We start from the raw sequence: 71,440 nt of genomic DNA, 5'->3' as shown, positions 1-71,440 counted from the left end.
TAATAAAGCCCAATAATGTCCAAAATAGTAGATAATATAGCATGGAGCAATCAAAAATTATTGATACGTTGGAGACGTATCAGTTTCCTACGATGAGACCTTCTCACCCGTAGCGATGCTTAAGTCCGTCTGAGTGATGTTAGCAATTGCCGCATTTTATGATTATGAAATTTGGCAAATGGATGTAAAGACTGCATTCCTGAATGGTTTTCTGGAAGAAGAGTTGTATATGATGCAACCTGAAGGTTTTATCGATCCAAATGGTACTAACAAAGTGTGCAAGCTCCAACGATCCATTTATGGACTGGTGCAAGCCTCTCGGAGTTGGAATAAACGTTTTGATAGTGTGATCAAAGAATATGATTTTATACAGACTTTTGGAGAAGCCTGTATTTACAAGAAAATGAGTGGGAGCTCTGTAGCATTTCTAATATTATATGTGGATGACATATTGTTGATTGGAAATGATATAGAATTTCTGGATAGCATAAAAGGATACTTGAATAAGAGTTTTTCAATGAAATATCTTGGTGAAGCTGCTTATATATTGGGCATCAAGATTTATAGAGATAGATCAAGACGCTTAATTGGACTTTCACAAAGCACATACCTTGATAAAGTTTTGAAGAAGTTCAAAATGGATCAAGCTAAGAAAGGGTTCTTGCCTGTGTTACAAGGTGTGAAGTTGAGTAAGACTCAATGCCCGACCACTGCAGAAGATAGAGAGAAAATGAAAAGTGTTCCATATGCTTCAGCCATAGGCTCTATCATGTATGCAATGCTGTGTACCAGACCTAATGTGTGCCTTGCTATTAGTTTAGCAGGGAGGTACCAAAGTAATCCAGGAGTGGATCACTGGACAGCGATCAAGAACATCCTGAAATACCTGAAAAGGACTAAGGATATGTTTCTCGTTTATGGAGGTGACAAAGAGCTCGTCGTAAATGGTTACGTCGATGCAAGCTTTGACAGTGATTCGGACGATTCTAAATCGTAAACCGGATACGTGTTTATATTGAATGGTGGAGCTATCAGTTGGGGTAGTTCTAAACAAAGCATCATGGCGGGATCTACGTGTGAAGAAGAGTACATAGCTTCTTCGGAAGCAGCAAATGAAGGAGTCTGGATGAAGGAGTTCATATCCGATCTAGGTGTCATACCTAGTGCATCGGGTCCAATGAAAATCTTTTGTGACAATACTGGTGCAATTGCCTTGGCAAAGGAATCCAGATTTCACAAGATAACCAAGCACATCAAGAGATGCTTCAATTCCATCCGGGATCAAGTCTAGGTGGGAGACATAGAGATATGCAAGATACATACGGATCTGAATGTTGCAGACCCGCTGGCTAAGCCTCTTCCACGAGCAAAACATGATCAGCACCAAGACTCCATGGGTGTCAGAATCATTACTGTGTAATCTAGATTATTGACTCTAGTGCAAGTGGGAGACTGAAAGAAATATGCCCTAGAGGCAATAATAAAGTTATTATTTATTTCCTTATTTCATGATAAATGTTTATTATTCATGCTAGAATTGTATTAACCGGACACATAATACATGTGTGAATACATAGACAAACATAGTGTCACTAGTATGCCTCTACTTGACTAGCTCATTGATCAAAGATGGTTATGTTTCCTAGCCATAGACATGAGTTGTTATTTGATCAACGGGATCACATCATTAGGAGAATGATGTGATTGACTTGACCCATTTCGTTAGCTTAGCACTTGATCGTTTAAGTTTACTGCTATTGCTTTCTTCATGACTTATACATGTTCCTATGACTATGAGATTATGCAACTCCCGAATACCGGAGGAACACTTTGTGTGCTACCAAATGTCGCAACGTAACTGGGTGATTATAAAGGTTCTCTATAGGTGTCTCCGAGGGTGTTCGTGGAGTTGGCATAGATCAAGAATAGGATTTGTCACTCCGATTGTCGGAGAGGTATCTCTGGGCCCTCTCGGTAATACACATCACTATAAGACTTACAAGCAATGTGACTAATGAGTTAGTTGCGGGATGTTGCATTATGAAATGAGTAAAGAGACTTGCCAGTAACGAGATTGAACTAGGTATTGAGATACCGACTATCGAATCTCGGGCAAGTAACATACCGATGACAAAGGGAACAACATATGTTGTTATGCAGTTCAACCAATAAAGATCTTCGTAGAATATGTAGGAACCAATCTGAGCATCCAGGTTCCGCTATAGGTTATTGACTGGAGACGTGTCTCGGTCATGTCTACATAGTTCTCGAACCCGTAGGGTCCGCATGCTTAAAGTTCTATGACGATCGGTATTATGAGTTTTTGTGTTTTGATGTACCGAAGGTAGTTCGAAGTCCTGGATATGATCACGGACACGACGAGGAGTCTCGAAATGGTCGAGACGTAAAGATCGATATATTGGAAGGTTATATTCGGACACCGGATGAGTTCCAGGGGTTATCGGATAAATACCGGAGAACCGGGAGGTTACTGGAACCTCCCAGGGGGTTATTGGGCCTTATGGGCCCAAGTGGAGGAAGACGAGAGGCGGCCAGCTAGGGGCGCGTGGCCCCCTAGCCCAAACCGAATTGGACTAGGGGCCAGCCCCCCCCCTTTCCTTCTTCTTCTCCTCCCCTTCCTTCCCCTCTCCTACTAGGACTAGGAAAGAGGGGGGAATCCTACTTGGAGTAGGATTGCCCCCCTTGGGCGCGCCTCCTCCTTGGCTGCCTCCTCCTCTCTTAGCCGTATGCGGTGCCCCCCTCCACCATAATACACCTCGGTTATATCATAGCGGTGCTTAGGTGAAGCCCTGCGTCGGTAGCTTCATCAACATCGTCACCACGCCGTCATGCTGACGAAACTCTTCCCCGAGTTCTACCGGATCGTGAGTTCGCGGGATGTCACCGAGCTGAATGTGTGCTGAACGCGGAGGTGTCGTACGTTCGGCGCCGAGGATCGGTCGATTGTGAAGACGTACGACTACATCAATCGTGTTTTTATAACGCTTCCGCTTAATAGTCTACAAGGGTACGTGGACGATACTCTCCCCTCTCGTTGCTATGCATCACCATTATCTTGCGTGTGCGTAGGAAATTTTTTGAAATTACTACTTTCCCCAACATGGATCAGCGTTATAAGACTCATGACATATGATTTTTTGGTATTTCATCATATATTGTGTCCTAGCAATTGATCCAGTGACTAACACATATAGCATAGAGATTTGGGTCCTTATCAGGATTTGGCTCATTAGAAATGCATTGATCATTATTTTGATATTTATATTACAAGGGATCGGGTTCTAGTTTCTCCACGGCCCCCAAAATCTCAGGACCAACCCTGAAAGAACTCTCCACTCTTGTTCCAGAGCCAGGTGATCGAGTTTGGCATTTTGGGGGTCTAGCGCCACCGAATTGATGATGGATGACAGTCGTGTTGGAAATATGCCCTAGAGGCAATAATAAATTGATTATTATTATATTTCCTTGTTCATGATAATCGTTTATTATCCATGCTAGAATTGTATTGATAGGAAACTCAGGTACATGTGTGGATACATAGACAACACCATGTCCCTAGTAAGCCTCTAGTTGACTAGCTCGTTGATCAATAGATGGTTACGGTTTCCTTACCATGGACATTCGATGTCATTGATAACGGGATCACATCATTAGGAGAATGATGTGATGGACAAGACCCAATCCTAAGCCTAGCACAAAGATCGTGTAGTTCGTATGCTAAAGCTTTTCTAATGTCAAGTATCATTTCCTTAGACCATGAGATTGTGCAACTCCCGGATACCGTAGGAATACTTTGGGTGTGCCAAACGTCACAACGTAACTGGGTGGCTATAAAGGTACACTACAGGTATCTCCGAAAGTGTCTGTTGGGTTGGCACGAATCGAGACTGGGATTTGTCACTCCGTGTGACGGAGAGGTATCTCTGGGCCCACTCGGTAGGACATCATCATAATGTGCACAATGTGATCAAGGAGTTGATCATGGGATGATGTGTTATGGAACAAGTAAAGAGACTTGCCGGTAACGAGATTGAACAAGGTATCGGGATACCGACGATCGAATCTCGGGCAAGTACAATACCACTAGACAAAGGGAATTGAATACGGGATTGATCGAATCCTCGACATCGTGGTTCATCCGATGAGATCATCGTGGAACATGTGGGAACCAACATGGGTATCCAGATCCTGCTGTTGGTTATTGACCGGAGAACGTCTCGGTCATGTCTGCATGATTCCCGAACCCGTAGGGTCTACACACTTAAGGTTCGATGACGCTAGGGTTATAAAGGAAGTTTGTATGTGGTTACCGAATGTTGTTCGGAGTCCCGGATGAGATCCCGACGTCACGAGGAGTTCCGAAATGGTCCGTAGGTAAAGATTTATATATGGGAAGTCCTGTTTTGGTCACCGGAAAAGTTTCGGGTTTTATCGGTAACGTACCGGGACCACCGGGAGGGTCCCGGGGGTCCACCAAGTGGGGCCACCAGCCCCGGAGGCTTGCATGGGCCAAGAGTGGTAAGGGACCAGCCCCTGAGTGGGCTGGTGCGCCTCCCACAAGGCCCAAAGGCGCAGCTTGGAGGAGAAGGGGAAACCCTAGGCTCAGATGGGCCTAAGGCCCACCCTAGGGGGCGCCCCCCTCTCCCCCTCTTGGCCGCCCTCCCTAGGGGTGGGAACCCTAGAGGGGGCGCACCCTCCTCCCCTCCTCCTATAAATAGTGGGGTTTTGGGCTGCCCAACACACGCGATTTGATCTCTCCCTGGTGCAGCCCTACCTCTCTCCTCCTCGTCTCTTGCGGTGCTTGGCGAAGCCCTGCTGGAGTACCACGCTCCTCCACCACCACCATGCCGTTGTGCTGCTGCTGGATGGAGTCTTCTTCAACCTCTCCCTCTCTCCTTGCTGGATCAAGGCATGGGAGACGTCACCGGGCTGTACGTGTGTTGAACGCGGAGGTGTCGTCCGTTCGGCACTAGGATCTCCGGTGATTTGGATCACGACGAGTACGACTCCTTCAACCCCGTTCTCTTGAACGCTTCCGCATAGCGATCTACAAGGGTATGTAGATGCACTCTCTTTCCCCTCGTTGCTGGTTTCTCCATAAGATAGATCTTGGTGATGTTGGGTTTCGTAGTAATTTCAAAAAATTTCCTACGCACACGCAAGATCATGTGATGCATAGCAACGCGAGGGGAGAGTGTTGTCTACGTACCCAACGCAGACCGACTGCGGAAGCGCTGACACGACGTAGAGGAAGTAGTCGTACGTCTTCACGATCCAACCGATCAAGCACCGAAACTACGGCACCTCCGAGTTCGAGCACACGTTCAGCTCGATGACGATCCCCAGACTCCGATCCAGCAAAGTGTCGGGGAAGAGTTTCGTCAGCACGACGGCGTGGTGACGATCTTGATGAACTACAGCAACAGGGCTTCGCCTAAACTCCACTACAGTATTATCGAGGAATATGGTGGCAGGGGGCACCGCACACGGCTAAGGAATAGATCATGTGGATCAACTTGTGTGTATAGAGGTGCCCCCTGCCTCCGTATATAAAGGAGTAGAGGGGGGAGGCTGGCCGGCCAAGCTTGGTGCGCCAGGAGAGTCCTAATCCCTCTGGGAGTAGGATTCCCCCCCCCCCCAATCCTAGTTGGAATAGGATTCGCGGAGGGGGAAAAGAGGAGGAGGGGGCCGGCCACCTCTCCTAGTCCTAATAGGACTAGGGGAAGGGGGGAGGCGCGCAGCCCATCTAGGGCAGCCCCTTCTCTTTTCCACTAAGGCCCACTATGGCCCATATAGCTCCCGGGGGGTTCCGGTAACCCTCCCGGTACTCCGGTAAAATCCCGATTTCACCCGGAACACTTCCGATATCCAAATATAGGCTTCCAATATATCAATCTTTATGTCTCGACCATTTCGAGACTCCTCGTCATGTCCGTGATCACATCCGGGACTCCGAACAACCTTCGGTACATCAAAATGCATAAACTCATAATGTAACTGTCATCGTAACCTTAAGCGTGCGGACCCTACGGGTTCGAGAACAATGTAGACATGACCGAGACACGTCTCCGGTCAATAACCAATAGCGGGACCTGGATGCCCATATTGGCTCCTACATATTCTACGAAGATTTTATCGGTCAGACCGCATAACAACATACTTTGTTCCCTTTGTCATCGGTATGTTACTTGCCCGAGATTCGATCATCGGTATCCAATACCTAGTTCAATCTCGTTACCGGCAAGTCTCTTTACTCGTTCCGTAATACATCATCTCACAACTAACATATTAGTTGTAATGCTTGCAAGGCTTTATGTGATGTGCATTACCGAGAGGGCCCAGAGATACCTCTCCGACAATCGGAGTGACAAATCCTAATCTCGAAATACGCCAACCCAACATCTACCTTTTGAGACACCTGTAATGCTCCTTTATAATCACCCAGTTACGTTGTGACGTTTGGTAGCACCCAAAGTGTTCCTCCGGTAAACGGGAGTTGCATAATCTCATAGTCATAGGAACATGTATAAGTCATGAAGAAAGCAATAGCAACATACTAAACGATCGGGTGCTAAGCTAATGGAATGGGTCATGTCAATCAGATCATTCAACTAATGATGTGACCTCGTTTAATCAAATAACAACTCATTGTTCATGGTCAGGAAACATAACCATCTTTGATTAATGAGCTAGTCAAGTAGAGGCATACTAGTGACACTTTGTTTGTCTATGTATTCACACATGTATTATGTTTCCGGTTAATACAATTCTAGCATGAATAATAAACATTTATCATGATTATAAGGAAATAAATAATAACTTCATTATTGCCTCTAGGGCATATTTCCTTCAGGTGACACGTAGGAAAATTTTGAATTTCTGCTACGTTCCCCAACAGTGGCATCATGAGCTAGGTCTATTGCGTAGATTCTATGCACGAGTAGAACACAAAGTAGTTGTGGGCGTAGATTTTGTTCAATATGCTTACCGTTACTAGTCCAATCTTGATTCGGCGACATTGTGGGATGAAGCGGCCCGAACCGACCTTACACGTACTCTTACGTGAGACTGGTTCCACCGACTGACATGCACTAGTTGCATAAGGTGGCTAGCGGGTGTCTGTCTCTCCCACTTTAGTCGGATCGGATTCGATGAAAAGGGTCCTTATGAAGGGTAAATAGCAATTGGCATATCACGTTGTGGTTTTTGCGTAGGTAAGAAACGTTCTTGCTAGAAACCCATAGCAGCCACGTAAAACATGCAAACAACAATTAGAGGACGTCTAACTTGTTTTTGCAGGGTATGCTATGTGATGTGATATGGCCAAGAAGAATGTGATGAATGATATGTGATGTATGAGATTGATCATGTTCTTGTAATAGGAATCACGACTTGCATGTCGATGAGTATGACAACCGGCAGGAGCCATAGGAGTTGTCTTAATTTATTTATGACCTGCGTGTCAACATAAACATCATGTAATTACTTTACTTTATTGCTAACCGTTAGCTGTAGTAGTAGAAGTAATAGTTGGCGAGACAACTTCATGAAGACACGATGATGGAGATCATGATGATGGAGACCATGGTGTCAGGCCGGTGACGATGATGATCATGGAGCCCCGAAGATGGAGATCAAAAGGAGCAAAGTGATGATGGCCATATCATGTCACTATTTGATTGCATGTGATGTTTATCATGTTTATACATCTTATTTGCTTAGAACGACGGTAGTAAATAAGATGATCCCTCATTAAAATTTCAAGAAAGTGTTCTCCCTAACTGTGCACCGTTGCGAAAGTTCGTCGTTTCGAAGCACCATGTGATGATCGGGTGTGATAGATTCTTACGTTCGAATACAACGGGTGTTGACGAGCCTGGCATGTACAGACATGGCCTTGGAACACATGCGAAACACTTAGGTTAACTTGACGAGCCTAGCATGTACAGACATGGCCTCGGAACACAAGAGACCGAAAGGTCGAGCATGAGTCGTATGGTAGATACGATCAACATGAAGATGTTCACCGATGTTGACTAGTCCGTCTCACGTGATGATCGGACACGGCCTAGTTGACTCAGATCATGTAATCACTTAGATGACTAGAGGGATGTCTAACTGAGTGGGAGTTCATAAGATGAACTTAATTATCCTGAACATAGTCAAAAGGTCTTCGCAAATTATGTCGTAGCTCGCGCTTCAGTTCTACTGTTTAGTTATGTTCCTAGAGAAAATTTAGTTGAAAGTTGATAGTAGCAATTATGCGGACTAGGTCCATAAACTGAGGATTGTCCTCATTGCTTCATAGAAGGCTTATGTCCTTAATGCACCACTCAGTGTGCTGAACCTCGAACGTTGTCTGTGGATGTTGCGAACATCTGACATACACATTTTGATAACTACGTGATAGTTCAGTTAAACGGTTTAGAGTTGAGGCACCGAAGACGTTTTAAAACGTCGCGAAACATATGAGATGTTTCGAGGGCTGAAATTGGGATTTCAGGCTCGTGCTCACGTCAAGAGGTATAAGACCTCCGACGATTTTCTTAGCCTGCAAAGTAAGGGAGAAAAGCTCAATTGTTGAGCTTGTGCTCAGATTGTCTGAGTACAACAATCATTTGAATCGAGTGGGAGTTGATCTTCCAGATGAGATAGTGATGTTTCCCCGAACTCATTACCACCAAGCTGCTAGAGCTTCGTGATGAACTATAATATATCGGGGACATATATGATGATCCTTGAGATATTCGCGATGTTTGACACCACAAAAGTAGAAATCAACAAGGAGCATCAATTGTTGATGGTTGGTGAAACCACTAGTTTCAAGAAGGGCAAGGGCAAGAAGGGATACTTCATGAAACGGCAATTTAGCTGCTGCTCTAGTGAAGAAACCCAAAGTTGAACCCAAACCCGAGACTAAGTGCTTCTGTAATAAGGGGAACAGCCACTGGGGCAGAATTACCCTAGATACTTGGTAGATGAGAAGGCTGGCAAGGTCGGTAGAAGTATATTATATATACATTGTGTTAACGTGTACTTTACTAGTACTCCTAGTGGCACCAGGGTATTAGATACCGGTTCGGTTACTAAGTGTTAGTAACTCGAAATAAAAGCTACAGAATAAACGGAGACTAGCTAAAAGGTGAGATGATGATATGTGTTGGAAGTATTTCCAAGGTTGATCAAATATCGTACGCTCCCTCTACCATCAAGATTGGTGTTTGCGTTGAGCATAGACATGATTGGATTATGTCTATCGCAATACGGTTATTCATTTAAGGAGAATAATGGTTACTCTGTTTATTTGAATAATACCTTCAATGGTCTTGCACCTAAAATGAATGGTTTATTGAATCTCGATCGTAGTGATACACATGTTCATGCAAAAAGATATAAGATAGTAATGATAGTACCACCTACTTGTGGCACTGCCACGTAAGTCATATCGGTATAAAACGCATGAAGAAGCTCCATGTTGATGGATCTTTGGGCTCACTCGTTTTGAAAAGTTTGAGACATGCAAACCATGTCTATTGGTGTATATGCATGAAGAAACTCCATGCAAATGGACCGTTTGGACTCACTTCATTTTGAATCACTTGAGACATGCAAATCATACCACATGGGCAAGATGACTGAAAGCCTCATTTTCAATAAAATGGAACTAGAAAGAAACTTGTTGGAAGTAATACATTTTGATGTGTGCAGTCCAATAAGTGTTGTGGCATGTAGTGGATATCGTTATGTTCTTACTTCACAGATGATTTGAGTAGATGTTGAGTATATTTACTTGATAAATCATGAGTCTGAATTATTGAAAGGTTCAAGTAATTTCAGAGTGAAGTTGAACATCATCGTGACAAGAGGATAAAATGTCTATGATATGATCGTAGAGATGAATATCTGAATTACGAGTTTGGCACAGAATTAAGACATTGTGGAAATTGTTTCACAACCAATACAGCCAGGAACACCATAGTGTGATGGTGTGTCCGAACATCATAACTGCACCCTATTGGATATGATGCATACCATGATGTCTCTTATCGAATTACCATGATAGTTTATGGGTTAGGCATTAGAGACAACCACATTCACTTTAAATAGGGCACCACGTAATTCCGATGAGATGACACCGTATGAACTATGGTTTAGAAAAACCTAAGTTGTCATTTCTTAAAAGTTTGGGGCTGCGACGCTTATGTGAAAAAGTTTCAGGCTGATAAGCTCAAACCCAAAGCGGATAAATGCATCTTCATAGGACACCCTAAACAGTTGGGTATACCTCCTGTCTCAGATCCGAAAGCAACAAGGGATTGTTTCTAGAATCGGGTCCTTTCTTGAGGAAACGTTTCTCTGGAAAGAATTGAGTGGGAGGATGGTGGAGACTTGATGAGGTTATTGAACCGTCACTTTAACTAGTGTATAGCAGGGCACAAAGAGTTGTTCCTGTGGCACCTACACCAATTGAAGTGGAAGCTTATGATATTGATCATGAAACTTCGGATCAAGTCACTCCCAAACCTCGTAGGATGACAAGGATGCGTACTACTTCAGAGTGGTACGTAATCCTGTCTTGGAAGTCATGTTGCTAGACAACAATGAACCTACGAGCTATGGAGAAGCGATGGTGGGCCCGGATTCCGATAAATGGCTCGAGGCCATAAAATCCGAGAGAGGATCCATGTATGAAAACAAAGTGTAGACTTTGGCAGAATGGCTCGATGGTCGTAAGGCTATTGAGTACAGATGGATTTTAAAAAGGAAGACGGACAATGATGGTAAGTATCACCATTAAGAAAGCTCGACTTGTCCTTAAGTTTTTTTCCGACAAGTTCAAGGAGTTGACTATGATGAGACTTTCTCACTCGTAGCGATGCTAAGAGTCTGTTGGAATTATATTAGCGATTACTGCACTATTTATGAAATCTTGCAGATAGGATGTCAAAAAACATTGTTTCCTCGACGTTTTTCTTGAGGAAAGGTTGTATGTGATACAACCGGAAAGTTTTGTCAATCCTGAAAGATGCTAATAAGTATGCAAAGCTTCAGCAATCCTTCTAAGGACTGGAGTAAGCATCTCGGAGTTGGAATGTATGCTTTGATGAGATGATCAAAGATTTTGGGTGTATACAAAGTTTATGAGAAACTGGTATTTCCAAAGAAGTGAGTGGGAGCACTATAGAATTTCCGATGAGTGTGTGTTGTTAACATGTTGTTGATCGGAAATGATGTAGAATTTCTAGAAAGCATGCAGAGTTATTTGAAAAGTGTTTTTCAATGGAAAGCCTGGATTAAGCTACTTGAACGTTGAGCATCAAGATCTATAAGGATAGATCAAAACGCTTAATGGTACTTTCAAATGAGCACATACCTTGACATGATCTTGAAGGTGTTCAAGATGGATCAGTCAAAGAAGGAGTTCTTGCCTGAGTTGTAAGGTATGAAGTTAAGACTTAAAGCTCGACCACGGCGGAAGAAAGAGAAAGGACGAATGTCGTCCCCTATGCTTTTGTCATAGGCTCTATACGGTATGCCATGCTGAGTACCGCACCTGATGTGTGCCTTGCCACATGTCTGGCAAGAGGGTACAAAGGTGATCCAGGAGTGGATCACTAGATAGCGGTCAAAAATTGTCCTTGGAGTAATAAGGACATGTTTCTCGATTATGGAGGTGATAAAGAGTTCGGCGTAAAGGGTTACATCGATGCAAGCTTTAACACCTATCCGAATGACTCTGAGTAGCAAACCGGATACGTATAGTGGAGCAACCATTTGGAATAGCTCCAAGTGGAGCGTGGAAGCAGCATTTATAATATGACCTAGAGATTTGCGAAGTACATATGGATCTGAATGTTACAGACCCGTTGACTAAAACCTCTCTCACAAGCAAAACATGATCAAACCCAGAACTCATTGAGTCTTAATCACATGATGATGTGAACTAGATTATTGACTCTAGTAAACTCTTTGGGTGTTAGTCACATCGGGATGTGACCTTGAGTGTTAATCACATATTGATGTGAACTGGATTATTGACTCTAGTGCAAGTGGGAGACTGTTGGAAATATGCCCTAGAGGCAATAATAAATTGATTATTATTATATTTCCTTGTTCATGATAATCGTTTATTATCCATTCTAGAATTGTATTGATAGGAAACTCAGATACATGTGTGGATACATAGACAACACCATGTCCCTAGTAAGCCTCTAGTTGACTAGCTCGTTGATCAATAGATGGTTACGGTTTCCTGACCATGGACATTGGATGTCGTTGATAACGGGATCACATCATTAGGAGAATGATGTGATGGACAAGACCCAATCCTAAGCCTAGCACAAAGATCGTGTAGTTCGTATGCTAAAGCTTTTCTAATGTCAAGTATCATTTCCTTAGACCATGAGATTGTGGAACTCCCGGATACCGTAGGAATACTTTGGGTGTGCCAAACGTCACAACGTAACTGGGTGGCTATAAAGGTACACTACAGGTATCTCCGAAAGTGTCTGTTGGGTTGGCACGAATCGAGACTGGGATTTGTCACTCTGTGTGACGGAGAGGTATCTCTGGGCCCACTCGGTAGGACATCATCATAATGTGCACAATGTGATCAAGGAGTTGATCACGGGATGATGTGTTACAGAACGAGTAAAGAGACTTGCCGGTAACGAGATTGAACAAGGTATCGGGATACCGACGATAGAATCTCGGGCAAGTACAATACCGCTAGACAAAGGGAATTGAATACGGGATTGATCGAATCCTCGACATCGTGGTTCATCCGATGAGATCATCGTGGAACATGTGGGAACCAACATGGGTATCCAGATCCCGCTGTTGGTTATTGACCGGAGAACGTCTCGGTCATGTCTGCATGATTCCCGAACCCGTAGGGTCTACACACTTAAGGTTCGATGACGCTAGGGTTATAAAGGAAGTTTGTATGTGGTTACCGAATGTTGTTCGGAGTCCCAGATGAGATCCCAGACGTCACGAGGAGTTCCGGAATGGTCCGGAGGTAAAGATTTATATATGGGAAGTCCTGTTTTGGTCACCGGAAAAGTTTTGGGTTTTATCGGTAACGTACCGGGACCACCGGGAGGGTCCCGGGGGTCCACCAAGTGGGGCCACCAGCCCCGGAGGCTTGCATGGGCCAAGAGTGGTAAGGGACCAGCCCCTGAGTGGGCTGGTGCACCTCCCACAAGGCCCAAAGGCACAGCTTGGAGGAGAAGGGGAAACCCTAGGCTCAGATGGGCCTAAGGCCCACCCTAGGGGGCGCCCCCCTCTCCCCCTCTTGGCCGCCCCCCCTTTTTCCCATCTAGGGCTGCCGCCCCCCTAGGGGTGGGAACCCTAGAGGGGGCGCACCCTCCTCCCCTCCTCCTATAAATAGTGGGGTTTTGGGCTGCCCAACACATGCGATTTGATCTCTCCCTGGTGCAGCCCTACCTCTCTCCTCCTCGTCTCTTGCGGTGCTTGGCGAAGCCCTGCTGGAGTACCACGCTCCTCCACCACCACCACGCCGTTGTGCTGCTGCTGGATGGAGTCTTCTTCAACCTCTCCCTCTCTCCTTGCTGGATCAAGGCATGGGAGACGTCACCGGGCTGTACGTGTGTTGAACGCGGAGGTGCCGTCCGTTCGGCACTAGGATCTCCGGTGATTTGGATCACGGCGAGTACGACTCCTTCAACCCCGTTCTCTTGAACGCTTCCGCATAGCGATCTACAAGGGTATGTAGATGCACTCTCTTTCCCCTCGTTGCTGGTTTCTCCATAAGATAGATCTTGGTGACACGTAGGAAAATTTTGAATTTCTGCTGCGTTCCCCAACAAGTCGATGAACTACCATATGTGTTTCGGCCTGTTAAAGTGTGCACCGAGCGAATCTAGTTTTGTAGTTTACTACAAACCGTCTTGTCCTTCTGAGAAGATGTGGACAACAGTTGTGAAGGCTTGTCATGGGTCAAGTTGTCATGCTAGAAAGAGGCATCTTTTTGATCGATGTTGGAGATGACTGTGGAAGCCTTAAATAGGGACACATTTGTCTCATCATAGGGAAGTTGCGATCCAACATGCATGTAGCCAAAGCCAACACAGTCTAAGATCCCGCCCAAATCTGCCAAGGTCCGCAATGCAAACCCCCCAAGAACCTTATTCTACCAAGACATCTGAGGCTTCAGCCCCAAGATGATCTTGCTATCGACCTCCTTGTAAACACAAAAACCTAGTTCCCATACGAGGCCAGACCAGCAATACAGCATCTGGATCCAGACCAGCAATCCGAGGGCTTAGACTTGCGTAATTGTTCTCCTGTGCACCATCTGGATCTCTTACATGTTCACTATCCTCAGATAGGTGTTGTTGGGAATTTACACCAGCCACCACATAATGCTTCAGGTTGTTCCCCATTCCGAGCTTTATACAAAAGGGAGCCAAACTTTGGAGGTATGCCAAACATCACCGTCGATGAACGATCTTTAGTACTTGAAAGATCAGCGGACTACCAGCCCCACATCGACTTGTTGAACACACAACTCTTCTGTTAGAAATATGCCCTAGAGACAATAATAAATTGATTATTATTATATTTCCTTGTTCATGATAATCGTTTATTATCCATGCTAGAATTGTATTGATAGGAAACTCAGATACATGTGTGGATACATAGACAACACCATGTCCCTAGTAAGCCTCTAGTTGACTAGCTCGTTGATCAATGGATGGTTACGGTTTCCTGACCATGGACATAGGATGTTGTTGATAACGGGATCACATCATTAGGAGAATGATGTGATGGACAAGACCCAATCCTAAGCATAGCACTAGATCGTGTAGTTCGTATGCTAAAGCTTTTCTAATGTCAAGTATCATTTCCTTAGACCATGAGATTGTGCAACTCCCGGATACCATAGGAATGCTTTGGGTGTGCCAAACGTCACAACGTAACTGGATGGCTATAAAGGTACACTACAGGTATCTCCGAAAGTGTCTGTTGGGTTGGCACGAATCGAGACTGGGATTTGTCACTCCGTGTGACGGAGAGGTATCTCTGGGCCCACTCGGTAGGACATCATCATAATGTGCACAATGTGATCAAGGAGTTGATCACGGGATGATGTGTTACGGAACGAGTAAAGAGACTTGCCGGTAACGAGATTGAACAAGGTATCGGGATACCAACGATCGAATCTCGGGCAAGTGTCGTACCGATAGACAAAGGGAATTGTATACGGGATTGATTAAGTCCTTGACATCGTGGTTCATCCGATGAGATCATCGTGGAACATGTGGGAGCCAACATGGGTATCCAGATCCAGCTGTTGGTTATTGACCGGAGAACGTCTCGGTCATGTCTGCATGTCTCCCGAACCCGTAGGGTCTACACACTTAAGGTTCGATGACGCTAGGGTTATAAAGGAAGCTTGTATATGGTTACCGAATGTTGTTCGGAGTCCCGGATGAGATCTCGGACGTCACGAGGAGTTCCGGAATGGTCCGGAGGTAAAGAATTATATATAGGAAGTGCTATTTCGGCCATCGGGACAAGTTTCGGGGTTATCGGTATTGTACCGGGACCACCGGAAGGGTCCCGGGGGCCCACCGTGTGGGGCCACCTGCCTCGGGGGGGCACATGGGCTATAGGGGGTGCGCCTTGGCCTACATGGGCCAAGGGCACCAGCCCCAAGGGGCCCATGCGCCTAGGGTTTCACAAAAGGGAAGAGTCCCAATAGTGGAAGGCACCTCCTAGGTGCCTTGGGGGGAAGGGAAACCTCCCTGGCCGCCGCCCCCCCTAGGAGATTGGATCTCCTAGGGCCGGCGCCCCACCCCCCTTGGCCCTCCTATATATAGTGGGGGATGGAGGGCTTTTCATCGATGCCTTTGGTTGCCTCCTTCTCCCTCTCCAACACCTCTTCCTCCTCTTCTGCGGTGCTTGGCTAAGCCCTGCAGGATTGCCACGCTCCTCCATCACCACCACGCCGTTGTGCTGCTGCTGGATGGAGTCCTCCTCAACCTCTCCCTCTCTCCTTTCTGGATCAAGGCATGGGAGACGTCGTCGGGCTGTACGTGTGTTGAAGGCGGAGGTGCCGTATGTTCGGCACTAGGTGTTGGAAATATGCCCTAGAGGCAATAATAAATTGGTTATTATTATATTTCCTTGTTCATGATAATCGTTTATTATCCATGCTATAATTGTATTGATAGGAAACTCAGATACATGTGTGGATACATAGACAACACCATGTCCCTAGTAAGCCTCTAGTTGACTAGCTCGTTGATCAATAGATGGTTACGGTTTCCTAACCATGGACATTGAATGTCGTTGATAACAGGATCACATCATTAGGAGAATGATGTGATGGACAAGACCCAATCCTAAGCCTAGCACAAAGATCGTACAGTTCGTATGCTAAAGCTTTTCTAATGTCAAGTATCATTTCCTTAGACCATGAGATTGTGCAACTCCCGGATACCGTAGGAGTGCTTTGGGTGTATCAAACGTCACGTAACTGGGTGGCTATAAAGGTGCATTACAGGTATCTCTGAAAGTGTCTGTTGGGTTGGCACGAATCGAGACTGGGATTTGTCACTCCGTGTAAACGGAGAGGTATCTCTGGGCCCACTCGGTAGGACATCATCATATGCGCAATGTGACCAAGGAGTTGATCACGGGATGATGTGTTACGGAACGAGTAAAGAGACTTGCCGGTAACGAGATTGAACAAGGTATAAGGATACCGACGATCGAATCTCGGGCAAGTAACATACCGATAGACAAAGGGAATTGAATACGGGATTGATTAAGTCCTTGACATCGTGGTTCATCTGATGAGATCATCGTGGAACATGTGGGAGCCATCATGGGTATCCAGATCCCGCTGTTGGTTATTGACCGGAGAGTCATCTCGGTCATGTCTGCATGTCTCCCGAACCCGTAGGGTCTACACACTTAAGGTTCGGTGACGCTAGGGTTGTAGAGATATTAGTATGCGGTAACCCGAATGTTGTTCGGAGTCCCGGATGAGATCCCGGACGTCACGAGGAGTTCCGGAATGGTCCGGAGGTAAAGAATTATATATAGGAAGTGCTATTTCGGCCATCGGGACAAGTTTCGGGGTCATCGGTATTGTACCGGGACCACCGGAAGGGTCCCAGGGGTCCACCGGGTGGGGCCACCTGCCCCGGGGGGCCACATGGGCTGTAGGGGGTGTGCCTTGGCCTATATGGGCCAAGGGCACCAGCCCCAAGAGGCCCATGCGCCAAGAGATGGGAAAAGAGGAGAGTCCTAAAAGGGGAAGGCACCTCCGAGGTGCCTTGGGGAGGATGGACTCCTCCCCACCCTTGGCCGCACCCTTCCTTGGAGGAAGGGGCAAGGGCTGCGCCTCCCCCTCTCCCTTGGCCCTATATATAGTGGGGGAAAAGGAGGAGCAAACCAATCTAAGGCCTGGCGCCTCCCTCTCCCTCCCGTGACACATCTACCTCCTCCCGCAGCGCTTAGCGAAGCCCTGTTGGAATCCCGCTACTTCCACCATGCCGTCGTGCTGCTGGATCTCCATCAACCTCTCCCTCCTCCTTGCTGGATCAAGGCATGGGAGACGTCTCCGTTCCGTACGTGTGTTGAACGCGGAGGTGCCGTCCGTTCGGCGCTAGGATCATCGGTGATTTGAATCACGACGAGTACGACTCCATCAACCCCGTTCACTTGAACGCTTCCGCTTAGCGATCTACAAGGGTATGTAGATGCACTCTCCTTCCCCTCGTTGCTGGTTTCTCCATAGATAGATCTTGGTGATATGTAGGAAAATTTTGAATTTATGCTACGTTCCCCAACAGTGGCATCATGAGCTAGGTCTATTGCGTAGATTCTATGCACGAGTAGAACACAAAGTAGTTGTGGGCGTTGATTTTGTTCAATATGCTTGCCGTTACTAGTCTTATCTTGATTCGGCGGTATCGTGGGATGAAGCAGCCCGGACCGACCTTACACGTACTCTTACGTGAGACAGGTTCCACCGACTGACATGCACTAGTTGCATAAGGTGGCTAGCGGGTGTCTGTCTCTCCTACTTTAGTCGGATCGGATTCGATGAAAAGGGTCCTTATGAAGGGTAAATAGCAATTGGCATATCACGTTGTGGTTTTGCGTAGGTAATAAACGTTCTTGCTAGAAACCCATAGCAGCCACGTAAAACATGCAAATAACAATTAGAGGACGTCTAACTTGTTTTTGCAGGGTATGCTATGTGATGTGATATGGCCAAAAGGATGTGATGAATGATATATGTGATGTATGAGATTGATCATGTTCTTGTCAAAGGAATCACAACTTACATGTCGATGAGTATGCCGGTGACAAGATGATCATGGAGCCCCAAGATGAAGATCAAAGGAGCTATATGATATTGGCCATATCATGTCACTATTTGATTGCATGTGATGTTTATCATGTTTATACATCTTATTTGCTTAGAACGACGGTAGTAAATAAGATGATCCCTCATTAAAATTTCAAGAAGTGTTCTCCCCTAACTGTGCACCGTTGCTACAGTTCGTCGTTTCGAAGCACCACGTGATGATCGGGTGTGATAGATCCTTACGTTCACATACAACGGGTGTAAGACAGTTTTACACATGCAAAAACACTTAGGGTTAACTTGACGAGCCTGGCATGTACAGACATGGCCTCGGAACACAGAGACCGAAAGGTCGAGCATGAGTCGTATGGTAGATACGATCAACATGAAGATGTTCACCGATGATGACTAGTCCGTCTCACGTGATGATCGGACACGGCCTAGTTGACTCGGATCATGTAATCACTTAGATGACTAGAGGGATGTCTATCGGAGTGGGAGTTCATAAGATGAACTTAATTATCCTGAACATAGTCAAAAGGATTTTGCAAATTATGTCATAGCTCATGCTATAGTTCTACTGTTTAGATATGTTCCTAGAGAAAAATTAGTTGAAAGTTGATAGTAGCAATTATGCGGACTAGGTCCGTAAACCGAGGATTGTCCTCATTGCTTCATAGAAGGCTTATGTCCTTAATGCACCGCTCAGTGTGCTGAACCTCGAACGTCGTCTGTGGATGTTGCGAACATCTGACATACATGTTTTGATGACTACATGATAGTTCAGTTAAATGGTTTAGAATTGAAGCACCGAAGACGTTTTGAAACATCGCGAAACATATGAGAGGTTTTGAGGGCTGAAATTGGGATTTCAGGCTCGTGCCCACGTCAAGAGGTATAAGACCTCCGACGATTTTCTTAGCCTGCAAACTAAGGGAGAAAAGCTCAATTGTTGAGCTTGTGCTCAGATTGTCTGAGTACAACAATCATTTGAATCAAGTGGGAGTTGATCTTCCAGATAAGATAGTGATGTTTCTCCGAAGTCATTACCACCAAGCTGCTAGAGCTTCGTGATGAACTATAATGTATCAGGGACATATATGATGATCCTTGAGATATTCGCGATGTTTGACACCGCGAAAGTAGAAATCAAGAAGGAGCATCAATTGTTGATGGTTAGTGAAACCACTAGTTTCAAGAAGGGCAAGGGCAAGAAGGGATACTTCATGACACGGCAATTCAGCTGCTGCTCTAGTGAAGAAACCCAAGGTTGAACCCAAACCCAAGACTAAGTGCTTCTGTAATAAGGGGAACAACCACTGGAGCAGAATTACCCTAGATACTTGGTAGATTAGAAGGCTGGCAAGGTCGATAGAAGTATATTGGATATACATTGTGTTGATGTGTACTTTACTAGTACTCCTAGTAGCACCAGGGTATTAGATACCGGTTCGGTTGCTAAGTGTTAGTTACTCGAAATAAAAGCTACGGAATAAACAGAGACTAGCTAAAGGTGAGCTGATGATATGTGTTGGAAGTGTTTCCAATGTTGATATAATCAAATATTGTACGCTCCTTCTACCATTGAGATTGGTGTTTGTGTTGAGCATAGACATGATTGGATTATGTCTATCGCAATACGGTTATTCATTTAAGGAGAATAATGGTTACTCTGTTTATTTGAATAATACCTTCAATGGTCTTACACCTAAAATGAATGGTTTATTGAATCTTGATCGTAGTGATACACATGTTCATGCCAAAAGATAGTAATGATAGTACCACCTACTTGTGACACAGCCACGTAAGTCATATCGGTATAAAACGCATGAAGAAGCTCCATGTTGATGGATCTTTGGACTCACTTATTTTTGAAAAGTTTGAGACATGCGAACCATGTCTATTGGTGTGTATGCATGAAGAAACTCCATGCAAATGGACCGTTTGGACTCACTTGATTTTGAATCACTTGAGGCATGCGAATCATACCACATGGGCAAGATGACTGAAAGCCTCGGTTTCAATAAAATGGAAATAGAAAGCAAATTGTTGGAAGTAATACATTTTGATGTATGCAGTCCAATGAGTGCTGAGGCGTGTAGTGGATATCGTTATGTTCTTACTTCACAGATGATTTGAGTAGATGTTGAGTATATTTACTTGATGAATCACGAGTCTGAATTATTGAAAGGTTCAAGTAATTTCAGGGTGAAGTTGAAAGATCGTCGTGACAAGAGGATAAAATATCTATGATATGATCATAGAGATGAATATCTGAATTACGAGTTTGGCACAAAATTAAGAAATTGTGGAAATTGTTTCACAACTAATACAGCATGGAACACCATAGTGTGATGGTGTGTCCGAACATCATAACTGCACCCTATTGGATATGATGCATACCATGATGTCTCTTATCAAATTACCACAATAGTTTATGGGTTAAGCATTAGAGACAACCACATTCACTTTAAATAGGGCACCACGTAATTCCGATGATATGACACCGTATGAACTATGGTTTAAAGAAACCTAAGCTGTCATTTCTTGAAAAGTTTGGGGCTGCGACGCTTATGTGAAAAAGTTTCAGGCTGATAAGCTCGAACCCAAAGCGGATAAATGCATCTTCATAGGACACCCAAAACAGTTGGGTATACCTCATGTCTCAGATCCGAAAGCAATAAGGGATTGTTTCTAGAATCGGGTCCTTTCACGGGGAAAAGTTTCTCTCAAAAGAATTGAGTGGGAGGATGGTGGAGACTTGATGAGGTTATTGAACCGTCACTTCAACTAGTGTATAGCAAGGCACAAAGAGTTGTTCCTGTGGCACCTACACCAATTGAAGTGGAAGCTTATGATATTGATCATGAGACTTTGGATCAAGTCACTCCCAAACCTCGTGGGATGACAAGGATGCGTACTACTTCAGAGTGATACGTAATCCTGTCTTGGAAGTCATGTTGCTAGACAACAACGAACCTACGAGCTATGGAGAAGCGATGGTGGGCCCGGATTCCGATAAATGGCTTGAGGCCATATAATCCGAGAGAGGATCCATGTATGAAAACAAAGTGTAGACTTTGGAAGAACTACTTGATGGTCGTAAGGCTGTTGAGTGTAGATGGATTTTAAAAGGAAGACGGACAATGATGGTAAATGTCACCATTAAGAAAGCTCGACTTGTCGTTAAGATGTTTTCCGACAAGTTCAAGGAGTTGACTACGGTGAGACTTTCTCGCTCGTAGCGATGCTAAGAGTCTGTTGGAATTATATTAGCGATTACTGCGTTATTTATGAAATCTTGCAGATAAGATGTCAAAAACATTGTTTCCTCGACGATTTTTCTTGAGGAAAGGTTGTATGTGATACAACCGGAAGGTTTTGTCAATCCTGAAAGATGCTAATAAGTATGCAAAGCTCCAGCAATCCTTCTAAGGACTGGAGTAAGCATCTTGGAGTTGGAATGTATGCTTTGATGTGATGATCAAAGATTTTGGGTGTATACAAAGTTTATGAGAAACTGGTATTTCCAAAGAAGTGAGTGGGAGCACTATAGAATTTCTGATGAGTATATGTTGTTGACATATTGTTGATCAGAAATGACGTAGAATTTCTGGAAAGCATATAGGGTTATTTGGAAAGTATTTTTTCAATGGAAAGCCTAGATTAAGCTACTTGAGCATTGAGCATCAAGATCTATAAGGATAGATCAAAACGCTTAATAGTACTTTCAAAATGAGCACATACCATGACATGATCTTGAAGGTGTTCAAGATGGATCAGTCAAAGCAGGAGTTCTTGCCTGAGTTGTAAGGTATGAAGTTAAGACTTAAAGCTCGACCACGGCAGAATAGAGAGAAAGGACGAAGGTCGTCCCCTATGCTTAAGACATAGGCTCTACAGTATGCTATGCTGTGTACCGCACCTGAAGTGTGCCTTGCCATGAGTCAGTCAAGGGGTACAAGAGTGATCCAAGAATGGATCACAGTACAGCGGGCAAAGTTATCCTTAGTAACTAGTGGACTAAGGAATTTTTCTCGGTTATGGAGGTGGTTAAAAGAGTTCGTCGTAAAGGGTTACGTCGATGCAAGCTTAACACCTATCCGGATAGCTCTGAGTAGAGATACCGGATGCATATAATGGAGCAACAATTTAGAATAGCTCCAAGTAGAACAGTTATTTGGAATAGCTCCAAATAGAGCCTGGTAGCTACATCTAGGAGATGACATAGAGATTTGTAAAGCATACACGGATCTGAAAGGTTCGGACCCGTTGACTAAAAACCTCTCTCACAAGCAACATGATCAAACCTAAAACTCTTGGGTGTTAGTCACATGGCGATGTGACCTGTGAGTGTTAATCACATGGCGATGTGAACTAGATTATTGACTCTAGTGCAAGTGGGAGACTGTTGGAAATATGCCCTAGAGGCAATAATAAATTGGTTATTATTATATTTCCTTGTTCATGATAATCGTTTATTATCCATGCTATAATTGTATTGATAGGAAACTCAGATACATGTGTGGATACATAGACAACACCATGTCCCTAGTAAGCCTCTAGTTGACTAGCTCGTTGATCAATAGATGGTTACGGTTTCCTAACCATGGACATTGAATGTCATTGATAACGGGATCACATCATTAGGAGAATGATGTGATGGACAAGACCCAATCCTAAGCCTAGCACAAAGATCGTACAGTTCGTATGCTAAAGCTTTTCTAATGTCAAGTATCATTTCCTTAGACCATGAGATTGTGCAACTCCCGGATACCGTAGGAGTGCTTTGGGTGTATCAAACGTCACGTAACTGGGTGGCTATAAAGGTGCATTACAGGTATCTCTAAAAGTGTCTGTTCGGTTGGCACGAATCGAGACTGGGATTTGTCACTCCGTGTAAACGGAGAGGTATCTCTGGGCCCACTCGGTAGGACATCATCATATGCGCAATGTGACCAAGGAGTTGATCACGGGATGATGTGTTACGGAACGAGTAAAGAGACTTGCCGGTAACGAGATTGAACAAGGTATAAGGATACCGACGATCGAATCTCGGGCAAGTAACATACCGATAGACAAAGGGAATTGAATACGGGATTGATTAAGTCCTTGACATCGTGGTTCATCCGATGAGATCATCGTGGAACATGTGGGAGCCATCATGGGTATCCAGATCCCGCTGTTGGTTATTGACCGGAGAGTCATCTCGGTCATGTCTGCATGTCTCCCGAACCCGTAGGGTCTACACACTTAAGGTTCGGTGACGCTAGGGTTGTAGAGATATTAGTATGCGGTAACCCGAATGTTGTTCGGAGTCCCGGATGAGATCCCGGACGTCACGAGGAGTTCCGGAATGGTCCGGAGGTAAAGAATTATATATAGGAAGTGCTATTTCGGCCATCGGGACAAGTTTCGGGGTCATCGGTATTGTACCGGGACCACCGGAAGGGTCCCGGGGGTCCACCGGGTGGGGCCACCTGCCCCGGGGGGCCACATGGGCTGTAGGGGGTGTGCCTTGGCCTATATGGGCCAAGGGCACCAGCCCCAAGAGGCCCATGCGCCAAGAGATGGGAAAAGAGGAGAGTCCTAAAAGGGGAAGGCACCTCCGAGGTGCCTTGGGGAGGATGGACTCCTCCCCACCCTTGGCCGCACCCTTCCTTGGAGGAAGGGGCAAGGGCTGCGCCTCCCCCTCTCCCTTGGCCCTATATATAGTGGGGGAAAAGGAGGAGCAAACCAATCTAAGGCCTGGCGCCTCCCTCTCCCTCCCGTGACACATCTACCTCCTCCCGCAGCGCTTAGCGAAGCCCTGTTGGAATCCCGCTACTTCCACCATGCCGTCGTGCTGCTGGATCTCCATCAACCTCTCCCTCCTCCTTGCTGGATCAAGGCATGGGAGACTTCTCCGTTCCGTATGTGTGTTGAACGCGGAGGTGCCGTCCGTTCGGCGCTAGGATCATCGGTGATTTGAATCACGACGAGTACGACTCCATCAACCCCGTTCACTTGAACGCTTCCGCTTAGCGATCTACAAGGGTATGTAGATGCACTCTCCTTCCCCTCGTTGCTGGTTTCTCCATAGATAGATCTTGGTGATATGTAGGAAAATTTTGAATTTATGCTACGTTCCCCAACACTAGGATCATCGGTGATTTGAATCACGACGAGTACGACTCCATCAACCCCGTTCTCTTGAACGCTTCCGCACGCGATCTACAAGGGTATGTAGATCCACTCCACCCTCGTTGCTAGATGACTCCATAGATTGATCTTCGTGACACGTAGGAAAATTTTGAATTTCTGCTACGTTCCCCAACAGTGGCATCATGAGCTAGGTCTATGCGTAGTTTCTATGCACGAGTAGAACACAAAGTAGTTGTGCGCGTTGATTTTGTTCAATATGCTTTCCGTTACTAGTCTTATCTTGATTCGGCGGCATCGTGGGATGCAGCGGCCCGGACCGACCTTACACATACTCTTACGTGAGACAGGTTCCACCGACTGACATGCACTATTTGCATGAGGTGGCTAGCGGGTGCCAGTCTCTCCCACTTTAGTCGGATCGGATTCGATGAAAAGGGTCCTTATGAAGGGTAAATAGAAATTGGCATATCACATTGTGGTTTTGCGTAGGTAAGAAACGTTCTTGCTAGAAACCCATAGCAGCCACGTAAAACATGCAAACAACAATTAGAGGACGTCTAACTTGTGTTTGCAGGGTATGCTATGTGATGTGATATGGCCAAAAGGATGTGATGAATGATATATGTGATGTATGAGATTGATCATGTTCTTGTAATAGGAATCACGACTTGCATGTCGATGACGTGACAAGATAATCATGGAGCCCCAAGATGGAGATCAAAGGAGCTATATGATATTGGCCATATCATGTCACTATTATTTGATTGCATGTGATGTTTATCATGTTCATACATCTTATTTTCTTAGAACAACGGTAGTAAATAAGATGATCCCTCATTACAATTTCAAGAATGTGTTCTCCCCTAACTGTGCACCGTTGCTAAAGTTCGTCGTTTCGAAGCACCACGTGATGATCGGGTGTGATAGATCCTTACGTTCACATACAACGGGTGTAAGACAGTTTTACACATGCAAAACACTTAGGGTTAACTTGACGAGCCTAGCATGTGCATAGACATGGCCTCGGAACACAGAAGACCGAAAGGTCGAGCATGAGTCGTATGGTAGATACAATCAGCATGAAGATGTTCACCGATGTTGACTAGTCCGTCTCACGTGATGATCGGACACGGCCTAGTTGACTCGGATCATGTAATCACTTAGATGACTAGAGGGATGTCTATCTGAGTGGGAGTTCATAAGATGAACTAAATTATCCTGAACATAGTCAAAAGGTCTTCGCAAATTATGTCGTAGCTCGCGCTTCAGTTCTACTGTTTAGATATGTTCCTAGAGTAAATTTAGTTGAAAGTTGATAGTAGCAATTATGCGGACTAGGTCCGTAAACTGAGGATTGTCCTCATTGCTTCATAGAAGGCTTATGTCCTTAATGCACCGCTCAGTGTGCTGAACCTCGAACGTCATCTGTGGATGTTGCGAACATCTGACATACACATTTTGATAACTACGTGATAGTTCAGTTAAACAGTTTAGAATTGAGGCACCGAAAATGTTTTTGAAACGTCGCGAAACATATGAGATGTTTCGAGGGCTGAAATTGGGAATTCAGGCTCGTGCCCACGTCAAGAGGTATAAGACCTCCGACGATTTTCTTAGCCTGCAAACTAAGGGAGAAAAGCTCAATTGTTGAACTTGTGCTCAGATTGTCTGAGTACAGCAATCACTTGAATCGAGTGGGAGTTGATCTTCCAGATGAAATAGTGATGGTTCTCCGAAGACATTACCACCAAGCTGCTAGAGCTTCGTGATGAACTATAATGTATCGGGGACATATATGATGATCCTTGAGGTATTCACGATGTTTGACACCACAAAAGTAGAAATCAAGAAGGAGCATCAATTGTTGATGGTTTGTGAAACCACTAGTTTCAAGAAGGGCAAGGGCACGAAGGGATGCTTCATGAAATGGCAATTCAGCTGCTGCTCTAGTGAAGAAACCCAAGGTTGAACCCAAGCCCGAGACTAAGTGCTTCTGTAATAAGAGGAACAGCCACTGGAGCAGAATTACCCTAGATACTTGGTAGATGAGAAGGCTGGCAAGGTCGATAGAAGTATATTGGATATACATTGTGTTGATGTGTACTTTACTAGTACTCCTAGTAGCACCAGGGTATTAGATACCGGTTCGGTTGGTAAGTGTTAGTAACTCGAAACAAAAGGCTACGGAATAAACGGAGACTAGCTAAAGGTGAGCTGACGATATGTGTTGGAAGTGTTTCCAATGTTGATATGATCAAAGCATCGCACGCTCCCTCTACCATCAAGATTGGTGTTTGCGTTGAGCATAGACATGATTGGATTATGTCTATCGCAATACGATTATTCATTTAAGAAGAATAATGGTTACTCTGTTTATTTGAATAATACCTTCAAATGGTCTTACACCTGAAATGAATGGTTTATTGAATCTCGATCGTAGTGATACACATGTTCATGCCAAAAGATAGTAATGATAGTACCACCTACTTGTGGCACTGCCACGTAAGTCATATCGGTATAAAACGCATGAAGAAGCTCCATGTTGATGGATCTTTGGGCTCACTCGTTTTTGAAAGGTTTGAGACATGCGAACCATGTCTATTGGTGTATTTGCATGAAGAAACTCCATGCAAATGGACCGTTTGGACTCACTTCATTTTGAATCACTTGAGACATGCAAATCATACCACATGGGCAAGATGACTGAAAGCCTCAGTTTCAGTAAAATGGAACTAGAAAGCAACTTGTTGGAAGTAATACATTTTGATGTGTGCAGTCCAATGAGTGCTGAGGCATGTAGTGGATATCGTTATGTTCTTACTTCACAGATGATTTGAGTAGATGTTGAGTATATTTACTTGATAAATCATGAGTCTGAATTATTGAAAGGTTCAAGTAATTTCAGGGTGAAGTTGAAAGATCGTCGTGACAAGAGGATAAAATATCTATGATATGATCATAGAGATGAATATCTGAATTACGAGTTTGGCACAGAATTAAGACATTGTGGAAATTGTTTCACAACTAATACAGCCTGGAACACCATAGTGTGATGGTGTGTCCAAACATCATAACTGCACCCTATTGGATATGATGCATACCATGATGTCTCTTATCGAATTACCACGATAGTTTATGGGTTAGGCATTAGAGACAACCACATTCACTTTAAATAGGGCACCACGTAATTCCGATGATATGACACCGTATGAACTATGGTTTAGAGAAACCTAAGCTGTCATTTCTTAAAGGTTTGGGGCTGCGACGCTTATGTGAAAAAGTTTCAGGCTGATAAGCTCGAACCCAAAGCGGATAAATGCATCTTCATAGGACACCCAAAACAGTTGGGTATACCTCCTGTCTCAGATCCGAAAGCAATAAGGAATTGTTTCTAGAATCGGGTCCTTTCTCGAGGAAAAGTTTCTCTCGAAAGAATTGAGTGGGAGGATGGTGGAGACTTGATGAGGTTATTGAACCGTCTCTTCAATTAGTGTGTGGCAGGGCACAGGAAGTTGTTCCTGTGGCACCTACACCAATTGAAGTGGAAGCTTATGATAGTGATCATGAAACTTCGGATCAAGTCACTACCAAACCTCGTGGGATGACAAGGATGCGTACTACTTCAGAGTGGTACGTAATCCTGTCTTGGAAGTCATGTTGCTAGACAACAATGAACCTACGAGCTATGGAGAAGCGATGGTGGTCCTGGATTCCGATAAATGGCTCGAGGCCATAAAATCCGAGAGAGGATCCATGTATGAAAACAAAGTGTAGACTTTGGAAGAACTACTTGATAGTCGTAAGGCTGTTGGGTACAGATGGATTTAAAAGGAAGACGGACAATGATGGTAAATGTCACCATTAAGAAAGCTCGACTTGTCGTTAAGAAGTTTCCCGACAAGTTCAAGGAGTTGACTACGGTGAGACTTTCTCACTCGAAGTGATGCTAAGAGTCTGTTGGAATTATATTAGCGATTACTGCATTATTTATGAAATCTTGCAGATAGGATGTCAAAACATTGTTTCCTCGACGATTTTCTTGAGGAAAGGTTGTATGTGATACAACCGGAAGGTTTTGTCAATCCTGAAAGATGCTGATAAGTATGCAAAGCTCCAGCAATCCTTCTGAGGACTGGAGTAAGCATCTCGGAGTTGGAATGTATGCTTTGATGATGATCAAAGATTTTGGGTTTATACAAAGTTTATGAGAAATTTGTATTTCCAAAGAAGTGAGTGGGAGCACTATAGAATTTCTGATGAGTATATGTTGTTGACATATTGTTGATCAGAAATGACATAGAATTTCTGGAAAGCATATAGGGTTATTTGGAAAGTGTTTTTCAATGGAAAGCCTGGATTAAGCTACTTGAACATTGAGCATCAAGATCTATAAGGATAGATCAAAACGCTTAATAGTACTTTCAAATGAGCACATACCTTGACATGATCTTGAAGGTGTTCAAGATGGATCAGTCAAAGAAGGAGTTCTTGCCTGAGTTGTAAGGTATGAAGTTAAGACTTAAAGCTCGACCACGGCAGAATAGAGAGAAAGGACGAAGGTCGTCCCCTATGCTTAAGACATAGGCTCTACAGTATGCTATGCTGTGTACCGCACCTGAAATGTGCCTTGCCATGAGTCAGTCAAGGGGTACAAGAGTGATCTAAGAATGGATCACAGGACAGCGGTCAAAGTTATCCTTAGTAACTAGTGGACTAAGGAATTTTCTCGATTATGGAGGTGGTAAAAGAGTTCGTCGTAAAGGGTTACGCCGATGCAAACTTTAACACTAATCTAGATTATTCTGAGTAGTAAACTGGATTCGTATAGTAGAACAGTTATTTGGAATAAGCTCCAAATAGAACGTGGTAGCTGCATCTAGGAGATGCCATAGAGATTTGCGAAGTACATACGGATCTGAATGTAGCAGACCCGTTGACTAAAACCTCTCTCACAAGCATAACATGATCAAACCCAGAACTCATCGAGTGTTAATCACATGGTAAATGTGAACTAGATTATTGACTCTAGTAAACTCTTTGGGTGTTAGTCACATGGGGATGTGACCTTGAGTGTTAATCACATATCGATGTGAACTAGATTATTGACTCTAGTGCAAGTGGGAGACTGTTGGAAATATGCCCTAGAGGCAATAATAATTGATTATTATTATATTTCCTTGTTCATGATAATCGTTTATTATCCATGCTAGAATTGTATTGATAGGAAACTCAGATACATGTGTGGATACATAGACAACACCATGTCCCTAGTAAGCCTCTAGTTGACTAGCTCGTTGATCAATAGATGGTTACGGTTTCCTGACCATGGACATAGGATGTCGTTGATAACGGGATCACATCATTAGGAGAATGATGTGATGGACAAGACCCAATCCTAAGCATAACACTAGATCGTGTAGTTCGTATGCTAAAGCTTTTCTAATGTCAAGTATCATTTCCTTAGACCATGAGATTGTGCAACTCCCGGATACCGTAGGAATGCTTTGGGTGTGCCAAACGTCACAACGTAACTGGGTGGCTATAAAGGTACACTACAGGTATCTCTGAAAGTGTCTGTTGGGTTGGCACGAATCGAGACTGGGATTTGTCACTCCGTGTGACGGAGAGGTATCTCTGGGCCCACTCGGTAGGACATCATCATAATGTGCACAATGTGATCAAGGAGTTGATCACGGGATGATGTGTTACGGAATGAGTAAAGAGACTTGCCGGTAACGAGATTGAACAAGGTATCGGGATACCGACGATCGAATCTCGGGCAAGTGTCGTACCGATAGACAAAGGGAATTGTATACGGGATTGATTAAGTCCTTGACATCGTGGTTCATCCGATGAGATCATCGTGGAACATGTGGGAGCCAACATGGGTATCCAGATCCCGCTGTTGGTTATTGACCGGAGAACGTCTCGGTCATGTCTGCATGTCTCCCGAACCCGTAGGGTCTACACACTTAAGGTTCGATGACGCTAGGGTTATAAAGGAAGCTTGTATGTGGTTACCGAATGTTGTTCGGAGTCCCGGATGAGATCTCGAACGTCACTAGGAGTTCCGGAATGGTCCGGAGGTAAAGAATTATATATAGGAAGTGCTATTTCGGCCATCGGGACAAGTTTCGGGGTTATCGGTATTGTACCGGGACCACCGGAAGGGTCCCGGGGGCCCACCGGGTGGGGCCACCTGCCCCGGGGGGGCACATGGGCTATAGGGGGTGCGCCTTGGCCTACATGGGCCAAGGGCACCAGCCCCAAGGGGCCCATGCGCCTAGGGTTTCACAAAAGGGAAGAGTCCCAATAGTGGAAGGCACCTCCTAGGTGCCTGGCCGCCGCCCCCCTAGGAGATTGGATCTCCTAGGGCCGGCGCCCCCCCCCCTTGGCCGTCCTATATATAGTGGGGGAAGGAGGGCTTTTCATTGATGCCTTTGGTTGCCTCCTTCTCCCTCTCCAACACCTCTTCCTCCTCTTCTGCGGTGCTTGGCGAAGCCCTGCAGGATTGCCACGCTCCTCCATCACCAACACGCCGTTGTGCTGCTGCTGGATGGAGTCCTCCTCAACCTCTCCCTCTCTCCTTGCTGGATCAAGGCATGGGAGACATCGTCAGGCTGTACGTGTGTTGAACGCGGAGGTGCCGTCCGTTCGGCACTAGGATCATCGGTGATTTGAATCACGACGAGTACGACTCCATCAACCCCGTTCTCTTGAACGCTTCCGCACGCGATCTACAAGGGTATGTAGATCCACTCCTCCCTCGTTGCTAGATGACTCCATAGATTGATCTTGGTGACACGTAGGAAAATTTTGAATTTCTGCTACGTTCCCCAACATCTTCAAGGTACAAGCTCGGATGAAAGCTCAAGCTGATAGAAAGTGCACAAAATGATAGTTTGTTGTTGGGGAGCAAATTCTTCTAAAGGTCAAGTGAGCATGTTGCAAGCTATCTTACAAATATTTCAAGCATTTCACAATTCTGGAACGCATTGGCGAAGTGGCGTACCGCCTGTATTTACTGTTTGTTGTACATGTGCACCCAAATTTTTCATGTTTTCCAGTTGAAACCATTTACTGTAGGTTACTCCCTGGTCTTCAAAGATATCCCTCTATCGGATTATTTAGCTGCGACAAATTACCCACTATCGAACTGTTAAAGTGCGCACCAAGTGAATCTAGCTGCGTATTTAGTTGCGAACCGTTTTGTCCTTACGTGATGGAATATCGAAAAGATATGGACAACGGTTGCGAAGGGCTGTCATGGGTCATGTTGTCATGCTAGAAAGAACTATCTTTTTTATTGATGATGGTGATGATCATGGAAGCCCTAAATGTGGACACATCTGTCTCATCATAAGGAAGTTGTGATTCAACACGCATGTAGCCAGAGACAACACAGTCTAAGATACCGCCCAAATCTGCCAAGGTCCGCAATGCAAAGCCCCCAAGCACCTTATTCTAGCAAGATACCTGAGGCTTCGGCCCCTAGACAATCTCGATATCAACCCCCTTGTAAATACAAAAACCTAGTTCTCATACGAGGCCAGACCAACAAAAAACAAGCATAAAGTAGGGTATTGCCTTGATCCAAGGGCATGGACCTGCGTAAATCGTTCCTGTGTGCACCATCCGGATCTCCTATGTGTTCACTATCCTCAGATTGGTGTTGTCGGGAATTTACCACGACATTACCCATGGTCGAGTTTTTGTATAAAACCAGCCACCACATGATGCTTTGGTTTGTTCCCCATTCCAACCTTTATATGGAAAGCAGTCACCCTTTGGAGGTATGCCAAACATCACTATCAATGAAGGGTCTTTAGTAGCTAAAACATTAGCTGACTACTAGCCCCACATCGACTTGCTGCGCACACCCTTCAAGGTACAAGCTTGAATAAAAGCTCAAGCTGATAGAAAGTGCACAGGATGACAATTTGTGGTTGGGGAGCAAATTCTTCTGTTGGAGATCACCGTCCGTTGGATTATTTAGCTACCCACATGATCCTGCAACACCGACTTATCCACGTGGGGTCAGCGTATTCTCCTAAGTGCTGATCAAATGGGGTATCTTTCGGACGAGGCAACCAGGTGGGAGGACTACTACGTGGCACGTCGTCTCTTGTTAACGACATCAAGGGGCGAATGTCACACCCTCACCATCATCAATAATGATGATGGACTGTAAGTCGCCTGCCCCCAAGAATCCAGCCAGTGGACAGGCGAGCGAAGCTGGCAAGCACCAGCGTGATTCACAATCTAGACGGCTCAGTAAACCATGCAGAGAGTTCTTTCTTGACGATGAATCGTTCGTACATTGGGACGGCAGTCACCGACATCAAGATTTTGGCGAGCAATTTTTGTTTTGTTCCTTTAGTCATGTTATTAGTTGTTTGTCGAATGTCGTGGCCCATAGCACAATTGTGTTTATCTTGCTGATGATTCTATTCTTTATAATGTAACCCTAGATTAGTATATAAACTTCAGTCATTTATTTTGGGGCGGAGGGAGTAGTATTTTGTGATCAATAAAGAGCGGCATTCTCTCAACAACAATGAAAAATTCAAGATGGCTCCGTGAGCTGGGTTGAGACTGAGGGCCCACCTGTAAGCGTGTCACTCTCAACTCTCTGCATCTCACCCTGTACCTTCTCCTTCCTCCTCCCGTATCCTCTGATCAATCCATGGAAGGAGCTCGGGTCACACAAACTCCAATGCCGCAAGACACGCCGACCTCCCCAAGGAGACCTCCGACGGCCACAGCCTCCTTCACAGGGGTCTCAGGCCAGAGCCCTCCCTCCCTGTTTCCACACACTCCCGTCGTCGCTGGCGGCCGTGCAGGCAAGGTGCTCGACGAAATGCCTCCTGACACGCCAAGGCTCGTCGTCGCAAGCCTCGAGCTGCAGCGGCGGTCGTGGGCGGACGTCCCGCCGGACATCCTCGGGATCGTGGCCGGCCGCCTCCCCTGCGTTGAGGACCGCGCCAGGATGCGCTCCGTCTGCGCCGCCTGGCGCGCGGCGGCGCGCCTCCACCGCCCGCTGCCGCCGCCGCTCCCCCTGCTCGTCCACGCGGACTTCGCCTTCTCCAGCTTCTCCCCCGACGGTGTCACGACGGGGACGCGTCGCATCCCCCTGCCCGAGGACGTGGCGGCCGACGATGTCCGTTGCGTGGGCTCGTTCGAGGGGTGGCTCGCCGGCGTGCGGCCGAACCAAGGTCGCTACTTTGGCGATGCCCAGTGCTTCTTGATGAACCCTTTCTCCCGGGACGTGCTCCATCTCCCGCCTCCCTCCGCGTCCTCTCATTTCGTCGATGCCCACAGTAGATCCCTGCCCATCATCGGTGGCTCTGGTGTGGTTGAGTGCACCATCAACGCCCCACAGTACGTGATGTCGTTCTGCAAGGTAATCTTGTCCTCCTCACCTGATTCTGGGTCCAAATGCATTGTGGCTGCCTTCTCGGTGCATCGGAACGGAGCCAAGCTTGCTCTCTGGCGGCCTGGCATGACGTCGTGGTGCGTGTGCCTTGGTGGCTGCATAAGCAAGTTCAGTGATATTACCTTCTACCAGGGCAAGATTTACGTGCTCAGCGAGCTCACCACAAATCTCTTTGTCATCGAGATAACAGATGACGACGACTCTGGGCTGATGGCTTCTCGTGTCGAGCGTTGTGTGGCCGAGAGGCCTGAGATCAAGGGTAGCTACACACAGAGGTGGAACTTGGTAGAATGGCATGGAAAACTGTTGTTTATCGCCAGACACTTAGGTGGCGGTGAAGGCTGGCACGATATTTGCAAGGTTGGAGTATATATGGTGGATTTAAGCACTAAACCTCTTCAATTCACTGAGATCAACACCTTGGATGGCGACTGTATCTTCATCAGCCCGTGCAGCAGCAAATCATTTCATGCGTCAGAGTATGACAGGGTGGAAGGCAATGTTATCTACTTCATCGATGGCTATCTCTGCCATGCTAAAAATGGTCCCCTATTTGATAAGTTCATGTACAACTTGAGTGATGGTACATTTGCGCCATTTGCTGCAGATTTATCAGAGTGCAACTTTCAGGCACCAGATGGCAAGCCCATGAGTCAAACGTGGTTGTTTCCTTCTGAATGAACTGCAGCACAGCAACTCCGATGTTAATGAATCTTTAATGTATCAGAGATCCCTGATGCTGCTTGGCGCGTGGACCATTGTGTTTGCTTTTCAAGAACTGAAAAATAAAAACTAGTGTATGTTGTTGTCTAATTTGTGATTATTATGATGCTTGCCGACTTAAACTGTTTTAGTACTTCGTTTTCAAATTTCCATTTGGATCATCAGTTGATTCACATTTCTGGGAATCAGTAGTTAAGTGAGCAGTGGTTCTTCATATTAACTAGACTGTAGTGGTTCTGCAATTCCTCACCTATCCTCTTCCGGTCCTTTGGGTATTTCTGTCACTGGAGTAGACATTTCTACTAGTGGTTAATATAGCTAGTGGAGTGTTATATCTTCAAGTTTTATTCAATGGATTTCATTTGAATCTATGGAACTGCTTGCTTCCTTATTGAAGCATGGTATTATTAGGGATGAGCCTTTCAGTGCTGTTGATGCCCATACAGCAACAAGTCTCCTCAATATGTAAGCATCGTATCAGCACATGCAGATTGTATTAGTATTTGATTATGAGCTGATTTATAAATCTCTTATTTTGTATGACAACATTATGTCATGCCTTGTGATCTCGAACACTACTTATGATAATAAGAAATCCAAAGTACAGTGGCTATAGAAAGAAAGGAAGAGTTCGATTGCTTGGAGAAGGTATTCTTCTTGGTCGACTTTTTGCATAAAAATATTTAATATCACTAAAGAAAAATGTTTTATTTAAAACAGGGTATTTTATCAGATAAAACTGTTCCTTTGGTAACCCACCAAGTGGATTTTCTGCCCCTTATTTGACTAGTGAAAAATTTCGGCAGTTAGATGGGGAGGTTATTCATCTGCACCTTATCAAATTCTATTGGCAGACTGTCAACAATTTAAGGACCTTGTAAATGCGCATAAAGATACCGTTGGTGATTCAAATCTTAACAGTATGGCCTCTCGAAGAGTAAAGGAAATACCAAGAACAGCGACTGATAATATTCATGGAAACAGATATATGGAGGCTGTGAAGCCATCACCAGTAGATCACTCGATCAAGAGAGGAAAGAGAATCAGGGGATACAGGTCTTAAGCCTTATATGCTTTACCTGTGCCAGAACAAAGGCTTCTTGTATGCCTCTCTTTCTGTTATTTCTCACATAATTTTCTTAGCTGATCAAATTTCACAGAATTCATGTATGGCTGCTAATGTCCAAAATGCCTGTGTTAGTTTAGTACACTGAAGTTAATTTCTGTGTACATTGTTATCGGAGTCTGCACCATTTTCTTTGTGCTATCACGATCTTTGTTCCTCGTTGTTCTCGGAGTCCAGACTTCAAGATCCTTGTTTTCCCAGTTGCTCAATTCATTGTTCCATGCACCTATGTCCTTTTTTGATTCTACTCCTATAGGCAGGATTCTTAGCCGGGGTAAGAAAAGCCTGAAACAAATGACCGATATGGTAATTACAGTTCTGTTTCACATTCATTTTCTAATGATGGATTATCCCCTGCAGGTCTCTTCAGATTTGAGTATCATTGATCTTGATGTTCCATTTGCCTTCATGTTTACCTTTAGTGCCAGCTTAACTACATATAGCAATCTGGTAGTGTTGGCTGTTGTCACATGGCAAGTTCTGTTTGTATCGTCGCCGATGATAGTTTTGGCAATTCGGTTGCAGGTGATTGATCTAACTTTATTTCTGCATGGCTAAATTCCCTTTCTATTGTTATTTCATTTCCCGAATGATCTACTCTGCTGAATTTTCACCCATGGGGTTAATTTATCAGATGTTTCCTCACAATTCTGATTGAGTGAGATCTGTTATATTTGGTCTTCTAGAGGTACTATTTAGCCTCAGCTAAGGAATTGATGCGGATTAATGGCACTACCATGTCTGCCCTAGCAAATCACTTTGAATCGATTTCAGGGGCTATAACAATACGTGCCTTTGAGGAACAAGATCGTTTCTTTGCTCAAAATTTGGAGCTAGTCGACAAGAATGCTAGTCCATACTTTTATAATTCTGCAGCTACTGAATGGTTGATTCGGCGCCTGGAAACAATGAGTGCTGCGGTTCTTTCTTTTTCTGCCTTTGTCATGGTTCTTCTTTTTCCAGGAACTTTTAGCCCCGGTAAGTATCTTATCTGAAGTACTACAATCACAAGTTTCACATTTTTGAGAAAGTCATGGTTGCTTACAAGCTCTATGACTGCAAATATGTGCACTGAATTTTATAAGCATGCATCAGATGTGCAATGAATTTTATATGCACTGCGAAGAATTTTTTTTCCTCTCTTTTGATAGGTTCCTGGTATTGAGTTATGAAGGTTAAGCTTGTGATAAAAAAGCCTATTAGATAACCATGAATGGCTCGAAACCCTAGTGGTATATATATCCAACTTTCCCTTTAGCAACACTTTATATGCCCAATGTCTATGTGCCAAACTCATTGGAAATACAGTCATATAATATCATCCAGTTTATGAAGAAATTAACATTGCCCATCAGAAAACTAATTACTTCCGTTCATACTTGCGCAGGTTTTGTTGGAATGGCATTCTCTTATGGTCTTTCCTTAAATAATACTCTTGTTAACTCTATTCAAAGGCAATGCAGCCTTGCGAATCAAATAATATCTGTGGAAAGGGTGAACCACTACATGGACATACAAAGTGAACCAGAAGTTATTGAAGAAAACCGTCCGGCACCAGATTGGCCCCAAGTTGGCTGTGTGGAGCTTAGAGATTTGAAGGTAATCAAATTTAAACATGTACATGTACACTTGACCAGGTGAAACCCTTTAGAAATTCTAACAATTTTATGTGATTTATTTTCATTTGACAGATTAGGTACAGGGAAGACGCACCCCTTGTACTACATGGTATCACTTGCAAGTTTGAAGGTGGAGACAAGATTGGTATAGTTGGTCGAACAGGAAGTGGCAAGACAACTTTAATTGGTGCATTGTTCCGCCTTGTTGAACCTGCTGGAGGGAAAATAAGTATTGACTGTGGACATCACTACGATAGGCTTACATGACCTGCGTTCGTGTTTGGGCATCATTCCCCAAGATCCAACACTTTTTCAGGGTACAGTAAGATATAATCTGGATCCTCTTGGGAAGTTCTCGGATCAACAAATATGGGAGGTAAGGCGTGTAATATATCTACAATTTCAGAAAAATAAGCACCTTATCTAATCAGGATTAATAAACTGATTTATGGGGTCGTAATGACAAGTCGCCATTCTCTGTTATGGCATACATGCGTCTTAAAAGGAATCACTAAATTAGTTATATGCTATTGTGTTGCAGGTTCTTGACAAATGTCAACTTCTTGATGCCGTCCAGGAGAAGGAGCAGGGATTGGATTCACTTGGTAGGAGACCTCACTGTATCTATACATATATAAAATTTGGTCTCGCATTTATTTTAGGCCCCTAGCGAATTGGGCAAACATACAGTTCTGCTCTGGCCCTTTCAGAATTCAAAATGCATGTGCCTCTAAATCTGTCAAACTGTTAGTGGTACTAATCAAGATCTTGCCATACAGTTGCTGAAAACGGGTCGAATTGGAGCATGGGCCAAAGGCAGCTCTTTTGCTTGGGTCGGACGCTTTTGAGAAGGTGACGTATCTTAGTTCTTGATGAAGCCATGGCCTCTATAGACAACGCAACAGACGCCGTCCTTCAGAAAACGATCCGGACAGAGATCAAATATTGCACCGTTATTACAGTCGCCCACCGTATTCCAACAGTTATGGACTGCGATGTGGTACTTGCAATGAATGACGGTATGTTTGTCTTATTACTGCCAACTTATTAGGACTGCATCATAGAGTTTTTTATTCCACACTGATGAGCTACATGAACACTTCCAGGGAGAGTAGTGGAGTATGACAAACCTATAAAGCTCATGGAAACTGAAGGATCTCTCTTCCGCAAACTGGTGAACGAGTACTCGTCGTACACATCGAACTGAAACAGTTAGGAGAGATCGTTGATGACGTGCGTTACTGTTCAAGAATCAGTTTCTCTGGAGATGTACAAGAACCAGTTTCAGGGAACGGGCATGTTTGGATCAGAAAGAAAAATCTCTTGTCATACTCCAGAGGAGCTCATTTATTTGCAATCTGAAGAAGATGCAGTGCCATCTTCCAGAAATTGCCTGGATTCTTTTAGTTATGTATTGCTACCTGAAATTTTGAGTAATATACTACAGTTTAGCTTATTATTTGTTGACCGTTGCCGCTCTTCACAAGCGCTGAAGCTGAACAGAGCAAATCCCAGAATAGTTCCTCGTTCCAGCAATCAAGCATACAAGTCTACAGTAATTGGGAAGAACTTCAAATCTGTAACCCTGCTCGAACTTGTTAGGAGAAGAAATGATGATGTATATAATTTGTATGTAGATTTAGTGACACCAAATAATGTGCATATTGGCATTATATTTCGGTCACAATTTTGAGTTTCGCTCTGTACTGGAAGTGGAGGGAGCATCAGAAGTTGAGAAGAGCAAATTATATGTAGAAATGAAGTAGAAAGTCCATTGCAATCTGCTACTAGTTCTCAGAGAACATGCAGTGAGATGTTGCTCCCAAGATGACCTATTTCGATGTACATTTTTAATCCGAGTTTACACAATATATCATATATAGAGTACTACAAAGTACTGTGTGTAATAATGTACAACAACAATACAAGTCTGAATATCTGATGCTGAGAAAAAAAAGTACACCTAGTTAAACCAGACGGCGACAGTGCGACCGGCGGAGGAGCTAGCGCCGCCACGCCAGCGGGCTCCCGTCCTCCAGCTCTGGCCGCGTCCTCACCATCTTCGCCGCCGGCATCCGGCTCCCCCGCACCGCCATCCTCCCCAGCTCCTCCCCGGCGAGCGCCCGCAGGTCCATCTCCTCCCTCCTGCGCCTCCTGCTCCACCGCACCGCCGCGACCACGGTGGCCGCCAGGAAGCTCACCACCACCACCCCGCCGACGCCGGCCACCGCCATCCACGCCCACCACCGCTCCCTCACCGCCGCAGGCGGCTGCGGCGGCGGCGGCGTCGGCGAAGGCGGTGGCGGTTGCAGCCGCACCGCCACGCCGTAGTGGCCCGTGCCGGTCACCGTGCACGCGGTGTCCGACGCCATGACGTGCGTGGCCACGGCCTTGGCCTTCCCGCTCTCCACCGCGAAGGTCACGCACCTCGCCGCCGTGGCGTTGAACGGCGTCGTCCCGTTCGCCGCCGCATGCGCGAGGTCCCCGAACTCCACGCGGACGGGCGCGCCGAGCGCCCGGAGCCCGACGGCCCTGCTGCCGTTGTTCCCGGTCGACACGTCGTACGCGAGCAGCGCGGCCACGGGGGCGGCCAGCGCGTACCCGGGCGGCGCAGCGAAGAGCGCGCCGGAGGAGGAGTTGCCGAGGAACCGCTCAAAGACGACGTCGACGCGGCGGGCGAACGGGGACGGCACGACGCGGGGCGGCACGGTGAACCCCGCGGTGCCGGCGGCGGCGTCGGTGGCGTTGACGCCGTCGTCCCAGAGGGAGCTGCTCCGCACGCGCAGCGCCGAGGCCTGGACCTCGACGAGGCCGCACGGCGACGGGCAGGCCGTGAGGGGCACGCCCACGAGCTTGTCGGTGCGGTGGAGCAGCTCGAACGCGCGGTCGCGGACGACGTCCTCCACGGCGGAGATGTTGACGACGACGGCGGCGCTGCCGCGATCCTGGGCAGCGGAGCAATGATGATGCAGGAAGAGCGCGAGGAGCAGCAGCGACAACAAGGACGACGATGGGACCGCCATTGCTGCCTCTCTTTCTGGAGGGCTAGCGCCGTGGCGTGTGGCGGCGGCGGTAGGATGCCGCCATCTCGACGGAGGGCTCGAACGGCGGGCCGGATGGACGGAGCGAGCGGAGGAGGTGGCCAGAGCTACGAGAGGTTAATCACCAATGGAGGCAAATGATCTCCTATATTTAGGGGGGATGCTGGCTGTTAATTAGTACCAGCACTCAGATGAAATGCAGCATTATATTATCTTTTTTTTAACACAATACAGACGCACAGACACGCATACACTTATTTCTATGTGCCATGAACAAGTTTTACAGGATTTTAAAATTTAGAAAAAGATCGAGTTTAAGAAGAATGTACACGGGCCATGTAAAACTATAGAGAGAAAATTAACTCCTAAAGATGAGATTAGAGGAATATTTTATCAGACAAACGTTCAGTCTCTAGTCTTCATGGCTAACGCTTCCGCGAACTAGTGGAGAAGAGCATGAGTGAAGGAAGGAGGACGAGGAAGGAGGAGAGGGAGGGGAGCTAACCGAAACCGTTAACGAGGCAACGACAACCTAGTGACAATGTGGCAATGCCTTGACTTGACGCTGGTGAGACCGAAAAATCGAGGAGGAGGGAAAGAATGACATGGCGAGGAGGATGAGGAAGAAGAAGGTATGCGCCAATCTCTCATGATGAAGAAAATGAAATAGGGGTTTGGAGGTTTGCGCCATATGATTAGTGCACATATGCAACATTCTAGTCCCATCTGAAATTTTATTTTTGAGGGATCATCCGAAATAAATTGAGAATGCATGTTGGGTTCCCAGCGAAAGTGGGGATGCGAAAATGCGTTCGAAAGAATTATTGAACTTGCCAAAGAAAAACAACTTTTTTCAGGAAAAAGAAAAACAACTTTAAATAAGTCAGTCCAAAACATTTGTTCTGAACAATGAAGTCCTCTAAACGTTCATGCGAAAATGCCATGATCCACAATGAACAAGTACAAAAAATGTTAATGTTTGCTGAAACGTTAAAAGTACATTTTTTTGTTTTCTTAAAAAAAAGGATCACAAAAGCTAGAGCCCTAAAGGGTATTTCTGTCCAAAATCGGCCTTCTTTTCTAGTACTGCCAAAGAGAAAGAGCAATGGAGCAGCTCGGTTCTCATTTTATATGTCATCTTTATCGGAGCAACGGAGGGTGGAGCAGTTGATACGATAGTGCTACGGTCTCCAACCCAACCTTTTTCCGATGGCGACACGCCTCACCTCACCGGAGTTCGTGGAGTGCGGCAGCTTTATATATGGGGCGGCGCGGCGCGGCCGGGTTGACCCTCCATCGTAGAGAATCCTGCACATTCTCCAACACTTTCATACATCCGAGCCGAGCTGTCCGGGGCATCTTCAACCCTTGAAACGCCCGCATGTATCTGGACGGAATTGTCACACTTTGCCATGTGCCTCATCGGTCCGCGTCCGCAAACCAGACGCAAATCAGAAAAGCTTTGCGGGCATCTGCATCGCCACCATGTACACGTCCGACACCCTAGTCCATCGAAAAACATCTCTTGTACGGTTGTGCCGGCACCCTATCCCACGTGACAGAACCCCCGCTCCCCACATCACATTCATGCAAGCGAAGAGTGGACGCAATCATGCATTGGAGTCGGTATTGAAGCGTCACTCAGGTCGAGAGCGCTGCCCACATCGTGTCCCGGCCTCCGCACAAGTTCAATGTCGAAGAGACTACTGGACGGGCCGGTCTCTACCACATTCAAACCGGCTGCCTGTCCATCCGTCAGCCGGCATTAAATAGTTGTGGCGGTCGAGAAACCAACTCAGACGCCCGCATTGAAACAACCCGCCATTTGGCCTTGCCAGCGTCCGCTATTTATATGTGGCCAGAATCGACACGATCCGTACCCCACCACCTCCGCCATGAACGCGAGCTCTAGAGCGATGTGGGAGAGTCTCTCGATGGAGAAGAGGCAGGAGTTAGTCGGCCTTGCGACAGAGTGTGACTGGCCCGTCATGTGCAAGGATAGAGGATGACTTGCCGGAGGTCAGCGACGTCGACCAAATGATACAGGAGGCATTTGACGAAGAGCCAGCGCGCGGCCATCCCTATCTGCTTCACCATGGAGCAGGCGTATGCATATCAATGTCATCATGGCGGACGAGCAGTCAGCAGGTCTGGTGTTGGCGTTTCGGCAGGCGCGGTAGGACCAAAGCTACAACCTTGGGCTCATCGACGAGCATTGGCTCACCGAGGGACAAATCGCTGGCGAACGAGCGAGTGACGATGTGATGCGGCTTGAACTACGTCGGTATTTCCCCAGAGAGGAAGGGATGATGTAGCACAACTACGGTAGGTATTTCCCTCAGTGATGAGACCAAGGTTATCGAACTAGTAGAAGAACCACGCAACACCACGTAAACAGCTCCTGCACACAAAGAACAAATACTTGCAACCCGACATAAGAGAGGGGTTGTCAATCCCTCACGGGTAAAAAGATAGGTAAAATTGTAGTAGATTGGATAAATAGATCTCGCGGAAACGCGAGATAAAATAAATAATATTGTAGCAAGGTATTTTGTGTTTTTGGATTGATAGATCTGAAAATAAAAGCAAATAAAAATAAATCGCGAAGGCAAATATAATAAAGAAGAGACCCGAGGGCCGTAGATTTCACTAGTGGCTTCTCTGGAGAAAAATAGCATACGGCAGGTAAACAAATTACTGTTGAGCAATTGATAGAGCTTTAAATAATCATGAAGATATCCAGGTAATGATCATTACATATGCATCACGTCCAAGATTAGTAGGCCGACTCCTGTCAGCATCTACTATTATTACACACACACATCGATCGCTATCCAGCATGCATCTAGTGTATTAAGTTCATGGAGAAACGGAGTAATGCAATAAGAACGATGGCATGATGTAGACAAGATCTATGTATGTAGAAATAGACTCCATCTTGTTATCCTTAATAGCAATGATACATACATGTGGGTTCCAGTGGCGGAGCCAGCTCGGCCGGCGAGTCGGGGCAAAGTACACGGCGTTTCTGCCTGCCAGATTTTTGCCCCTACAAAATGCTGGTTAGCCCTCCATTTACTGCTCCTATTCAAACAAGAGTGCATGGTTGAGCCCGGGCAGCTGCCCCGGGTTGCCGGGAGGTGGCTCCGCCACTGGTGGGTTCCCCTTCTGTCACTGGGATCAAGCACCGTAAGATCGAACCCATCACAAAGCACGTCTTCCCATGGCAGGAAGAATCGATCTAGTTGGCCTAACTAAACCAAAGATTTGAAAAAGAAATATGAGACTATAAGTAACCACCCGGCGAGGGTGGTGAGCCATCTCTCATACTAAACCGCAAAAAGAGAATCAAAAGAGAGAGAGAGAGAGAGAGAGAGAGAGAGAGAGGAAGCCATCTAGCTACTAACTACGGACCCGTAGGTCTACAATGAACTACTCACGCATCATCGGATATGCACCAATGAGGATGATGAACCCCTCCGTGATGGTGTCTAGATTGGATCTGGTGGTTCTGAAACTTGCGGCGGCTGGAATTGATTTTCGTCGACTCCCCTAGGGTTTCTGGATATTGGGGTATTTATAGAGCAAAGAGGCGGTCCGGGAGGCCACCGAGGTGGGCACAACCCACCTGGGCGCCCTCGGGGCACCCCTCTGGCACTTCTTCGGCCCATCTTGTATTTTCTGGTTTAGAAAAATTCTTCAAAAAGTTTCGCTGCGTTTGGACCCCGTTTGGTATTGATTTTCCGTGAAGTAAAAAAACAAGCAAAAAACAGCAACTGACACTGGGCACTATGTCAATAGGTTAGTTCCAAAAAAAATATAAAGTTGTTATAAAATAATTATAAAACATCAAAAAATGATAATGTAATAGCATGGAACAATCAAAAAATATAGATACGTTGGTGACGTATCACGATGCCGTCATGGCCATGGGCGTGGAGGATCGGTGCTTCCTGGATGGGTAGCAGATGTACCGGTTCATGCACAACCCTTATGACATCCGTCGCGAGCGATGACGACTTCGCATTCTGCGGGCTAAGACAGATGCCATGTTCATGGAGATGAGCCGCGCCGCCCACACGCGATTCCCTCCTGGCCAGCCCGTCCACGTCCGGGGACATACATAGGGCGGACTCCGGCGAGGAAGAGTAGGAGCCGGCACACAGGCGTGGCCACTTTCCATGTGTGGTCGTATCCCACATACTACCCTTCCCCTCTCGTAGCTTCACTTCCTAGAGCTCACGGCCGTTGAGCTTGTTGTACATGGGGATGACAGGCCCCAACAAAGATTTGGACTAGGTTAAAAAAGTGTCGCCTGCTTTTGTTAAGTTGAAATATGTAAAATAGAAATGTAATGAATTTGATCCGGATTAAATGAAAACCATCCCGTTTGCATGAAAATCTGTCTGCTTGTTCAAATCCGTTTGAGATGTACGCAGACGTTTGAGATACACGGTTGAATGGTCGGCTCCCGTATCACTATTAGAGAACGGATACCGTTTCCGTTTTAGGGTTGCGTGTTGGAGATGCCCTCAAGGGGGAAAGAAAGAGTGATATGTGGGGGCTATGCCACGTGGGGTCCATCGGTTGAATGAGACGAGAGAAGTTTTTCTTTTTCTTTTTGAAGATGAAGGTATTTTTTAAAGTAAATTTTTCTTAATTTTTTTCTGTGATGATGGTTAGATGAGGTGAAAAAAAGCTTTTACATGCTGGTGAGGTTTTTTTGGCAGATTTTTCTTTATTTTCTTAGATGAAGGTGAGGCAAGGTTTGCTCTTTTATATGGACGTGAGTTTTTTTTTTCTTTTTTTCTTCAGATACACGTGACGGCGCACATGCCCAGTGAAATAAGCGCATAGCTTCATCTCATGCGACACGCAATGACGCGCCCCAACCACTATTGGTAGCACTGCTCATTTAAATGAGCTAATAAGCAACAATCAGTGAATTTTCCTAGCACGAAAGACCTAGAGGCTCTACCCTGAAAATGTGAAGACCAAACAAACTATCTGCAAGTGTACACGATCATGAGCTGAATGCAGCGAGCAGAACGCTCCTCAGTCCCAACGGCTTCGCGCGGTCGTCCAAGAAGCCTAAAGCAACACACCAAACGAGAACAATTCGCCAAACAGCATCGTCCAGACCGCGCGCCAGGCGCTTCCTGTCCAGCACCGGTCGCCGCCCGACGGATCGCCGGCGTGAGTATTGCGCGGCGCCGTCCGAACGGCGGGCGGCGGCGGCGGCGCCTGCACAACTGAGAGCAAAACTCTTGGCGCGTCAGATTCCTTGCAAATTATGGCTGAGACGCGCGTCGCACGTCGGCGGGAACTGACCTGGGTCGGGCATGCCGACGGAGCTGTCGCGGCAGCCGACGGGGAGGCGGCAGCGTGCGGGCAGCGCCAGCGCCTGCTCTCTGGTGACGTTGAAGTCGGCGAGCATCCCCGGGTCGGCGAGCAGCTGGCAGATGCACGGCATCTCGGTGGCCGCAGCGCGGCTCAGGGCGGTGCAGCACGTCGGCGCGGGGCGCCCCGCCGACTTGAGGTACGCCGTGCACGGCAGCACTTCCTCCAGGCACGGCAGGAGGGGGGACGGCGTGATGCTCATGCTCCTGCCGGGGGCGGGGGCGGGGGCGGGGGCGGAGGCGCCGACGGCCGCGGCTGGACGGGGTCGGGGGAGGACGAGGAGGAACAAGAGCACGGCGGAGCAATGCATCGCGGTCTCCAGAATGGCAGTGGCTGATCGACGCCGTGATGATCGATCTGAGGTTTGTTTTGACTCGTTAAGCCTGCGCATGCGCGCGCTCCGTGCAGAGAGGCCATCACCGGCGATGTTGTGGTGGTGACTCGCAGAGTGCGCATGCAGGATCACATCCAAGACCAGGTGTGTGTTGTGGGCATGTGCAGGCCGTTACAAACTCACGGCTTCTGTTAAGGCGGGCGGCATACTCGTTCTTTCTTCTTTGGAGAAGCGGGATTGCTAAATCTCAGCAATGTTATATTTGTGAGATCTTACATGGAAATAAGTGTAAAATAATAATTGTTCTTCTTCTTTTTAACTTTTTTTTGAATAACTTTTTTAACATTTTAAAATTTGAGGAGTTAAACGGTGGCCAGATCTAAATGAATCATCAGATTTAACTCCTCAAATGGAGTAACCCCATACGGATGTTCCTCTCCATCTTCTTCTCACTTCTTCCTTTCGGTGTGCCTTGGAGCAGCACATTGGTCGCGCATAGCTCTGGCGTGTCGCCAAACCCTGATCCCGCCGCCTCGCCACCGGCCTCTGCCACTACGGCGAGGTCTGACGTGCCCGTGCCCATGTGTGGCCTAGCTCCACGACCAAAGCAGAACACCCCGTATTCAAATTGGCGTCAGCTCGTTTTTTTAGAAAAGGAGGATGTACTCCCGGCTTCCGTATCTGGACAATACATGCAACCATATTATTAATTATTCCCAAAGACCATACAAGGTGATACATCAATAAGTTTGAAGGCACCATCTTGGCAACGTTGTTGCTACTTCTATCTCCTTGATGAAGGTGTGCCGAATGTTCGGGCTTAATACCAAACAGACATCGCACCAAAGCCTAACATCTAAAGCCGGGTGTCCCATACAAGCCACTACCTGGATTGGGTCCCACCCCGGTCTGTCACACTCTCAGTGAGCACCGCATGCTGCAAGGGCCGTCACCTCCATCATCCCTTGGTCCATCCTCAGAGTAAAAATGATGTACCGACCTTGCCAGGCCTGCCTGTCATCAACGCCACCATGACGTCAGACAACTCCCTCCTCCTGCGCACGTCCATCCAGACACATCCGTCGTCGAGAATCAGCTACACCATGCCGCCAATACTCGTCGTCGTCGACGCGGTAGATCCAACGCTGCTCCACCTGCTGATCCTCCACACCGTCGCCGCTGCAGGAACTGCCATGTAGAGCCCACCACCCACAGTACCTCTCCCGCAAACATCCAAGCCTCCCAAGACGGCGCCTCCATGGAGGACACGACGCTAAGGGCGCCGCCGCTGACGAAGCTATGTACCTAGGGTAGGGTCATGGATCTGTCCAAGATACCCTCCCCAAAGACATCTCTAAAAGAACCAGAAGCAGTTGAAGAGAGATCATCATCCATTCGACCATGAAGTTATGTTTCACTCGGCAGCTTTGAAGACACTCGACCATGCGAACAACCACTCGACCACCAGAAGATGTGAAGCCACTCACTCCGCAATGGTCAGGATTTAAGTCATAGCTTTAATAATCATTTATGGCACTCTACTCCGAACGTTACCAGTAACGCTCCTCCTTTATGAACATTGAACCCTGTGTAACGGAGGGGAGCTGGGGTCCTGGCGCACTCTATATAAGCCACCCCCCTCCTCTGGGACAAGGGTTCACACCTTTTGTAATTCACACGCATATATCCAGTCGACCGCCTCCGGGCTCCGAGACGTAGGGCTGTTACTTCCTCCGAGAAGGGCCTGAACTCGTAAAACTCGCGTGTACAACTCCTCCGTAGCTAGGATCTTGCCTCTACATTCCTACCCCCCTATTCTACTGTCAGGCTTAGAACCACGACAGTTGGCGCCCACCATGGGGCCGGTGTCTTAGTGATTTTGTGGAGAAGTTGCAAGTTTTCCGATCCCCTTCATCATGGTCTCAGGCGGAGGTTTGGCTGAGGGCCGCAAGATCCATCTCAGCGCGCTCGTGTTTATCGCCGACGACTCTGCTTGGCTTCAGGAGGCTCCACTCGAAGTCGACGCGCTCCCCATCTGTGGGGCAACGCACTTTCGCACGTGCGTCCGCGGCGTCCTCCTGCGGCAGCCGTCGACCCAGTATCAGTCGGCTCCAGCAGCTTTCCCCCTCCCTGTGGCCCGCTGGAGCAAACGTTCTGGTCGGTCGAGGCTTCAGCGGTGGGTGAGGCATGCAGTGGCCCGCCAATCGGGCACCCCTCAAGTCGCGGCAATCGAACCCGACGAAACTCTCTATGGCTTGTTCGATCTGTCGACTGGCTCCGTAGAGACTGCATCCGAGTGCGACAGTAGCGACCCAGCGGCAGAAGTTCTGATGGTCAATGGACCACGCGGTCCTCCTGGCTTCACCCGTGAAGACGGAGGTGATGGGGACGGCGATCCGTCGCGCGTTCATGAAGAGTACCGCCCCGAACCCCTCTCTTCGCAGTAGAGGGAGGAACTTCACCGCCGGAACATGGATGCACTGCATACTCCTATAGTTGGAGAAACGCCTGAGGCCCAGGCCTTGGAGCAGGCGCGCTTGGCCAACTTGGCTGAGCGCACTCGACTGGAGAACCTCCAGCGCGCACTCGACGATTGCGGTCGGCAACGTGCTCCTGAATCCAGTCGACGCCAGCTTTTTTCACCTCTGACTCAGGTATACCGAACCCCGATCCAGAATCTAGCAGCTGCTGCCCGGATAGCTGAGTCCATCCAACCTTCCCAGTCAGAAGCTGGCCGAGGTTTGGTGCAGATCCGAGCTTTGCTCCGAGCGGCGGGAGAACAGAGCACAGCCGTATCTCAGTCGCGGAATAGGATCCATAGCAGATCCATGGTTGCAGACACAGTTCAGTCGGCCCACAGCCCAAGATCGCCCCCGAGGCGTGAGGGACGTGGAGATCGACGAGATCAGTACAGAAACCATGAGCAGTATGATCACCGAGTCGATCGCGATGATCGTCGTCGAGTGCCCACGCCTCCCCCAAGGAGTGGGTCGTACGTGCCTCGGCAGCATGAAGACAGGCGCCCTCATAGCATTGGGCGAGGGATTCCACTCGACCCCAGGGAGCTAGGCTTTGATGCGAGATCTGTTCTCGTTCAGGGCTTGGTCGACAGAAACAGAGCTCACCGAGAGGGCCATGACAGGGATCCGCAAACCAGCAGCAGGGTGCATGTCTCAGGTCCAGAGTGCTTCAGCAGAGCCATCAGGGTTGCAGTGATTCCCCCCAACTTTAGGTTGGCGACTGGAGTCAGTAAGTTCACTGGTGAGTCCAAGCCTGACACCTGGCTTGAAGACTACCGAGTGGCTGTCCAGATTGGTGGCGGCAATGATGAAGTGGCCATGAAACACCTTCCTCTGATGTTGGAGGGCTCGGCTAGAGCATGGCTGAATCAGTTGGCACCCAGCAGTATTTATAATTGAGAAGATCTCGCCCGAGTGTTTGTCAGAACATTCAAGGGCACTTGCAAACGGCCGGCAGGTTTGACAGAATTACAGTGTTGTGTTCAGAAACCGAATGAAACTTTGAGGGATTATATCCAGAGATGGATCACCCTGCACCACACGGTGTAGGATGTGTCTGATCATCAGGAATTTGTGCCTTTAAGGAAGGTGTCAGGTATCGGGAGTTGAATCTGAAATTCGGTCGTACAGGAAATATGACTCTGACTCGGATGATGAAGATTTCCACCAAGTATGCCAATGGTGAAGAAGAAGAACGACTCCGGAGTGGCAAGCACAAAGCAGTCGCCCATGCAGCCGGAGGAGGAAACTCCGGTCGGAAACAGAAGCGCAAGGCCGAGCCAGCTGCTCCTGGTGAAGCCTTAGCTGTGGTTCAAGGAAAGTTCAAGGGGAAGCCCAAAGGGCCGTGGAACCCCAAGAAAGTAAAAGATCAAGATGGAAATGACGTGCTGGATCTGCCGTGCCACATCCACACCAAAAAAGATGAAGTGGGTAATTTCATTTATCCGGAGCACACCACTCGGCAGTGTCGACTCCTAATCCAGCAATTCCGAGAGAAACATCCCAAGGAAAAGGAGAAGGAAGCAGACAAGGCTGAGGATGAGGAAGAATATGATGATGGTTATCCCCACGTGAATTCCACTCTGATGATTTTCGCTAACGTTGAGAGCAAAAGCCGATTGAAAGTTATCAACAGAGAAGATGTCGGTGGGAACGACACCTATGGGATCACAAGAATACCTACTGTGGTTAGCGGGGCGCGGGGTCGTGAGAAGAGCGGATCAAATAGATAGCACACGGTTCGTTTATCCAGGTTCGGGCCGCGAGGATGCGTAAAACCCTACTCCTGCTTTGGTGGATTGTATATCTGTGTTCTTGAGCTAGCTATGGGGCGTGAGGAGCTCCAAAAAGCTGAATCCTTCCTCTGGTCGCCTCGGGCCTCCTTTTATAGAAAAAGGGGTTGCCACAGTGGCATACAGAAGGTGGAAAGGGTACAGTGATGCGAGGTTATCCCTCGCATTACATGACAAGGCGCATTTAATGCGTCTTGCCTAGGTGTCCTTGCTTTATCGGGGACGGGGGAGAGACCTGTCTCGTCCGTCGCCGCTCCTTCTTGTGTCGACACGCGCCCTGGCCAGTGACGCCTGCGATGCCACGTAGGTAGGCAGGCAGCTGAGGTGGCGTAGTGGTGGGTCTTCATGAAGATCTGCATGCCGCCACGCAGGTGCCTGCCCAGCTGGTTGGGTCGGCAGCTGCATGCATGTGGTGGTGGAGGTTTAGTCGGCGTGGGCCTGATGGTGGCCCTGCAGGTGTCCTTGGCAAGGGCCTTGCCGGGGCCCCGGCAAGGGTCTTGCCGAGGCGCCTGCTGTCATCCCCGGCAAGGTGCTTGCCGGGGGCCTTGTGGTCTTCCTCGGCTAGGATCCTGCCAAGGGTTGTCGTCTCCTTAGTGTGTATCTGATCTTGAATGTATTCACAAAGATCTGCATGCCGCCACGGGGATGTCTCCCGAATCCTTGCCCTTTGGGGGCAGTGGACTCAAGGGTGATTTGCTCCGTAGGCACGGGACGAGTCGCCGTGGCAAGGGTCTTGCCGGGGCTGCTAGAACTGTCTCCCGGCAAGGATCTTGATGGGGGAGTCCGCTTCATCCCCTTTGCTCTTTGTGGTCTTGGCATTGGCATCGTTCTAGTTCTCTTGAGCTTCGGTCCTACCCTGGCTCACCTCCCTTGCCTTGCTTGGTGTGGTGGTGCCCGTGGCTCAGACTGCCCGTGCACAGTTATAGGGGTACAAAAAGTGTACCCCTCTTTTTGTACACTGACAGGAGCCCCGGGCCTGGGCCACTCATAAGCGCAACGCATTGTTGGGCTAGGCCCAAAAACGGTGCGCGGGCAGGCGGGGCGGTTTTTACCGCGGTAAGATTCTTCGCGCGCTGCGCTTCCCACGATTCCCGCGCGTGGCGCGGCGTGGGGAGGCGCGTGTGACGTGGGCGGCATGCGTGGGGTTGGTTCCCGTAGGCATGCGTCACATCGTAGTAAATGGGCGGTTCGTGCCTTCCCCATAAACGGAGGGAGGCGTGGAGGCGCGGCCCACTTACTGAATGGGGCTGAGGCGCGGTCTTCAAGGCGTCCACTCCCCATGATCACGGGGTGGGGATTGGTCGTCTCACCCGTCCCCTCGGTTCTACACGTCCGCCACGTGTCTCCCATGCACCTGGGGTAGCGAACGGTGGATGCGGGAAACCGGGCCGTCTCTGGTTGGGGCGGCGGGTCGGTCCTGGCTCCCTGCGCCTTCCGTATCTTGATTGGCCGAGCGAGGCGGCCGAGCCCCAACCCCGATCCTTTATAAAGAGCGGGAGGGGGGATGGTGTCCCGCATTCTTTCATCTTCTTCTTCCTTCAGCTTCTGCTCCTCCCTTCCATCCGTCATGGAGAGAGGGAATCCCGGTCCTTCAACAGTGGCGGCGAGGGTCGCCGCTCGACAACGCGTCCCTCCTTCTCCTGTGCCTGCGGTGGCAGAGCCAGCCGTGAGGGGAAGGGGGAGGGGGCGAGGCCGTGGGCGAGTCCGGGGCGCTCGGGGAAGGGGAGGACCGGGCGGCGCGCCGGCCTCGCCTCCGCCAGCAGCTCCTCCAATGGAGGGCCATGTTGGGGATGACCCTTGTGAGTTCTTCGTCAGGCTGCGCCGGCCGCCGCGCCGTCGCCTTCGTCTCCCGACTCCATTTGCGCGGGAGATGGAGCTGGATCCACCGGAGTCGTTGCGGCTGCACATGAGGGGCTGCGGGATCAGTGGCACGCGGGTCCGCGTCGACTTCCCCGCCCCTCACGTGATGTATCTTCGTCGGGGATGGAAGACGTTTGCTCATATCCACCGCTTGACGGAGGGGCTCACTCTCCATTTTAAGCTGATGGAGGGTGACCTTCTCTCCGTCAAGGTCTTCGGGCTCTTTGGGACCCATGCAAGGTGCTGCGTGGAGAGCTCTTCTGATAGTGAAGACTCCTCCTCGGGCGGGAGTGATGAGGAGGACAGCGGCAGCGACAACGAGGGTAGTAGGCGGCAGGATGACGGGTCCGACTTGGTGTTGGGTGCCGCTCCGTGCGGCACCGGCGACCCCATCATCCGTGTCGCCGGCTCCCCGAACTTCTCGGGGTCGTCTCCTTGGGCGGCTGGCGTTGGGAGGCTGCGGAAGAGGAAGAGGGCGGGCGGCAAGGCCGTCAAGTCGGAGTACGCGGGCACCGATGCCTTCGACGCGCGCTGACGTCCTGCCGCCTCGTCTTCGAGCTCTGCTTCCGGCGCCGCCATCACCATCCAGCCTTTGGACGGCCACCAAGATGTTCTCTTGGTGTCTTCTGCCACCCATAGCTCGCCTAGGCGCTCCTTTTGTCCTTTTCGCCTCCTTGACCTGCCTCCTGAGGAGAGGGACAAGAAAGGGATTACGGGCACCTGATCTCTTTTTAGTTTGTAAGCCTTCGGGCCTTTGTTGAATTTAAAACTTGTAATCCCATCATTCATGTTTTTCATTCCCTATGGACTGTACCTGAGTGAAATGTTTTTTTAATGAAAAAGGGATGCTTGTCGGGTCATTTGTTTGCGGGTGGAACCCATGACAAGGAGTAAATCCTTGATATCTTCAAGATAAAGATTTCCTTGCCCGGCAACAGGCCTTGCCATTTCCCCACTTCGCTCGACCTTCCTCACGCCTTTGGCGGAGGCAGGGATGAGGCGGGTTCAGGCTCCTTGTTTCATCCTTTCGCTGCCGTGACTACGACCAAACTTGGCCCCAGGAACGAGCCCTAGGGCCTAGAGTTATGGGAGCACGATAGCTTAGGGGAAAACGAGGTTTCACATACCTCAGTCCATAATGGAATGCATGATAAGGGATGAAGAACTTATCTGAAGCTGCAGTCCCCGGCAACCCTGGTTCGCCGTGGGTGAATCTTTGCTCTTGCAGCCCCCGTCAATACTGGCTTGCCGGGGGCTAGATGCTGGTCGGTTCCTCTTTTTTTCTCCCCAAGTGGTTCGGCACGGATATCTGTGTGTCCTATGAACCAAAGAAGACAAAAGAAAGACAAAGAGACGCACACTCGACCTCTAAGCTAGGGGTTAGTCGCCGCTAAGCACTATCAACCCTAACCAAGGACGAGACTCGACCTAGCATGCATGCTATAACTTAGGGCGCCAGCGCTTCATTTATTTATGCTCAGGGTCTGCGTCTGGCTTTGTACAAAGGGTTACATGCGTCATCGGCAAGGCTCGTACAAAAGGTGGCTTGCCGGGGGGGGGGGGGGGGGGGCGGCAAGCCGCGCCTCACGAGTAAAACTTGCAAAGATGCTCAATGTTCCAGGAGTTACTCACCGGAACGGCGTCTTCGGTCTCCAGGCAGACTGCGCCGGGCCTGGTGACTCTTATTACCCGATAAGGGCCTTCCCACTTTGGCGTCAACTTGTTGGAATTCTTGGCCGATTGAACGCGCTGAAGAACAAGGTCGCCTTCCGCAAAGCTTCGGGCATGAACCTTGCGGCTATGGTAGCGGCGCAAGGCTTGCTGGTAGTGCGCTGCTCTCACAGCCGCCCGAAGACGATCTTCCTCAAGGAGCGTTGCATCATCTTGCCGCAATTGCTCTTGCTCAAGCTCGTCATAAGCGAGTACTCGAGGTGACCCGTATATGAGTTCCGTCGGGAGAACTGCTTCTGCCCCGTATACCAGGGCAAAGGGTGTCTGGCCGGTGGCTCAATTTGGTGTCGTTCTGATTGACCAAAGAACCGTCGGCAATTCATCAATCTAGCGCCTTCCACTCTTGTGCGGTCTGTCAAAGGTCTTTGTCCTCAGGCCTTGCAGTACTTCAGCATTTGCCCTCTCAGCTTGACCATTGCTTCGTGGGTGAGCAACGGAAGCGAAACATACCTTGCTGCCGAGGTCTTGAATATATTGCATGAAGGTGTGGCTTGTGAACTGCGTGCCGTTGTCGGTGGTAACCCTATTTGGTACACCAAAACGGCACACCAGTCCTTTGAAGAACTTGACGGCTGACTGTGCTGTGACCTTCCTCACTGCTTCCACTTCTAGCCACTTTGTGAACTTGTCGATTGCAACGTACAAGTACTCAAAGCCCCCGATAGCGTGGGGGAAAGGGCCCAGTATGTCGAGACCCCAGACCGAGAAAGGCCAGGAGAGAGGAATGGTTTGAAGGGCTTGAGCTGGCTGATGAAGCTTCTTTGAATGGAACTGACACGCTTCACACCTGGTGACTAGTGTCGTCGCATCCTAGAGGGCGGTGGGCCAGAAGAAGCCTAGCCGAAACGCTTTGCCGGCAAGGGCCCTTGACCCGATGTGGGATCCACATATGCCTCCATGTATCTCCGCCAACAACCCCAGTCCTTCCTCTCGAGGGATACACTTCAATTTCACGCCGTTCGGCCTCTTTCTGTACAGGACGTCATCGACGAACTGGTACATAGTAGAGCGACGGGCTACTTTTTCCGCTTCTTCCTGCTCCTCAGGAAATTCCCCTGTTTGGAGGAATCGAATGGTATGTTGTGCCCACGCTGGAGCCTGGGGCTCGATGGCGAGGACTAAAGGCATTTCCTCCGCTATCGGAGCGGCTGTCTCCATGGCAAGAGCTTGATGCTCTGTCGGAGCCAGCCGTCCTGCGGCGGGCTCAGTGTCTCCGGTAACATCCTTGCCGGCGGCTTCGGGGAGCTCGGCGGGAAAGTACTTGCCGGGCCCTGATTTTCTCCTCTTGTTCTGCTCTGCTGATGGATCAACGGATGGCTGAGTTAGCCGAAGCACAAAGGTACCTGGTTCCATAGGTAGCTTGAGGGCAGCGCGTTTTGACAGGTAATCGGCGATATCATTCTCCGCTCGGGGAATGTATTCTGCCTGTATACCGTCAAAACGCTCTTCCAGCTTTCTCACTTCATCGACGTAGGCCTTCATCAACGGGCTCTGGTAATCCTTGTTGACTTGCTTGACGACAAGTTGCGAGTCGCCTCTGACAACGAGTTTCTTGATTCCAAGGTCCGCCGCAATCCTAAGACCGGCAAGCAGCCCTTCGTACTCAGCCGTATTGTTTGTTGACACCTCCCTGGGGAAGTGCATCTGGATCACGTACTTGAGGTGCTCTTCGGTGGGCGCGACAAGCAGTACGCCAGCCCCGGTGCCCTGTAAGGAGAAAGCTCCATCAAAGTACATGATCCAGTCGCAACTTGCCTCCTTGCCAGGGAGAGCAGTCTCTTGGGTTTCTTCGTCAGGCATCGCGGTCCATTCTGCAACGAACTCCGCCAGGACTCGGCTTTGAATCGTTGAGGTACTCTCAAACTTGAGGCCAAAGCTGGACAGTTCCAGTGCCCACTCTACGATCCTTCCCCTTGCGTCTGGATTGTGCAATATCCGTTGCAGAGGGAGGCGAGTGATGACAGTGATTTCGTGCGCCTGGAAGTAGTGACGCAGCTTCCTCGAGGCCATAAGAAGGCCGAAGAGCAGTTTCTGCACACCGGAGTACCTCGATCTAGCCCCCTGCAGGAGGGAACTAACAAAGTAAACCGGGTGCTGCATCATTTTCTTCTTCGGCGGCACTTCAATTGGCTGCGTCGTCTCAGCATCGGTGGCATCGGGCTCCGTCGCTGCTATTACCTCATCATCAATTTCTCTCTGCGCCACTAGTGCGGCGCTGACCACCTGGTTCGTTGCCGCCAGGTACAGCAGCAACGGTTCCTGTGGCCTAGGCGCAACTAGTATTGGCGCGGAGGAGAGGTACCTCTTCAAATCTTGCAATGCTACTTCGGCTTCGGCGTCCACTCCATCGGGCCCGCCTTTTTCAAAATTTTGAAAAAGGGAAGGGTGCGCTCGGTGGACTTGGAAATGAACCTGCTCATGGCGGCAACGCAACCAGCAAGCCGACGCACATCCTTGACTCGCTTGGGCGCTTCAATCTGCTCTATAGCTTTGATCTTGTCCGGATTGGCCTCTATCCCACGCTGTGACACAAAGAACCCGAGAAGCTTGCCAGACGGGACGCCGAAGATGCACTTCTCAGGGTTCAGCTTGAGATTGATCTTGCGTAGGTTTGCAAATGTTTCTTGTAAATCTGATATGAGGGTTGCCCTGTTCTTGGTTTTGACCACTATATCATCCATATAAGCTTCCATATTTCTATGGAGCTGGGGTTCAAAACCAATTTGGACCGCCCTTGGAAACGTTGAACCAGCACTCTTCAACCCGAAAGGCATCCGTATAAAGCAATACGTACCACATGGGGTGATGAATGCCGTTTTCTCTTCATCTTCCCTTGTCATGAAGATCTGGTGGTAGCCGGAGTAGGCATCGAGGAATGACAACAGAACACACCCAGCTGTGGAGTCAACAATCTGGTCGATGCGCGGCAACGGGAAGGGGTCTTTGGGACAAGCCTTATTAATATCCGTGTAATCAATACACAGCCTCCACTTCCCATTTGCCTTGCGCACTACCACCGGATTGGCCAACCACGTTGGATGAAGCACTCCTCTTACCAAACCTGCTGCTTCCAGTTTCCAGATCTCCTCTGTGATGAACTCTTGTCGTTCCAAAGCTTGCTTTCTGACCTTCTGCTTGACGGGCCGCGCATGAGGACAGACAGCAAGGTGGTGCTCAATCACCTCCCTGGGAACGCCGAGGATGTCGGATGCTTGCCATGCAAACACATCGACATTCGCCCGCAGGAAGGTGATGAGCGCGTCTTACTATTTGTCGTCAAGGGTGGAGCTTATGGTAAAAGCTCCTCCTATGCCGTCCTCCTTGACAGAAACCTTCTTGGTTCCCGGCGGTGTGGCCCTGGACTTCCTGTTTCTGTCAGTGGAGCTCTCTGGCACGTCCTCGACGGGAGCGCTACACTCCGAAGAGGTGCGCTTGCCGGAGTGGGTGCCTGAGGTCTCACCGGTCTTCTTCTTTCGCCTTCCCGGGGCTCCAGCGGCAGGAGCAAGCGCCTTAGCAGTGGCGGCTGCTGCAACTGCTTGTTGGTAGAGTTGGTCAGCGCAAATTAGCGCATCCTTCTTGTCTGATGGGGCGGTGATGATCGTCACAGGCCCCGGCATCTTCAGGGTGTTGTAGGCATAATGTGACGCCGCCATGAACTTGGCCAGCACTGGGCGGCCAAGGATCCCGTTGTAAGGCAAGGGGATCTTGGCAACGTCAAACACAATCCTTTCTGTCCTGTAGTTCAGATCACTCCCAAAAGTCACGGGCAACGTGACCTTTCCCTTTGGTTGACTTCTTCCCGGGTTGACCCCCTGAAACGTGCCCGTCTCTTCAAGGTCTTCATCAGGAATCTGCAATTTCTCGATCACGGCAGGCGAGATTAAGTTCAGACCGGCCCCGCCATCGACTAGCATCTTTGTCACCTTGAGGTTGCGTATTGTTGGTGAAACCAACAATGGCAAGCACCCGACTGCAGTAGTGCGATCAGGGTGATCCTCAGTGTCAAAAATGATAGGTGTGCTGGACCACTTCAGCGGCCTTTGGGCATCAAACGACGGTTCCGCTGCTGTAATCTCACGCGCCCACTGTTTAAGCTGGTGGTGAGAGGTATGCAGCGAGGCGCCGCCACCGACGCACATGGCCTCTGTAGCTTTCTAAAATTCTTGGTCACCAGACTCATCGTCCTCTTCATGATCATCGTCTTCTGGCTTTTTGTCACGGCCCCCACTACTAGGAAAAGGGCTACTAATGGCGCACCAGTTTTGCCTACTAATGGCGCATCACTGGTGCGCCATTAGTATCACGCCACTAGTATTTTTTACTAATGGTGCACCACTGGTGCGCCATTAGTATAGGCCACGGTGCGCCATTACTATAGGCCACTGGTGCGCCATTAGTATAGGCCACTGGTGCGCCATTAGTATTTTTGAATTTTGAAGGCGGGAAAATAGTAGTGGCGCACCGTCTAACCCCCACCGTGCGCCATTGCTATTTTTGAATTTTGAATTTGGATCTGGATCGTGATTTTTTTGCCCATTTTTTGCTCGTTTTTGACACGATATTATTTCAAATTTTGTTCCTATTTTTGGATCTAGTACGTTCTTTTGCCGTGTTCTTTTGCCGGAGAGGAGTTCGCCGGAGAGGAGGAGGAGGAGGTCACCGGAGAGGCGCTCGCCTACATCGCCGGAGAGGAGGAGGAGGAGTTCACCGGAGAGGAGGAGGAGGTCGCCGGAGAGGAGTTCACCGGAGCATCGGAGAGGAGGAAGGAGAAACCATGAGGGGATGGGAGGAGAGGAGGGAGGAGGAGCTCACCGGAGAGGATGGAGGAGGAGCTCACCGGAGAGGAGGGAGGAGAAACCATGAGGGGAGGGGAGGGGAGGAGAGGAGGGAGGAGGAGGTCGCCGGAGAGGAGGAGGAGGTCGCCGGAGAGGAGGAGGAGGAGGAGGTCGCCGGAGAGGAGGAGGGTAGTATGGTGGAGGAGAGAAGGGAAGATGGAGTGGAGGAGAGGAGGAGATGGAGTGGAGGAGAGGTGGAGTGGAGGAGAAGAATGAAGAGGTAAGGAGGATAGGACCACGCCTGATGTCTACTACACAACCTTCTTCTTGTAGACGTTGTTGGGCCTCCAAGTGCAGAGGTTTGTAGGACAGTAGCAAATTTCCCTCAAGTGGATGACCTAAGGTTTATCAATCCGTAGGAGGCGTAGGGTGAAGATGGTCTCTCTCAAGCAACCCTGCAACCAAATAACAAAGAGTCTCTTGTGTCCCCAACACACCCAATACAATGGTAAATTGTATAGGTGCACTAGTTCGGCGAAGAGATGGTGATACAAGTGGTATATGGATGGTAGATAATAGTTTTTGTAATCTGAAATAATAAAAACAGCAAGGTAGCAAGTGATAAAAGTGAGCGTAAACGGTATTGCAATGATGGTAAACAAGGCCTAGGGTTCATACTTTCACTAGTGTAAGTTCCCTCAACAATACTAACATAATTGGATCACATAACTATCCCTCAACATGCAACAAAGAGTCACTCCAAAGTCACTAATAGTGGAGAACGAACGAAGAGATTATGGTAGGGTACGAAACCACCTCAAAGTTATTCTTTCCAATCAATCCGTTGGGCTATTCCTATAGGTGTCACAAACAGCCCTAGAGTTCGTACTAGAATAACACCTTAAGACACAAATCAATCAAAACCCTAATGTCACCTAGATACTCCAATGTCACCTCAAGTATCCGTGGGTATGATTATACGATATGCGTCACACAATCTCAGATTCATCTATTCATCCAACACAAAGGACCTCAAAGAGTGCCCCAAAGTTCTACCGGAGAATCACGACGAAAACGTGTGCCAACCCCTATGCATAGGTTTCCAATGTCACGAAACCCGCAAGTTGGTCACCAAAACATACATCAAGTGGCACGTGGTATCCCATTGTCACCACAGATATCCACGGCAAGACATACATCAAGTGTTCTCAAGTCTTTAAAGACTCAATCCGATAAGATTACTTCAAGGGGAAAACTCAATTCATTACAAGAGAGAAGAGGGGGAGGAGAAACATAAGATCCAACTATAATAGCAAAGCTCGCGATACATCAAGATCGTATCATCTCAAGAACACGAGAGAGAGAGAGATCAAACACATAGCTACTAGTACATACCCTCAGCCCCGAGGGAGAACTACTCCCTCCTCATCATGGAGAGCGCTGGGATGATGAAGATGGCCACCGGTGAGGGTTCCCCCCTCCGGCAGGGTGCCGGAACAGGGTCCCGATTGATTTTTGGTGGCTACGGAGGCTTCTGGCGGCGGAACTCCCGATCTATTGTGCTCTCTGATGTTTTTAGGGTATATGGAGATATATAGGCAGAAGAAGCACGTCGGTGGAGCTCCGAGGGGCCCACGAGGCAGGGGCGCGCCCAGGGGGGCGCCCTCCACCCTCGTGACCTCCCCGGAAACTTCTTGGAGTAGGGTCCAAGTCTCCTGGATCATGTTCGGTGAGAAGATCACGTTCCCGAAGGTTTCATTCCGTTTGGACTCCATTTGATATTCTGTTTCCTCGAAATACTGAAATAGGCAAAAAATAGCAATTCTGGGCTGGGCCTCCGGTTAATAGGTTAGTCCCAAAAATAATATAAAAGTGGAAAATAAAGCCCAATATAGTCCAAAACAGTAGATAAAGTAGCATGGAGCAATCAAAAATTATAGATACGTTGGAGACGTATCAGGCATCCCCAAGCTTAATTCCTGCTCGTCCTCGAGTAGGTAAATGATTAAAAGAGAATTTTTGATGCGGAGTGATACTTTGGCATAATTTCAATGTAAATCTTCTTAATCATGGTATGAATATTCAGATCCGAAAGGTTCAAGACAAAAGTTCATATTGACATAAAAATGATAATACTTCAAGCATACTAATCAAACAATTATGTCATCTCAAAATAACATGGCCAAAGGAAGTTCATCCCTACAAAATCATATAGTTAGGCTATGCTTCATTTTCGTCACACAAAGATGTTCCCAACTTCTATACCCCCGATGACAAGCCAAGCAATTGTTTCATACTCAAATAATATCAAACTTTTTCAACCTTCACGCAATACATGAGCGCGAGCCATGGACATAGCACTATGGGTGGTATAGAATATGATGATGGGGATTGTGTGGAGAAGACAAAAAAGGAGAAAGTCTCACATCAACAAGGCTAATCAATGAGCTATGGAGATGCCCATCAATTGATGTTAATGCAAGGAGTAGGGATTGCCATGCAACGGATGCACTAGAGCTAAGAATGCTCAACAAAAGAAAACTAGTGGGTGTGCATCTAACTTGCTTGCTCATGAAGACCTAGGGCATTTTGAGGAAGCCCATCGTTGGAATATACAAGCCAAGTTCTATAATGAAAAATTCCCACTAGTATGAACAAGACAACTTATGAGACTCACTATATGAAATCATGGTGCTACTTTGAAGCACAATATATGAGACTCACTACATGAAGAACAAGGTGCTACTTTGAAGCACAAGTGTGGAAAAAGAGATAGTAGCATTGCCCTTTTTATTTTCTATCTTTTTTTGGGCCTTTCTTTTTTTCTTTTTGGCCTTTCTCTCTCTCTTTTTTGATTGGGCAATGCTCTAATAATGATGATCATCACACTTCTATTGATTACAACATAATGATTACAACTCGATACTAGAACAAGATATGACTCTATATGAATGCCTCCGGCGGTGTACCGGGATGGTGCAATGAATCAAGAGTGACATGTATGAAAAATAATGCATGGTGGCTTTGCCACAAATACGATGTCAACTACAAGATCATGCAATGGAAATATGACAAAAGTAAAGCATTTCATGATGATGATGGAAGTTGCATGGCAATATATCTCGGAATGGCTATGGAAATGCCATGATAGGTAGGTATGGTGGCTGTTTTGAGAAAGATATAGGGAGGTTTATGTGTGAAAGAGCGTATCATATCACGGGGTTTGGATGCACCGGCGAAGTTTTCACCAACTCTCAATGTGAGAAAGGGCAATGCACGGTACCGAAGAGGCTAGCAAATGGCGGAAAGGTAAAAGTGCGTATAATCCATGGACTCAACATTAGTCAAAAGAACTCATATACTTATTGCAAAAATTTAGAAGTCATCAAAAATCAAGTACTACACGCATGCTCCTAGGGGGATAGATTGGTAGGAAAAGACCATCGCTCGTCCCCGACCGCCACTCATAAGGATGCACAAGCCAGGTACACTTCATGCTTCAAATTTGTTACACAACTTTAACCATACGTGCATGCTACGGGACTTGCTAACTTCAACACAAGTATTTCTCAAATTCACAACTACTCAACTAGCACGACTATGATATCATCACCTCCATATCTCAAAACAATTATCAAGCATCAAACTTATCTTAGTATTCAACCCACTAAAAAGAAAGTTTCACATATCTTGAATACCAAGTATATTAACATTAAGCAAATTACCATGCTATTTAAGACTCTCAAAATAATCTAAGTGAAGCATGAGAGATCAAGTTTCTTTAAAACAAACCACCACCGTGCTCTAAAAGATCTAAGTGAAGCACTAGAGCAAAAATTATCACGCTCAAAAAGATATAAGTGAAGCACATAGAGTAAACTATCAAGCTCAAAAGATATAAGTGAAGCACATAGAGTATTCTAACAAATTTCAATTTATACAAGGCTCTCTCAAAAGGTGTGTACAGCAAGGATGATTGTGGTAGACTAACAAGCAAAGACACAAATAATACAAGATGCTCCAAGCAAAACACATATCATGTGGTGAATAAAAATATAGCTCCAAGTAAATTACCTATGGAAGTGGACGAGAGAGGGGATGCCTTCCGGGGCATCCCCAAGCTTAGGCTCTTGGTTGTCCTTGAATATTACCTTGGGGTGCCTTGGGCATCCCCAAGCTTAGGCTCTTACCACTCCTTGTTCCATAGTCCATCGAATCTTTACCCAAAACTTGAAAACTTCACAACACAAAACTTAACAGAAAACTCGTAAGCTCCGTTAGCGAAAGAAAACAAAACACTACTTCAAGGTACTGTAATGAACTCATTCTTTATTTATATTGGTGTTAAACCTACTGTATTCCAACTTCTCTATGGTTTATAAACTCTTTTACTAGCCAGAGATTCATCAAAATAAGCAAACAACACACGAAAAACAGAATCTGTCAAAAACAGAACAGGCTGTAGTAATCTGGATCAAACGTATATTTATGGAACCCCAAAAATTCTAAAATAAATTTCTGGACCTGAGGAATTTATCTATTAATCATCTGCAAAAAGAATTAACTAAATAGTACTCTCCAAATAAAAATGGCATCAATTCTCGTGAGCGCTAAAGTTTCTGTTTTTGACAGCATGGTCAACAAGACTTTCCCCAAGTCTTCCCAAAGGTTCTACTTGGCACAAACACTAATTAAACACATAAAACCACATCTAAACAGAGGCTAGATGAATTATTTATTACTAAAGCGGAATAAAAAGCAAGTAACAAAAATAAAATTGGGTTGCCTCCCAACAAGCGCTATCGTTTAACGCCCCTAGCTAGGCATGATGATTTCAATGATGCTCACATAAAAGATAAGAATTGAAACATAAAGAGAGCATCATGAAGAATATGACTAGCAAATTTAAGTCTAACATACTTCCTATGCATAGGGATTTTGTGAGCAAACAACTTGTGGGAACAAGAATCAACTTGCATAGGAAGGTAAAACAAGCATAGCTTCAAAATTTTAAGCACATAGAGAGGAAACTTGATATTATTGCAATTCCTACAAGCATATATTCCTCCCTCATAATAATTTTCAGTAGCATCATGAATGAATTCAACAATATAACCAGCACCTAAAGCATTCTTTTCATGATCTACAAGCATAGAAATTTTATTACTCTCCACATAAGCAAAATTCTTCTCATGAATAATTGTGGGAGCAAACTCAACAAAATAATTATCATGTGAGGCATAATCCAATTGAAAACTAAAATCATGATGAAAAGTTTCATGGATATCATTATTCTTTATAGCATACAAGTCAGCACAATAATCATCATAGATAGCAACTTTGTTCTCATAATCAATTGGAACCTCTTCCGGAATAGTGGATTCATCACAAAATAAAGTCATGACCTCTCCAATTCCACTTTCATCAATATAATTATCATAAATAGGAGGCATGCTTTCATCATAATAAATTTGCTCATCAAAACTTGGGGGACAAAAAATATCATCTTCATCAAACATAGCTTCCCCAAGCTTGTGGCTTTGCATATCATTAGCATCATGGATATTCAAGGAATTCATACTAACAACATTGCAATCATGCTCATCATTCACATATTTAGTGCCAAACAATTTAGAGATTTCTTCTTCTAGCACTTGAGCACAATTATCCTTTCCATCATACTCACGAAAGATATTAAAAAGGTGAAGCGTATGAGACAAACTCAATTCCATTTTTTTGGTAGTTTTCTTTTATAAACTAGACTAGTGCTAAAGCAAGAAACAGAAAGATTCGATTGCAAGATCTAAAGATATACCTTCACTTACCTAGCCTCCCCGGCAACGGCGCCAGAAAAGAGCTTGATGTCTACTACACGACCTTCTTCTTGTAGACGTTGTTGGGCCTCCAAGTGCAGAGGTTTGCAGGACAGTAGCAAATTTCCCTCAAGTGGATGACCTAAGGTTTATCAATCCGTAGGAGGCGTAGGATGAAGATGGTCTCTCTCAAGCAACCCTGCAACCAAATAACAAAGAGTCTCTTGTGTCCCCAACACACCCAATACAATGGTAAATTGTATAGGTGCACTAGTTCGGCGAAGAGATGGTGATACAAGTGGTATATGGATGGTAGATAATAGTTTTTGTAATCTGAAATAATAAAAACAGCAAGGTAGCAAGTGATAAAAGTGAGCGTAAACGGTATTGCAATGATGGTAAACAAGGCCTAGGGTTCATACTTTCGCTAGTGTAAGTTCCCTCAACAATACTAACATAATTGGATCACATAACTATCCCTCAACATGCAACAAAGAGTCACTCCAAAGTCACTAATAGCGGAGAACGAACGAAGAGATTATGGTAGGGTACGAAACCACCTCAAAGTTATTCTTTCCAATCAATCCGTTGGGCTATTCCTATAGGTGTCACAAACAGCCCTAGAGTTCGTACTAGAATAACACCTTAAGACACAAATCAATCAAAACCCTAATGTCACCTAGATACTCCAATGTCACCTCAAGTATCCGTGGGTATGATTATACGATATGCGTCACACAATCTCAGATTCATCTATTCATCCAACACAAAGGACCTCAAAGAGTGCCCCAAAGTTCTACCGGAGAATCACGACGAAAACGTGTGCCAACCCCTATGCATAGGTTCCCAATGTCACAAAACCCGCAAGTTGGTCACCAAAACATACATCAAGTGGCATGTGGTATCCCATTGTCACCACATATATCCACGGCAAGACATACATCAAGTGTTCTCAAGTCTTTAAAGACTCAATCCGATAAGATTACTTCAAGGGGAAAACTCAATTCATTACAAGAGAGAAGAGGGGGAGGAGAAACATAAGATCCAACTATAATAGCAAAGCTCGCGATACATCAAGATCGTATCATCTCAAGAACACGAGAGAGAGAGAGAGAGATCAAACACATAGCTACTGGTACATACCCTCAGCCCCGAGGGAGAACTACTCCCTCCTCGTCATGGAGAGCGCCGGGATGATGAAGATGGCCACCGGTGAGGGTTCCCCCCTCCGGCAGGGTGCCGGAACAGGGTTCCGATTGACTTTTGGTGGCTACGGAGGCTTCTGGCGGCGGAACTCCCGATCTATTGTGCTCTCTGATGTTTTTAGGGTATATGGAGATATATAGGCGGAAGAAGCACGTCGGTGGAGCTCCAAGGGGCCCACGAGGCAGGGGGCGCGCCCAGGGGGGGAGCCCTCCACCCTCGTGACCTCCCCGGAAACTTCTTGGAGTAGGGTCCAAGTCTCCTGGATCACGTTCGGTGAGAAGATCACGTTCCCGAAGGTTTCATTCCGTTTGGACTCCGTTTGATATTCTGTTTCCTCAAAATACTGAAATAGGCAAAAAAACAGCAATTCTGGGTTGGGCCTCCGGTTAATAGGTTAGTTCCAAAAATAATATAAAAGTGGAAAATAAATCCCAATATAGTCCAAAACAGTAGATAAAGTAGCATGGAGCAATCAAAAATTATATATACGTTGGAGACGTATCAACGCCCAGCCGTATATACGGCATAGTAATGGCGCACCGCGGGCAGGTGCGCCATTACTAACTTTTTTTTTTATTTTTTTGATTTATTTTGAATTTTGAAGGCGGGAAGATACTAATGGCGCACCAGGGGCAGGTGCGCCATTAGTAATTTTTTTATTTTTTTGACTTATTTTGTATTTTGAAGGCGGGAAGATAGTAATGGCGCACCATGGGTAGGTGCGCCATTAGTAAGTTTGAATTTTTTTGAATTTTTTTGCCTCCCCAGATCTTAAAAGCCCCGTAACTTTTTTTCTGCTAGGTTTTTGAGGATTTTGAAAATGGTTAATGGGGTTCCCTTGTTAAATTCGGACCCTGTTCCGGCAATTTCCTTGCCGGGGTCATCTGCCTTGGTTTTCTTGGCGGAGCCGGCGTCGTCAGATCCCTCGACGGCAAGCACAGCTTTACCTTTGCACTTCCTATTGCGGCGCCGGCCTTTCTTCGCCGGGGTGGCAGTATCCTCATCTGAGGGGTCGGTTTCCATGCCGGCATCTTCGCCGGGGTACTTTCTTCCCTCTTCAGCTCGGGCACATCTGTCAGCAAGAACATAGAGTTCTGCCACATCTTTCACCTTGTTCATTGCCAGTTCTTCGCGCATCTTGCGTTTACGCACGTTCTGATGGAACGCGCTGATGATGGCGGTAGGGTGAACATCAGGGATATTGTACTGTACCCGGCTGAACCTCTGTATATACTTGCGCAGACTCTCGCCTCCCTTCTGGGGAATGACATGCAGGTCGCTTGCTTGGCCATGGGCTTGGTGACCTCCAGTAAAGGCGCCCACAAACTCATGGCACAAATCCGACCAGGAGGAAATAGAGTCTACCGGCAAGTGCATCAACCACGACATGGCGTTGGGTTTAAGAACCAATGGAAAGTAATTCGCAAGCACCTTATCGTCGCGGGCTCCGGCGGCTTGCATCGCGATGGTGTAGATGCTGAGGAACTCAGACGGGTGAGTCTTCCCGTTGTACTTTTCGCCAACGTCAGGTTTGAAGGTGCGGTGAGTGGGCCAATGGAACTGCCACAGCTCACGGGTAAAAGCCGGACAGCCTACCTCGTAAGGTAGGCCTCCAGGGCTCTCCGGGGCTGGGTGGTTCACAGCAGGCCCTACTCGCCTGTCTGACTGGTGGCGCACTCCGTGCCGGCGCACGATAGTGGTTCGAGCATCTTCATGGGCTCGTTCCCAAAGAACTTGGCGCTGGTCACAGTGGGTCCGCGGGTCAGGCGATGCTATGGAGATGTCGTCGCCCGCGACATCACGACGAGCCGGCGTCCGCGGTACCGGATGGGGAAGAGGTGAATGCACCGTGGTCGCGGCGCCGCCGGCTTTTCCGCCACTGGTCCGCGGGATTCCATCGGAGCGTCGACCCAGGGGCCCCACAGTACTTGGTTCGTCTTTGTTAGCCACCGCAACAAGGCTTCGGATAGTGGCTCTCCATTCGTCGAGTTTCCCCGTAGTGGGAGGAAAGTCGAGGAGCAACTGCGCGCGCGCCAGGGCCTCTGCTGGCGTCGGTGGCAGCGAAACCTGCACGGATCGCGACGCGCTTCGACTTCTGACCATGTCAGAAGGAGCTCTATCACGACCCCGCGGTCGCATGCCATTTTCACCAGCGCCTCAGTGAGTGGGCAGGTCTTCTACGTCCCGGGAGTGGCGCTCGGGGCTCTTCCCGCGGTGACGCCCAGGATCTTCGGCGTGATTACGCCATTCGTCGCGCGCTGCCTGGGAGGAGCGCGCTGTTGGCGCCGGCGTGGGAGTCTTGGAGGCCCTTGTGTCGCCTTCGGGCGGGTCGGCGATGACCTTGGAAGGCCCCGCTCCACCCGCGAAGGGGTTGGCTCCGCCTTTGGATTTGGCGACGTGTGGCCCGTTACCAGGCGCACAAACATCGCCGCCTCCCAAACTCCGGCTGCTGGGATGGTGTTGGTGTTCGCGAGCAGCGCCCCGGGTCCTTTCTGCGATCGGTCCGTTGCTCGCCCGCGTCGGGACGGGCTGTCCGACTTCCGACTGGCCAACCGCCACCGTCGTCTTCTTCTTGGGCGCCATGATGATGAAGAAGCACCGAACTAACTGCTAAAGCCGATTCTCACAACTGGTACCCCTACCTGGCGCGCCAGAGATGTCGGTGGGAACGACACCTATGGGATCACAAGAATCCCTACTGTGGTTAGCGGGGCGCGGGGTCGTGAGAAGAGCGGATCAAACAGATAGCACACGGTTCGTTTATCCAGGTTCGGGCCGCGAGGATGCATAAAACCCTACTCCTGCTTTGGTGGATTGTATATCTGTGTTCTTGAGCTAGCTATGGGGCGTGAGGAGCTCCAAAAAGCCGAATCCTTCCTCTGGTCGCCTCGGGCCTCCTTTTATAGAAAAAGGGGTTGCCACAGTGGCACACAGGAGGTGGAAAGGGTACAGTGATGCAAGGTTATCCCTCGCATTACATGACAAGGCGCATTTAATGCATCTTGCCTAGGTGTCCTTGCTTTATCGGGGATGGGGAGAGACTTGTCTCGTCCGTCGCCGCTCCTTCTTGTGTCGACACGCGCCCTGGCCAGCGACGCCTGCGATGCCATGTAGGTAGGCAGGCAGCTGAGGTGGCATAGTGGTGGGTCTTCACGAAGATCTGCATGCCGCCACGCAGGTGCCTACCTAGCTGGTTGGGTCGGCAGTTGCATGCATGTGGTGGTGGAGGTTTAGTCGGCGTGGGTCTGATGGTGGCCCTGCAGGTGTCCTTGGCAAGGGCCTTGCCGGGGCCCCGGCAAGGGTCTTGCCGAGGCGCCTGCTGTCATCCCCGGCAAGGCGCTTGCCGGGGGCCTTGTGGTCTTCCTCGGCTGGGATCCCGCCAAGGGTTGTCATCTCCTTAGTGCGTATCTGATCTTGAATGTCTTCACAAATATCTGCATGCCGCCACGGGGATGTCTCCCGAATCCTTGCCCTTTGGGGGCAGTGGACTCAAGGGTGATTTGCTCTGTAGGCGCGGGACGAGTCGCCGCGGGAAGGGTCTTGCCGGGGCTGCTAGAACTATCTCCCAGCAAGGATCTTGCCGGGGGAGTCCGCTTCGTCCCCTTTGCTCTTCGTGGTCTTGGCCTTGGCGTCGTTCTAGTTCTCTTGAGCTTCGGTCTTACCCTGGCTCACCTCCCTTGCCTTGCTTGGTGTGGTGGTGCCCGTGGCTCAGACTGCCCGTGCATAGTTATAGGGGTACAAAAAGTGTACCCCTCTTTTTGTACACCGACAGAAGTGAACATGGTCGCTCGGGTGACACCCAGTTGTTTGAAGTGGTCGCAGACTGCCATTACATTCGACCAGTCTGATCATCCAGCGCACATAGCCACCCCTGGGAGGCAAGAACTGGTGGTCGACCCAGTGGTCGAAGGCACTCGACTGACAAAGGTCCTGATGGATGGTGGCAGTGGCCTAAACATACTGTATGCAGAGACGTTGAAGGGAATGGGCATTCCGATGTCCAGACTCAGTGAAAGCAATATGAATTTCCATGGGGTCATTCCAGGAAAGAAGGCTGCATCACTCGGACAGATTGCTCTCGACGTGGTTTTTGGTGATTCCAAGAATTACCGCAAAGAAAAGTTGACATTTGAAGTTGTGGATTTCCAGAGTGCCTATCATGCCATTCTGGGCAGGCCAGCTTATGCACGTTTTATGGCTCGACCATGTTACGTGTACCTCAAATTGAAGATGCCTGGTCCCAAAGGGGTGATCACTATCACTGGTCATCGGAAGAAGGCAGAAGAGTGCTTCCAGAAGGGTTCAAAGATCGCCGATGCATAGATGGTCGTGGCAGAATTGCAAGAATACCAAAAAAATGCAAATCCGAGTGATTTGTTGCAAGCCAAGAAGCCAGCCACAGATTCAGCATTCCAGTCGTCTGGTGAAACGAAGTCGATTCACATTCACCCGACAGACCCCAATGCTGCTCCATCTCACATTTCAACCACACTTGACTCCAAATAGGAAGAAGCGCTCATCCAGTTCCTCTGTGAGAACTGGGACATCTTTGCATGGAAACCTTCGGACATGACGGGTGTTCCCAGGGGACTGGCTGAGCATCGTTTGTGAGTCGACCCAAAAGTGAAACCAGTCAAAGAACATCTTCGACGGTCCGCCGTACAGAAGAGAAAGGAAATCGGTGAAGAGGTGGCTCGGCTTTTGGCAGCTGAGTTTATCCGAGAGATTTACCACTCCGAGTGGTTAGCCAATATTGTCATGGTCCCAAAGAAGGACGACTCACTCCGCATGTGCATTGACTTCAAGCATATCAATCGAGCAAGCCCGAAAGATCACTTTCCTCTCCCTCGCATCGACCAGATAGTCGACTCGACTACGGGGTGCGAGCGTTTGTCCTTTTTGGACGCCTACTCCAGGTACCACCAGATCCGTCTGTACGGATCCGACGAGATAAAGACAGCTTTCATCACCCCGTTTGGGTGTTTCTGTTATGTCCCAATGCCATTCGGTTTGAAGAACGCTGGAGCCACATTCATGTGGATGATTCAGAAGTGCCTGCTCACTCAGATCAGTCGGAATGTGGAAGCATACATGGATGACATTGTGGTCAAGTCACGTAAAGGTTCCGACCTACTGACTGACCTTGCTGAAACCTTTGCCAACCTCATAGGGTATGATATCAAGCTTAATCCATCAAAGTGCACGTTTGGAGTTCCGGGCGGAAAATTACTCGGTTTTCCTGTTTCCGAACGAGGGATCGATGCTAACCCAGAGAAAGTGGGTGCTATACTCTGAATGAAACACCCTGTGCGTGTGCACGATGTCCAGAAGCTTACTGGTTGCTTGGCCGCCCTAAGTTGATTCATTTCTCGCCTCGGTGAAAAGGCACTGCCTCTTTACCGACTGATGAAGAAATCAGATAAGTTTGAGTGGACTCCTGAAGCTGATGTAGCATTTGCAGAACTAAAAGCCCTGCTTTCCACCCAGCCGGTGCTTGCTGCCCCCAATCAGCAAAGAGCCTTTACTGCTTTATATAGCAGCCACTGG

At 47.7% G+C, this 71,440-nt stretch overlaps 4 protein-coding genes across 5 annotated transcripts; 2 read left to right on the top strand and 2 right to left on the bottom strand.

Moving 5' to 3' along the window:
- The first annotated feature begins 33,108 nt into the window (after positions 1–33,108).
- LOC125525041 (putative F-box protein At3g25750) lies at positions 33,109–39,076 on the top strand. 2 transcript variants are annotated; one of them, XM_087536733.1, is made up of 7 exons: positions 33,109–36,327; positions 36,437–36,780; positions 37,190–37,401; positions 37,494–37,797; positions 37,963–38,026; positions 38,201–38,440; positions 38,528–39,076. In XM_087536733.1, the coding sequence occupies exon 1, from the start codon at positions 33,204–33,206 to the stop codon at positions 34,632–34,634; it is 1,431 nt and encodes a 476-aa protein (XP_087392859.1). In that variant the 5' UTR covers positions 33,109–33,203; the 3' UTR covers positions 34,635–36,327; positions 36,437–36,780; positions 37,190–37,401; positions 37,494–37,797; positions 37,963–38,026; positions 38,201–38,440; positions 38,528–39,076. The 2 variants fall into 2 exon arrangements, with proteins under 2 accessions (XP_087392859.1, XP_087392858.1); XM_087536732.1 differs by having other exon boundaries at positions 33,109–36,780.
- Positions 36,031–38,628, top strand: LOC147958175 (ABC transporter C family member 10-like). The gene is made up of 9 exons (XM_087531985.1): positions 36,031–36,108; positions 36,163–36,327; positions 36,766–36,780; positions 36,954–36,960; positions 37,190–37,401; positions 37,494–37,625; positions 37,738–37,797; positions 37,963–38,041; positions 38,528–38,628. The coding sequence occupies exons 1-9, from the start codon at positions 36,031–36,033 to the stop codon at positions 38,626–38,628; spliced, it is 849 nt and encodes a 282-aa protein (XP_087388111.1).
- Positions 39,077–39,220: 144 nt separating the features above from the next.
- Positions 39,221–40,696, bottom strand: LOC125525043 (uncharacterized). The gene has a single exon (XM_048690060.2). The coding sequence runs from the start codon at positions 40,442–40,444 to the stop codon at positions 39,425–39,427; it is 1,020 nt and encodes a 339-aa protein (XP_048546017.1). The 5' UTR covers positions 40,445–40,696; the 3' UTR covers positions 39,221–39,424.
- A 4,644-nt stretch (positions 40,697–45,340) lies between these two features.
- LOC125525483 (uncharacterized) lies at positions 45,341–46,472 on the bottom strand. Its single transcript, XM_087536960.1, has 2 exons — positions 45,794–46,472; positions 45,341–45,714 (listed from the first exon to the last, which is right to left on the bottom strand). The coding sequence occupies exons 1-2, from the start codon at positions 46,251–46,253 to the stop codon at positions 45,554–45,556; spliced, it is 621 nt and encodes a 206-aa protein (XP_087393086.1). The 5' UTR covers positions 46,254–46,472; the 3' UTR covers positions 45,341–45,553.
- Between the last annotated feature and the right edge of the window lie 24,968 nt (positions 46,473–71,440).

This window comes from Triticum urartu, chromosome 7A, assembly GCF_056163025.1.
Source record: "Triticum urartu cultivar PI428250 chromosome 7A, HENAU_Tu73, whole genome shotgun sequence".
Lineage (NCBI taxonomy): Eukaryota > Viridiplantae > Streptophyta > Magnoliopsida > Poales > Poaceae > Triticum > Triticum urartu.
Note: the sequence above shows the minus strand (reverse complement) of the source record. Positions and strands in the feature narration are given on the sequence as shown.

Bases quoted from the DNA above. Each gene is read 5' to 3' on its own strand.
- LOC125525041 (XM_087536733.1), top strand. From the start codon at position 33,204: ATGGAAGGAGCTCGGGTCACACAAACTCCAATGCCGCAAGACACGCCG.
- LOC147958175 (XM_087531985.1), top strand. From the start codon at position 36,031: ATGTCCTTTTTTGATTCTACTCCTATAGGCAGGATTCTTAGCCGGGGT. The intron at 36,109-36,162 runs GTAATTACAGTT...TATCCCCTGCAG, and splicing joins TGAAACAAATGACCGATATG to GTCTCTTCAGATTTGAGTAT. The intron at 37,626-37,737 runs GTTGAACCTGCT...ACACTTTTTCAG, and splicing joins TTGGTGCATTGTTCCGCCTT to GGTACAGTAAGATATAATCT.
- LOC125525043 (XM_048690060.2), bottom strand. From the start codon at position 40,444: ATGGCGGTCCCATCGTCGTCCTTGTTGTCGCTGCTGCTCCTCGCGCTC.
- LOC125525483 (XM_087536960.1), bottom strand. From the start codon at position 46,253: ATGCGCAGGCTTAACGAGTCAAAACAAACCTCAGATCGATCATCACGG. The intron at 45,715-45,793 runs GTCAGTTCCCGC...TTTTGCTCTCAG, and splicing joins CGTCGGCATGCCCGACCCAG to TTGTGCAGGCGCCGCCGCCG.